The sequence below is a fragment of the Pomacea canaliculata genome, linkage group LG14, assembly GCF_003073045.1.
Source record: "Pomacea canaliculata isolate SZHN2017 linkage group LG14, ASM307304v1, whole genome shotgun sequence".
Taxonomy (NCBI): domain Eukaryota; kingdom Metazoa; phylum Mollusca; class Gastropoda; order Architaenioglossa; family Ampullariidae; genus Pomacea; species Pomacea canaliculata.
The window spans coordinates 18,706,781-18,767,728 of NC_037603.1; the positions used below are offsets into that span (position 1 = coordinate 18,706,781).

At 43.5% G+C, this 60,948-nt stretch overlaps 1 protein-coding gene across 1 annotated transcript; it reads right to left on the reverse strand.

The window, feature by feature from the left end:
• Positions 1–1,496: 1,496 nt before the first annotated feature.
• LOC112555965 (zinc finger protein ZIC 4-like) lies at positions 1,497–46,181 on the reverse strand. The gene is made up of 3 exons (XM_025224591.1): positions 44,591–46,181; positions 33,256–34,192; positions 1,497–4,675 (listed from the first exon to the last, which is right to left on the reverse strand). The coding sequence occupies exons 2-3, from the start codon at positions 34,142–34,144 to the stop codon at positions 4,305–4,307; spliced, it is 1,260 nt and encodes a 419-aa protein (XP_025080376.1). The 5' UTR covers positions 34,145–34,192; positions 44,591–46,181; the 3' UTR covers positions 1,497–4,304.
• Positions 46,182–60,948: the final 14,767 nt, after the last annotated feature.

Here is a 60,948-nt window from a genome sequence, read left to right on the forward strand (position 1 = left end):
TAGGTTTTCTTCGAAGTACAGTCGGTACAAGTACAGATGTTGTTTTACGGTTGCAAAACGTGGATTCTACGTGACGATTCAGAGAGGACAATCCAGGCATTCGAGAACAAGGAGGTTGATAATAAACATGAAAATATACTTTTTACGAAAGCATGGTCGGCTCTTGTACAACACCAGGAATCACTACTCGCAACAATCAAGCGGTCTGGTTCGGTCACGTGACCTGACCCGACATTTTGTCATAGACTATCAGTCAAGGTACTTTGGAAGAGGATGGACGTTGCGGTGGCCAGAGGAAGAACTGTCTTACGATCGTGAAGTACTGATCGTCTTGTGCAGGACCTGCTCACCATTGCCTGACAGGTGTGAGGGACGAACCTTCTCATCTATCATCTAATGATTTGGAGGAGGGAATTCGTGATGAACGAAATAATATGCAAAGGGTGGGGTGGTCGTGATAGATCGAAATCACGTCTATCAAAAGGGTTTTATATAATTTTTTTAATTAAAAAAAAAAAGAATTCACTGCTAGAATATTCACACCAAGGAGAAGAGTCCTTGTTAAATGTCGGTGTATACCTACCTGTCGTGATTCGTGTCCCGTCTCTCGACTCCACTCGTCACCAGACGCAGTAGATACCCCAGGGGCAATTTGTGAAGGTGAAGAATGCCGCAACATTAATCGCTTCAGCTGGTGTTTATGTACCCGTTATGACACAGTGGAAGAAAAAAGTTTGCTGTCAAACCTCTGTCAAAGCTCACATGTACACCTGAGCTTCACACACAAGCTGACAGGATGTAGGCTTGCTTTGCACATATCTTCACTCCACACAAAAAGTTTTAATGGAGGTAACAACGCTGCATGGACACTTTTTGTATCTAGATATTATATGTTCGTGCAGCTCGGTGAAAAGAGCGAAAGTCGCTTCGCTTGACTGAACCGGCGTGTGACGCACGTGACGTGTTATAACGAGTCTGTCGTGCATCGCCAGGTAGGTGATGAAAGTTCACGTGCAGTCAGGTGACGCAGAGGAGGAGAGTGTGTTGGTGTGTGTGTGTATGATGTGTGTGTGTTGTGTATGTGTGTGTGTGTGATTCATGGGCAGGCATGCATACTTCCTGTTGTGACGTATTGAGCATTCCTAATTATCTTTAACATTCTAATTCCATTACATTATTCCAGGTAACAATTTTTGAATAAAATCTCGCTCTGATGGGAAAAGAATAACCGACTTAATTGTGTAATACAACCACTTATCTCTGTGTGTGTGTGTGTGTCCCTCCTCTCTCTCTCTCTCTGTCCCTCCATCTCTCTCTGTGCATTGAAGCATACAAAGACCTCCACCAACTGTTACCTAGGTCCACAGAGCTAGACCAGCGACTTTTTGTGACAACTGAAATGTTGTTTGACGGGATTTACCTCCCCTAAAATTTAAACAATTTTCTCGTCAACGTATGCTCGCTTTCTTTTGAACTATTCACCAAACAGGAGAAAGGAGTTGTACACATTATTTATTTCAGTCAAAACACTGTTCATGCTAGACAGACGGGAAAAAAGTATCAATGCTGCTGTGTAAAAAGGAAAATTTCCCTTTTGAAAAAAAAATGCCTTTTTTTTACATAATGTTTTTATCCACGGCATATAAAGCAAAGAGATAAGACATGAAAGTGGCAAGAATATTGGAAACAGGTCTCTGTAAGCCTTTGAAAAATGTACATGAACAAATAAACAGACATGGCGCACCCGCCGGTGGCAAATCAACACCCCAATGACACGAGATATGTAAGCTAATTATTTGCTGTATGCCAAGAAAGGGTACAGGAAACCATAGTCTGCAGCAAAAAAAAAAAAAAAAAAAAAAAAAAAAAAGAAGTTCCGCTCAGACTGCGGCTGCGCAGTCGAGCATCACCATCTTGGTCTCTGTGCTCAGACGCCATGATCTTAAACATAGATTATAGTATCGAGGGTCACATACTGTTTGTCTCTCTCTAGTGACTATGTTTAAGAATGCTAGATGATGATGATGGATGGTGATGATCACTTGTACCGAATGTCCTGCTAATGGATTGCCATCTTGGTGTCGGCCAGAGATGTTTGTGCATCATCCACTGTGTACTCCTTGCTTTGCGTGTCTTCACTTCGCTGTCCGTGCGATCACATCCGTCAACGATTGACACAGAAGAAAAATCAGAGAAAGTGAGGGAAGGTTGAAGATCGATTCAGTTCAATCGTCATCATCTGGGGTCTGTGCTGCGCTTCCTGGACGACCTCCGAACCGTGACGTCACACTTGTACTTTGGCAAGAGTGCGCCAAGTGACCTCGACCTTGCATTCACGATGTCCTTAAAATCCAAGCACACCCCACAATGTCCCACCCATTCCCGAACAAACTCCACCTTTTTCTTCTGATTTTTTTTATTTTTCAGATCCTGCTTACCCTTGTGTGAATGAAGTTTCTCTCGTTACTTGGTTTTTCTTTCTTTCTTTTTTTTTTTTAGCTCACGAGACTCACGTCTTTGAAGGATTTCATCAAGGCATTACCAGAAAAAATTTAAAACAACCCCAAGACCAGCCATGTTTGATTACAATATTGATGTCGAGAATGTTAGAGTTGCTCGACCAGATAACCAGACGGCCTTCATTCTACTCTCTACACACTCTACGCTCTCTATATTCTCTACAATCATAACAGGTGTGTTTACCAGGGGAGGGAACTTAAAAAAACAAAGATGTCCACCCAGACATGCGTCCTCTTGACCACAATGATAGTAACAGATGCAGTCTTCGACTTCCAAGTCCACTCCGAATGAAGTTGCTTCAAGTTTGTCGGGATCGAAACACTGAAGTCTGTTTATTCCTGATGCTTAAACTAACAACTTGTTTGTTCCTCCGGTCCACCTTGACCTCGACGAGATTTGCACGAGCAGCAAGAACGAACCGTGAGGACAAAAACTGGTTGTCTCTAATTTTGAAGAAATAAAATCTTTTATTTGGTGTCTCGTCTTTCGAAAAATGTTGACGAGATCTGAAAGTCATTTACAGCTCCTGTGTACACTTTAATATCAGGCAAATCACTGGTCAAAGGACGGGTTAGGGGCTGACCAGGGTGGATTTCAACCCTGAGGTCAACTCACACCGACCCTGACCCATGTCAGAATTTGAAGCAGTTATGAGGCCTCATGTACCCCACGTCAAACAATATGGCGAAGTTTGACTCCTCCTGTACCACGTTTGATGTTTTGCGGGACATGAACTGAAGCAGGTTGGACAAGAAGACTCGTTTTGTAGACTGGGAATATTATTTCATTTACTCGAAATTCTGTCTTCTCAGTGGCCACAAAAGTCGAGGCTTTTTCTCCGCACAATTCACTTTAAAAAAATGTAACAGATTATGCGATAATTTGTGTTAATTTGTAAGTTCTTTAGGTCCTTTCTTACACAAGTTCCTCCCGGAAATTATAGTGGAGAAACTTCAAACCGAGGGCGACAAGGATCGCCACCTGTACACACGCGCGCACAAACACACCCACACCCACACCCACACCCACACACCCACACACCCACACAAACAAACTATCCACCCACATACACACGAGGAGGAATTTTCGAAACAGCGAGGTCTCTAAGATAAAAAGAATTTTTCTTCTCGTCTTGGGAGAAGATGTTCAGTTTCCTGAATAAAACTCACTTTTTTGAAAATTTTTCCCGAGTGACATTGCGCTGTGTCTGTTAACACCCTTTACTCTCGTGTCCTCCTTGTTTATCGAATGTTTCTGCCTTCCTTCCGGTCAAGAAAGCAGCAAGAAAGTATTTGTGTGAAAATTAGGGGCTTTCCCCTTCCCAACAGTCACTGTCTGTACCGGCGCCGACCCCAAACGTCACTTCCCTTCTGACGTCACCAGTACCGCTCCTCCCATGCCGCTCGTTGTCACGTGTACTGCACGACGGTCGGGGGATGATGATGGCCGGTGAGGGACGCCAGGTGGCTGAGGCTGCTGAGGGAGGAGTGATCACTGGCGGGAGGAGACTGCATGGAGGCGGCGGCGTTCTGGCACTGCACGTACCACTCGCCCAGGTTGGGGTGGTGCGTCAGCAGGTGGTTGCCCAGCGGCGGCGGAGGTGGCGGCGGATGGTGATGGTGATGGTGGTGCAGCTGCGGATGGTGGTGGTGATGGTGATGGTGGATGGTGGTGGTGGCAGTGAAGGCGGGGAGCCCAGGCTCAACCCCGAGGACGACCCCCCGCTGCCCGGGCCTCCACCACCTCCACCGCCGCCGAGAACGTTGTTGCTGCTACTGTTGTTGTTACCACTGTTGTTGTTGCGGGGGTGGTGGTTGTGGCCGCCGTTGCTGAGGTTGATGCTGGGTGCTGCTGTTGGAGGTAGGCGTCGGCGTGGTGGTGACGGTGGTGGCGGGGCTGTGGGCGGGGTTGCTGCTGTCGGAGCTCGGGCTCTCCGGGTCGGAGTCGTAGTGGTCGTCAGGCAGGGGGGACGTCTTGCCGTGCACCTTCATGTGTTTGCGCAGCGAGCTGGGGTGGGTGTAGCTCTTGTCGCAACCTTTGACCTTACAGTTGTAGGGCTTGTCGCTCGTGTGCACGTGTGAGTGTTTCTTGCGGTCGGAGCTGTTGGCGAACCTCCGGTCACAGCCCTCGAACTCGCACTTAAACGGCTTTTCACCTGCGACATACCAGATAAGATCATAATTATTATTATTATTGTTTTATTCCATTAAAGTATATGTTAGAAATGTTCCTAGAGCAGCAAAGCAGTCATAGTCATATATTCGAGGACAAGTCTCCAGATAAGAAAGACTTCAAATCAAAGCCCACGGTAAGTAAATGTATTCTCGAAACAAACAAACAAACAAACAAACAAACAAACAAACAAACAAACAAAAAAAAAAAAATGTCATACCGTCAGAATCAGTTAAGGGAATCTCCACAAAAAGAACTTAAAAAAAATGGGAGCAATAATGTCATTACATCAATCAATTTTATTTCTATTTACCACACAGCTCCCATCTTCTCCTCTAATCCAATCAACAAAGGAATCCTTTAACTTCATGTGTGCCATATCGTGTACCTGCCATCGTTTTTTCGCTAGAAAGCACAGGATTGTGCGCACGTGCAACTAGTCGACATCTGTGACCATTCAGAGAATCAGTCAAGCAGTTCAGTGACTGACCCACGCGTAACCTGCTTCTACCAACACTTAAAACACAAACGAAACCTTTAACACAAACAACAAACAATCCATGGCGGGGACTGTTCCAGTAAAAAGTCTCAACATCAACATTTTTATGATTAATTTTCTCCTTTTATCAGCAGACAAAAGCAACTGGGGATGCTGGGGATGCAGTGGAGTAGCCCTCACCCCACCCCACGTCTCGATTACCTCCCTGCATACAAGGGGCGTAAGCAGTGATGCGTACCGCGACGGATCGATGCGACACGCTACACGGCTGCAGCGACAGGACGGACTCTGTGATCCTGCAGCATGAACACCGCTCATCACCTCATTTAGTCTGTGAACACGTGTGATCACGCGCCCCACCCGCTGATCAAGCACAAACGTCTTTCCTTCCACAGACAACTTTCTCTCTCCATCCCTCCGTCTTCCAGACAAATCCCAGAAACCCGCGGTGGGGTAGGGGAAGAAAGATGATTGGCTGATGGTTACTCGTTGTTGCTCTTGTGTATGTTTTCAAATGATATCGTCCACTTGAAAAAACAACAAATTTTTCTTTCTTGTTGTAAATTCGATACGCGTCACGTGACATTCCCATCCATTTTTTGAAAAATCTTTGTATATTTTATTTCGTTCCATCTTTTTTCTGTATGTCTTTCCATCTTTGTGTCTTTCCATCATTGTTTCTTTCCATCTCTATCAATCTTTGTTTTGAGACAATCGGGGTACGTAACGAGGACGGGCCGAGGGCTGAATGTGTGTCATCCTGACCTCATCAGAGTTTGGATTAAGTGTTGCTAACGCCAATAACACTTGATGACGGTCTCGTGTACCACACTAAAACAACAAATTTTTTTTTTTATTTTCTTTGCTAGAAAACAAAAACAATCCTTGAAAAATAACACCTCTCCAAACCTAACGACATCTTTGACAATCTATTTACGATTGAGAAGGCGGTGAGTGGTGCAGGTCGTCAGGATCGCTCCGATGAAAGCAATACCATCACCTTCGTCTTCGTTCTGTGTAAAACTGGAGGAGCGACCGAGGAGACCTACTGAGATAAGGCACCGACTTGGGTGTCAAAGACGACTTAGCACGAGGGTGTGAACGTACCCGGGGCCGACCATCCAGGTACTAAACGCCGTGAACTGGGTGCGCAGGCGCGTTGTACTGTCAGGTGAGGTGTGAACCCACCGTCAACTTTCGTCTCCTTTGCACTAACGTTCGTCCCCTTACTGTCGACTTTTAAAAAAATATATATATATATAAAGGACGAGGGAGAATCTAAGAAGCGCTGTTCTCTAACGACGGACCAGAGATGAGCGATAGAAAGAAAACCTCGATGGTGGTGGCGATAACTTAGAGGAGTCCCTCGCTGCCGACAGTGTGTCCGGGTGCGTGGTTTCTGAAGCTGATGGTGCGTGTGATCGATTCCCTTGCCACCCTTTGCCAACGTAGGTAACGAGAGCCTTCAATATCGCCTCATCGATACCCTGATATGCATTCTGGGTAATGTGCAGAAAGGGGTAGGCGAGAAGTGGAGAAATGGAAAGCCATTTTTCTTTCGTCATTTGTGGGGCATGGAGCACAAACATGCAGGAAAGGAGATATAAAAAACACACACAACACACACACAAACACAATATAATGACACGCTTGCACGCATCTGAACCATGCACATCTAACCATGCACGTGTGCACACATCCACACCTGCACGGAAATACACACGAATCCACATGTTTGAAGGCTTGTATACACTCTTTCTCTCTCTCTCCTCCCCTCTCACACATTGAATTTTTTTATTTTGATTTTGAAAATAATTCAAATCTCTCTCTAACAGCGTTGCGTACATATGCAACACACGGACAAGCATCCACACACACACACGTACCCACTAATGCACACCCGACTGATAGACACGCTTGACGAGCTCGGGGCTCGGTGCCTCGGTAGGTCTTTCAGTGGCGTCCTCCACCACGGCCCAATCAATCATAATTAACCTGTCCTCAAAACAACGTTAACACGACCACCACCTGTGGCAGCCACAACACCACCGCCGCGGACGGCGCCGTACACTGCGATGAAACTCGAGAGTGACAGTCGTCCGGATGGGTCCGTCCATCGCAGCAGCTCCTACACACACTGTGCATCCACAAAGGGGTACACGGGTAGGTGGTGGTAGTGGTGATGGTAGTGGTGGTGATGGGGAAGGGATGTGAACGATCGTACACGTCGTCCGGGGTTATCTTCCTTACCAGAGATGCTTATCAGTGTTTTGGGAGGATCGACTTTCAGCGACGAAGAAAAGAATAAAATAAAGAAACAAAATAGAAGCTAAAGATAGTTGACGGGGTGCAATACGTTGAGTTCATGAAAGCGGAGATAATTATGGCAAAAAATTAAAAAAACATGAAAGTAGTCCGGTCACATTATGGGTTAGAGGCGTGTAGTGGGAATTTTTTTTTCCATCGAGGTCAGAGGGCGGTGCCCATGTCCTATCCCTCGCTGACTTAAATACCTTTAGTTGTTGTGTTTAAATTAAAGAAGAAAAAAAAATTGGAACAGAGATTGCTCGGGGTCAATTCTGGAGAAAGGTCAAACTGTGGTTGTGCATACACCCTCCTCTACTGCATCGCAAGTTAACTACTACTTAATAACAGGGGTGAGGAAGGAAAAAGGATGGATAGATTGTAGGCAAGCATGTTCGCTAGTGATTGTAGTCAGCTCATAATTGTCGCAGCTGAACTTTGACATGGAGAGGAGGTTAGCAAGCGAGCGCGTGAGACAGAGGAGGGAGGGAAGGGGAGGTCACGGTCTGCTCACGCATGAAGGTATGCGCTGGCGCGGTCTCGACCCCACGTGCAGGGGAGGTAAATATGCATCCCCCGCACTCGGTAATCCTCGTAACCCACAACATCGCCAGCCTCCTCCTGGCCTGAGCTCTCGCCTCCAACCCCTGGCATTTTCTGCCGCTACCCTACACCATGCAGGCCAGCCAGAAAAAGAGAGTGAGTGGAAAAGGGATAAAGAGAGTGAGAAAGGAAAAAAAAAGGAGGAAAACAGAACGAGAGAGAGAGAGGAAGGTCTATCTCGTATTGCTACCCATTAACGTATCGCGGACATTTGCGAGTTGTGTTTACATCATCTCCCACCCTGATGCATTTCCGTGTATTTTCACAGCAGCTGATATTATAGTTTACTTACGACTCCAGCCCCAGCCTCCCCACCCTTTCCTCCCATCAAAATCTTTGCAGTCGGGTACAAGTCGTGAAAAGTGGAAATCTCACAATTATAAAATCCACAAAAATTTGTTTTAAAAAATTCTCTTTAGAAAACTGAGAGTGAGAGAAACTGATGACGGGAGGATTTCGACGATGATGACGATGATGTGTCAAACCTTCACAATCCACTGCTAGCTAAGATTACAATTACCACCACTGACGTCGGCTGACTTTCATCCATCCATCCATTCATCCACCCCCTTCCTATCCGATGACCAACCAGATCATAAACGAACTGAAAGTAGAAGGCTTGAAGTTTTCAGGTTGAGACAGACCTGACACGTAGCATCATTACAAACACCGCTACACGATCCACTGTTTATATCTCAACCCACACAACCACCGCAACCCATCTCGGCGAACGTTGCCGCGAACGTCGCTTGGCGAGACAAGACGAGAGTCGGCGAGACTCGGCGAGAAGCGAACGCTGGCTGATTGCAATAGGGATAGAGAGGCCGCGACACCCGTCACTCACCTCCACAAAATACACACGCGCGGCGGAGACAACAGGGGTGTGGGAATAAATGATAACACGAAGGAGAAATATAAACGGCCGCTTGCTTTCAAACACCAGCGGATGTGTTTCCGTGTTTGGCGAGATGGGGACACGTGATTGCTGACGACCCATTTCAGCCAGCATGCCATCATCAGCAGCAGCAGCTCCATCCCCAAACTCCTCCACACACCGAACTTTTTTTTAAAAAGGGGGAGGGCATCTCTAAAATAACGTTTGGGTAAGATTTGAATTTTTTTTTTCTTTTCTATTTTCTTTTACTGGGCCCTCAATTATAAGACACACACACTTCACATTTTAGCTGTTTAAAAGGAACCCCAATTTTCACACATTTTTAAACATTTTTTTAACGGACACAATATTTCCCTGCAACACTCAATAATTCTTTACAAACTACCTGATCACTTTCTTAGACCGTTATTCCAGTTACTGGTTATTTAATTAATCTTTTTAAATTAATGAATCCATTAGCTTCTGTTCTTCAGGTTTATAGAGAACACGTGTCTCCAACAAACGTATCATGCTTAAAAAAAATTTCAGTCGTGTCTGATCCACCAAGAAACAATCTGAGAGACAGACAAATGGAAAGCAGGGTTATAGGGTCTGAAAATTTTTCTTTGTGTGGAAGAGCAGACGAACAACTGGTTGAAACTTGATTTTTCATGCAAGTTCAATTCATTAATTAACACCTGGACAGAGCTTATCAATCTACCGAGAATTGCTTATCGTGCGCCGCACTTATTTAGTATGAGTGAGCATTTCAACACCTTGATCATTCATGTCTTAGTCTCTAACCAATATTTAATATTTAAAAAAAATTATTTATATATCTTGGCCTAGTAAAGCTTTGAATTCTCCTGATGATTTTGTTCTTTCTTGATTTGTTGAAATATGCTTTCTTCCACGTTTCCCTTATTTGTCATGATAACCCGAAACTGTTGTCACCCGACTTTATCTGAAATAAAGAATCATTTGCCATCATCTAAAGGTAAACATCTCCCATCACTGCCTCGTGCTACACCTCACGTATGTCGGGGAGCTGGCAGCTCGTATCTCGGGGTGAATGCCAGATTCACAAACTGCACGAGGAGCACTGTTTTTTATCCCCAGTACACACATCATTCTTTAAATGAAACAGATATTTGTATCTCTGCACTTTCGCACACATACTCACAGACACAGTTGCGTCCTCGGACACACTCTGATGTAAAGTGGACAGAACTGAGAAAATATTCGTAAAGACTTCTTCATCCCAAAATTCAACAGTATGAGGTTCTGTTACAGTCACACATCTCCCAACTGATAACTAACGGAGTATGTGTATCAATCATGGTCTTTGTAAAACACACTCAGAAAGGTGAAGAAAAACGAGGTAAGTACAGAAGTAGTAGAAGAAGAAGAAACATAAACACCGGTCGCCATCACGTTTCCTAGTTGCAGGCTTCCACAATACCGACGATGAATAATTAAAGAAGAGAAGAAGTGTACCCAAGACATTGTTTCTAAATATAGAGCTCCTCAGCCATGCAATCTTCAGTGATGAATGGCTTTAGATAACAGGTTGTCATGAAATTATTTTCTAGAAGCTGATACCTGAACTCGGTGTTAAAAGTCGGTTTGTGTAGTGGAAGGCGGTCTGGACGCTTCCACGATACCTGTAGCTCTCCCCAAATTGGTCGCTAATGTTTATCGCATTTAACCTCAGATGATGTAAAAAAAAATATAATAATAATTTAAGATACACAGCATCCAAAGGACCGAAAGGATTTAAGCAAACAATATGGAAAGTGTTAAGTAATTAAATCTTCGAGTTTTAAAAGTATGTCGGCATGATGAAATTTCCAGTAGTGTTATCTACCTGGTACACTTCTTCCTGTAATCATCATTGTGTGTTCAGGCTTATCTATTCATCGACTGACTTTTTTTTTTTAAACTATGCGTATTACACATATATAAAAGATTATGGAAGAAAAAGTTCCAGAATAAAGAATCATGGCTATAAATGATTGAAACATTTCACGATTAAAGTACAATGCGAACTAGAATGAAACGGAATGGAAGACAGGTAAAAAAAAAAAATAAAAATAAAAAAATTTAAACCGATGATGAGAAATTTTGTTAATTTTTTTATTTCCTTAAAAAAAAGAACCCTAGCCTGAGAAAATGTAAATACAATAACGGGGATATGGGTGGGGCTAGAGGATACAAGCAGACCCCTCAATTACCTGTTCTTGTCTTTGCAAAATATTCTTGTTCTGCTTCAAAAACGAGGTTATGAATATATATATATAGATGGCTGAGTCTGAGATCTGCACTTAAGAGTGAAATGTGAGCCGCCATGCTTCTTTTTAGGCCGCGCTACAGTCTCGCGAGATAACTTTCCTCCCCAGCCTCCCCTTTCTCGTCGCCTAGACGCCTGGCTGTAGGCAAGTAAGATAAACTGCTACCTCTCCTCCCCCCCAAAAACAGAAGAGTCTCTTTTGCAAGCGTATAAGTGTTTTCTGATATGTTTTCACCCATTTTACGACCTCATTTCCAGCCGAGTGTGCTTCCGATAAGCGCGCGCACTACCATCGTCTTGTCAACCTCACGTGCGCGCCTCAATCTCGCTGGCCGCGATAGCGAGGCTGCGCGCGACAGGCCCCCCCTAACCCCCCTAGCCCCCCCCCCCAACCATTCCATTACACCCCTACACACCATCCACCCCCCGATCCACCAAACGACACGCTTCTCTACCTTTCATTCCCCTCCTCACATCCTATCTCCACCCCATCCCGCCCATCCACCCCACATTCCCCCCGGTCACAAATCTGCGCTCAAATCGACAAGACCCTTTCGTTCGCAAACTACCCCCGGTATATAGCTTGCGAGAGCGGTTTCGATAAACAAACATTAAACGAACAAGGCCGATAAAAAGATTCGCATGCGACGGAAAAAGGTATATGGCGTGCAGGAGATTACATCGAGGGCAGGTCTCTCCGCCTCCTGCATCCTCCTCTTGTGCCGATGTGCCCCTTTCTCCCCGACAGGCACGAGGTGTGAGTAGAGAACCAACTCTGTGTGTGTGTCTTCTCTTTCTCTCCTTCCTCAACCCAATCCACCACTTCACCTCACCGAGAGAAAGTGAGGATAATCAGATGAAAGGAAACAAATGACCTGTGTAACCCCATGGCGATGACTATTGCATATTTATATCTCAAGTCATTAGCTTATAATTTCAGTTTCCGCTTGATGTTTTCTTGTTTCTCGTTGGTTTTCTCTCGACCTAGACAAGCTTTTCTGTTTTTTGAAACTTGTCTTCTGCTTCTGGCAAAAAAGCTACTTTATCCTTATTTCTCGGGCAATAAATTTGGATGTTAGTCTATCTTTTATTCATACTTCTGAGGAAATAATTCTAACTATTTATCTATAATTTCATTCATGCTCTGGATTTAAGAATTTGAATCATCAGGTCGGATTTACCAAAAGCAGGTCAAGATAGCTAAAAGTCACGATAAGATGTCAAAAGATTCTTCGTGTCTCCATTCCCGAACACTTTGTATGTTTTTTTTTTGTGTGTGTGGGTGTGTGAATGTAGCTCCCGTCGTATAATTCATCAACAATTTATGTCTGCGAAGCAAATACAATTTTGTGCATCCAACCTACCTAGAAAATATGTTTTGAACATTTGAAGTTTGAACAGTAGTTTAGTCAGGTTGGAGGCGGTGGGGGTGGAACGATAACACTTTGATAAACATCACTGTTATCTACAGTTAGCATCGGCTTGGTCAGTATCTTTCATGTCATCAAATGATGGAGTGCAACCACACAGGTGATTAAATATCAATCCATACTTTGAAGGGAAATGTATCGTGGAAGTGGACAAGTGGATGATTGGTCCCCGAGGTCCCACCTACAGGACTTTGCCTTCATTGCGGTGAAATCCTCTTAACAAGTTAGTTTATCGTCGATCCACGAAGGTAGCTGCATGCTAGCAGACATTCTGGGCCATGCTCTGCTTCCGAGGTAGGACTACTTACCACCAGTCCATGCTTACTCCTCTCTCACACCCAAAAGTGTGTCACACGCATGACTGCGGCGGGTGTGTAACGGGGCAAAGTCTGTTGGTCTGCCGTGCATGACTGCTCACCCTTGTCATTCCCTGGGTATGGTCGTCTACTCGTCTACATCGCTTGCAGAATAATACTGTCTATATCTCACTCGAGAGCACATGCACACACACACAAGGGAGATACAAAATGGATGAAAAAAAAAAACCCCCAAAAAACAAACAACAACAACAAAAACCAAGGAGAGAGGATTGCGCGTGCATGAGTTCTTGACTGACTTGCTGCTAAACGTTAGTGTGTTTTCTTCAAGAGCGAGCACTCCTGTCAAGTGTTAAAGCTTGTGAAGTCGAGAATTAGCACCAGGAAACTAACTAGAAAATATAAACAGAGCTTGCTCAGACACAATGTTTGTTGTGATTGCTCTGTTGTATGTCAAATTGTCCCATGGATTCAATTCCGGAGCATCTGTAAGCGGTTTACACTTTCTATCATTCCTGTGAGTTAGTCACACAATCTCTCTAAATTCCTACAGTCAGATGGACAGACAGGCGGATCGACAGACAGGTAGACTATTATCACAGGCAGGCGAACAGAAACTTGGAATTTTGTTTTCTTTTTCCTACCGCGTATTCATCTTTTGCACAGAGTTATCTCTGTTTCTTCAGTTCCACCCAAGAGCCGAAACTGTGGGGTGCAGTTTTCCTTAAAGCACCCGCGGGATTAATTGAGAGCTCAGCTGGCACACAGTGGAGGTGTGGGAGGATCATCAGCACTTCTCCCTCCCTGCAAGCCTGTTGTCACCTGTGCGTGACGTGTAACCGTAGAGGCTACGAACCTGGGACCAGAGCACCCACCCCAAACCACTCCTGCCACGCTTCAGGGGCGCGGAGGGATACGCAACGACCAAAGAAAAAAAAGGGCGGGGAAACATGATGACTTCTTCATCGTTTCTGCCGATATATGGCCGAGGATATGCATACGATCACTTTCTGCACACATGCCCTGAAAGCTTTTTGTGAAGATGTTAATACGATCACCTCCTGCATCCAGCCCCTCAAGGATATCGCCTGACTCTTTGTCTACGTGTTCCTACGATCAACTCCTGCACGCGGGCTACAGAGGTATCACGTGACCTGTGAGCTGAAATGAAATTTTCACACAGCAGCGGATCGAAGTCTACTTACTCGTGAGTAAACTTCAGTGGAGGTGTTGATGTGCTCACAGGATCATGTCAAGCAGTCAATGACTCACTCATTCTTGTAATGATCGAGTAGGTCTCGCTTTGTAATGATCGGGTGGGTGTCTACCCGCGGGGTTCTACCGGTGTTTAATGCCCTGGTTGTCGGTTTTAAAGGAACAGAACTTAAAGAAATGCAATGGAGAACTAGAGTGTCAGGCTCAAGCAAACAAACAGAACAGAGAAGGAGAGAAGAGAGGGAGAGGTGTGACCAATCCTTATACAAGGTTGTCGAGTTATCTACTGTGTTTAAAAAAATAAAATAATGTAAAGCTGTATGTAATATGATCTAGTCGGCAGACAGTACAAAATAAAACTCTCAACCCTCATTCTAAACAATGTTTTTACCCTCCGCCTCACTTTGAGTGACACGACTAAAACTAAAGCTAAAAGGCAAAGCAACCCGACCCGAACGAAACCAACCCGACCCAACTCAAACCGAACTAAAACAAAATAAATAATAAAATATCAAAACCTTTGTAAAAGTGGATATACAGTGTAAACAAACGATAAGTAATGCCGTCAGCTTCCTCGTCATAAGACATCAGACGACCACCATTTTTTTTAAATATTTTTTTTTATAAGGACAACAACATTCTCGGTGAGTGTTTCGGAGCCCACTCCGCGTTCTTGACAGCTGCGAAATCAGGCGCAGGCCATGGTAACTCACTCAACCGCCGCCTCAAATGAGGCGCGAAATATATGCACACAGCCCGCTGACGTGTTTTGTAATCAGCCAGCGAGACTGCGAGCCGTGTACAACGAAAACGCTCCAGTCGCCATAGCGTGTTGAATACGGGACGGAAAGAGACGGAGAAAAAAAAAAATTCAGTTACCCAAAGGAATAAATATAGAGTCGATGTTTGTGGAGTTGTGTATATTTAAATACGTGTGTATGTGTTCGTCACTGAATTCTTGTGTGTATGTATGTGTCTGTGTGTGTGTTGAGAGAAAGATAATGTTTTTTTTTCAGATTTTTTTATACCTTCTTTATAAGTCTTTTAAGGTCGCACTTTTGTCGTTTTCCATCCCTGACAACATATTTACATATTATCATGTGATACTGTCTGAATTACCTCCCTTGGCACTAGAGGGTTTTCTCCCTTGTATCCCTGCTAACAGGGTCAGAGGTAAGGCAGACCTCACACGCTTTGCTACGACAGTAGCAAGACATTTGCCGTCAAGCTGTCGATGTCGCAGTGGAGGAAAGCAGCGTTACAAACGGGGTCTGGAATTATCACCCTTGGATTTCTTGCAGACGACCAATGACTTTTCCACCAGGAGGCGCTGCGCCCGGGAACAGTTTTGTCGCGGCCGGAAAAAAGTTTAGCGACGTCAAGCGCACATCCGCCGTCTGCCAACTTGCTTAATTCCTTCAATATGCGCGCCATCTTTTTCTCTTCTTTTTTTTTTTTTCTTTCTTCCCTCGTCAGCCGATCTTACAAAGCTACCTGCTCACACAGCACGTGACTTGGACTCGCTCATCACTGACTCAAGTCATGTTGAGAAGGGTAGGAGGGTTTGGTGCTGAACAACGGCCATGCTTACAGAAATTTGAATAGTTTTTACTTAAGAACAACTGACCTTTTTCTAGAGACAAGGAATGGCTACATTGGAGGCAAAATAAATAAATAAAAATAAAATCGCTATAAAGCTACAAAAGTTCTCTATAACGTTACATCGAACATATTTCTTAAATGTCGTCAGTATTGAAGTAAATGGACTACACGGATGATAATGGTGACCAAAAAAAAAAAAACAACAAACAAAAACAAAACAACAAACATTAAACACCAAACAAATTTATAAAAACAAAAACAAAAAAGAAAAAAAAATACAAAGCAATAACGACAAGTTCAAAGTAAGAGCAAAATCAATTACTAAAGCAAAAAAATAAAAAAGAAAGAAAAAAAAAACCCCAACAAAAAACCCCAACAAAAATAAACCCAACGAAACAAAACAGAAAAAGAACAAGAGCAAACTCAACAACAAAATCAAGAACAATGATAAAAATCAAAACAACCAAACAAAAGCAACACAAACTATCAAAAAAAAAAAATAAAAACAAAACAAAACAAAACAAAACAAAACAAAAAAACAACAATAACAACAAATCAAAAGGTGAGTGCTGGGATTCGTCGACAACAAACGATGGAGCATAGAGCTAGAGAACTATCCTCAGCAGCCAGGACACAAGTGAGGCTTTGACATGGAGTTTATGTGCATGGATTATTTGAAACAAGCTTTTCATATTGAACATGGCGGGAAGGCAATATGTCCACCGCCATCCTCTAGCATGACATCTGCTCATTTTATGTCACAAATAATTTAGTGTAGATTGTAACCGCCAGTCCAACTCACACATACATACACACATACATATATACATACGTTCGCCAGTCTGTACAGTGTAACATTATTCTACTGTATATGAACAGCCAGCGAAGAAACCTAAGAAGCCAGATGACATGGCTCACCATGGCAACGCTTCATTCATATTCACTCTCCACCAACAATAACATTTAATTAAACTGTATTTTTTTTTTTTAGCCATGTCCTGAGTACTGAAAACATTTTTCACGCTTCAGTGGTTCATCTCATGGCAGGACTTGGATGGTCACACAAGCCCCCAGGGTGCGAGTCTCTGGCACGGGTGCCACTGTACAGCACCAACATCGCCGTACAGTCGCATCAGTAAACCAAACGGAAAAGAAGAAGGGTATAAAAAAAAAAAAGAAGAGAAAAGGTATTCGCATCTAGAAAGAGAAGCAGAGAGAAAGAGATGGGGGCAAAATTAGAAAAGAAGTCTGATAAGTTTTCTACCAGAGTGGCCGACGATGAAAGCGCGGAGTTGTGCCGGGAGCGATTTCTGTCTAATGAGACATTTTTACTTTGCCAGGAAAACATTAGTTCAAGTTAAGTCTTGGATTAAAGTCATTGCATTTCGAATCAACGGTCACGCTTGAGGAGTCGAGATCGGCAGTTACAAAAGCCTCAAGAAAGATGAGGCGTGAATACAGCTCACATGCGCACACATGTGTGCAAAGACGAGAGAACCGAAAAACGAGGGAAAAGAGTTAACGGCAGCCAATGTTTCAAAGAAACGAAAGTGAGAGAAAGAGAGAACAGTCTTCTTCATCCTCCATCCCTCATCCTTTACAATCCCTCCTCACAACCTCTTTAACCTTTTGGTATCTGAGTCAATCTGCGGCCATGTTTGAAATAGTGAAATAGTTCAGAGAAAAAAAGTCGAAGGAGGTATTGATGATGGTCTGGATGTGAGAGAATTGATGTAAGAACATTAAACAACAATTATTTATTCTCTGATGATTATCAGAAATTTGAGTCACCTGTAGTGCGACCTTCTATTCGGACAAGGTAGGAGTGTCTGGCTCTTCAAACAATGGAAGACATTTTGCACGAAAAAAGCAAACAGACAAAGGAACGTTGGAAACAAATTGTTAAAGGAGGTAGGGAGGGCGGAGAAGAAGGGATAGGGTCGAGAGATTTAAGAAGAGAGAAAGAGAAAGAGAGAAAGACGCACAGATAAAGATTATTGCTTTAAACCAGTTGGCCCGCTGTAAAAAGGACGGGAGGAAAGGTCAACTCTGTTTATGAATAAATCATCTGTTTTGGTCGAGAGCACATCGCTGTACAGGCGCGACAGTAGCTGAGCATACGTGCTCGTTAAATTTTTTTTTTTTTTTTTTTTTTGGTGGGATGGGGATGGGGTAGGTGTGGTTGTGGGGGGACACGAACACGGCACACACCTGTCCTCACGAGGGATGACATTATAGAAGCTTGATCTCAATGAGAGGCGAGTATGGGATGAAGTCATCATGTTGCATGGATCATCGACGATGTTTGTACACATTTGTATCGATTTCTCGCACATTCTACACGAACGTGCACACACGCACACCTGCACGCGCGCACGCACGGCAGAGACTTGTGTCACCCACTCGAGCCGAGATCGTTTGATCTGATCACCGACACACCGACGAGCATCTGTCACACCCACAGCCCAGCAAAACAAGCGGGTGGGTGGTGGGTAGGTGGGTGGGTGATCTGGGAGGGACACAACACGTGACGTCACGCTTCATGCCTCTCACGTGCTGTCACGTCACCCCAGCGTCACTTCTGGCACGCCGCTACCTCCACACCAACACACGCATAAATAAAAGGAAAAACAATCTTTCTCAAGAGAAACATAAAAACAAGTACAGCACACACCTGTTACAATGCACGTGTACTTGCGGACTCACACGCGCATGCGCACTCACAATATTCACCTGCTTGTCACATGACCGTGCCAACACCTGTAGGTTGGGTGCGAAGACCCGAAAGGTGAGACAGCCTCGTCTTGAGGCCCTTACCCCGCTGACTACCCCTCCTGGCACCAGTCACCCCCAGCCTGAGCACTCAATTAACGGACAATTAATGCGTCTCTGTCTTGTGTGGTCAGACCGCCGCTAATTTGTACACGTGGCTTTAGCCGGGAGGAGTAGTTGCCCCCACGCGCTTTTCAGGATTAAGACGACGGAGGATAAAGACGGGGAGAGTCTGGGTGGTGTATGACAGACAGACAGACAGACAGACAGACAGACAGACAGACAGACAGACAGACAGACAGACAGACAGACAGACAGACAGACAGACAGACAGATCTGCCACGCTCACCAGAACCTTCAGGACCCAGTCTAAGGGGCTCGACTGACGAACACGTGGTAGTTGTGAAAGGGGATGCCTTTGAAATGGGGTAAGCGGAAAAAAAGAGCTTCAGCTGAGTTCGCTTAAAATTCTTTTTCTTAACGGCTGAGTCGGGGAATTAAAAGAAGAAATAGTTCCTAATAAAAACTAAAACAGAAAAATTCCTTTCTTATAATAACTTTTGAAAAAAAGCATTCGTTATGGAGAGAAACATATTTTGCCAGCGCTGAACAGATAACATCAAAGATGGCGTACATGTCTGTTGCTCATGAAAAGTTGTTTCCGACACGATGGAGACAAATGTTTCGTCTGCTTCTGTTCAAACTCTTTTTTTTTTTTTTTAATTGTCGGTTGATCCTCATCCAGTCAGATCGAAGATATGGAGATATACGTGTCAAGGAGCGGAAAATGCATGTGCAGGATGTTTTAGAGAATTTGTCAAAGTCTCAAATCCTTGGTTCCTTACTTTTGGACGAGAGTACACGAGGTGAGGACACTCGTGACGTCATCGTTGGGTTTGGGAGGTTCACCACGAACTAATATCCCTGGACTGCTGGCAGACTACTTTTTCCAGTTAACTGCTAAAACGAGACATTAGACGACATAGTTTCCGGTTTATTCACATTTCAGATTAACTACTAAAACGAGGCATTAGACGACATGACTTCCGGTTTAATCACGTTCTTTGTTACGGCTCGCCGAGACTAACAGCAGATCACTCCGCAAGAGGCTAAGAGTGAGTCTCGGCGTACAGACACCAGTCCATCAATACACGTCCATGGGGGTCACTCATCTTCATAGTCATCGACCCGGAAGTAAAGGGGATGCAAACGAGATTTCTACTCCCGCACGTGCGAAAAATAAATAAAAACAAATTCGCCCACTCACACCGCCCATCCCTACCATTACCTACACACGCTAGAACAAAACTGTTCCTTCAGCGGACATCGATGGCTGCGCACATGTCTGGGAGGTGCTTGACTAAAGTGTCTTGGCGAAGATGTTGGTCCCTGGGCTCGTCTGTTGGCGCGTGGTGTTCACGGCTAATGATGCTAACAACCATGGCATACACTCGCCACACTAATTAAGCAAATTGCCAGTTCAAACAGGACTGATGCTGTCAGGTGCCATGTGCAGGTCCACCCGTTGTCGCCGTGTCAGAGGAAGACGATGAGGAGAGTAGGCCACGTGAGAGGAGGAGGAGGTCACTTTTCAAGGATTGGGATGTTGAGTGGATCTTGAGGTTGGGTGAAAGGACTTCAATGGTTTGTTGATGACTTTGGAGTTCGGCAAGGTAAAGGCTAGAACTGGTCAGGGCTCACGTATGAAAACAAACAAACAAACAAACAAACAAACAAACAAACAAACAAACAAACAAACAAACAAACAAACAAATATCGCGATTTTACCGCAAAACAAACATCAGTCGATGGACCAAAATAACGGTGCCACCATTACTATTCCTTCCTCCAATTCATTCATTTGTTTCTTTTTTGGTTTTTTCTTCCTTTCTTTCTTTTTGTTTTTCTTTCTCGCTTCTTCTACAATATTTTACGAGAACGACAGACTGTGCTCTCTGTGTTTTATATACATTTTTAAAAACTATGTAGCAGCTGTTTTCACTGTCGCGACAGCCTGTCCACTTGGCCGACTACCGATGAAACGCGATGCTCGTGCAAATTTATCCTCGACTAGCTCGTAGGATCAAACTGACGCGTTGTGTTTCAGGATATTGATAATAGCTTTCATTATTCTGCAACGGAGAGAGAACATGGAGGGTGAGAGAGAGAGAGAGAAAAAAAAGAGAGCAAATGTGATGTGGAGGTAAGAGGGTCGCGGGGGGTAATAGGAGTTGGTGGGTGGCGGAGGTGGATGGGTGAGGTTACCAAAAAGAAGCTTGGCGGCTGGAGGGAACGAAATGAAATTTTAATGAACATGAATACGAAATTTAATTGCTGAAATGGAATAGCGTTGGAAGGCGGCGTCGGTCAGCCATCCTCAGCAACCCCGAGTGGCCGAGGGCGGCCAGTGCGATGGAGACCTTGAGTCATGGAGCGACGATGTACAGAGATGTAAGTGAGCATTCTATCCCTTCCTCCCATCCATACCCATCTTTCTCCACCACCGTCCGTTAATGTTTAAACACACACACACACACATATTCACACATACACGCACGCGCACGCTCAGACTAGCTTATGCATAACCGAGTTTTTTATTTTCAGTTCTGCAGGCATTTATTACTTTGAAGTAAACCCTCATAGCATAACAGCTTTAATTTATTGTATAATGGATACAACAATGCTCTTAAAGCTTCTGTTTGTGCTTTGATTGCTGTTGTTGTTGTTGTGGCCCTGACCTCGACATTTTGAGATTATTTGCGGTGTGTCTACTCTCGTTACATGCTCCTAGTATGGCGGACCGTTATCGCACGCCTCCAGATGGCCTGACATAATTTGTGTTTATTTACCATTTATTTTATTTGTGTTCCCAGCCAAGATCTGGGACGAAGGGGTGATTGGGATTGGTGCTGACTCGCACAGCATTCTGGAACTACATTGTGACTGATGTAACATGGTCTTAAAATAGATTGTAGCTTGTGTATCATGAATGAAATACATTTTATTTGTGAAACATTGCCCGGAATTACTGTAATTTGTGTAAGATTTCAGTGATTTTTAGCTTTGACAAACACAGCAGAAAGAAATTAATATTTGTTAGTTGGTACACTGAAGTGTATTCCACTTCCTGTTACACCGGAAGTAGAGATTCCTGCCGAAAGGTTGGTCTAACATTACGAAGACAATTTGCGTGGCTGTGGAAAAAGTTTGGCTTCACATGAATTTTGCTTTCCATCTGCCACTTAGCAGGTCTCTTTCAAAAAAAAAAAAGGAAAACCACGAGACAACACCGAGAGAATGCGAGACTTGGGGGTCAAAGTGTTGGGGTTCGTTCCCCTCACTCTATGACGACGACGATGACGATGATGGATGAATCGTGTCGCATGTTCAAAGAACCTTTTTCAAAAAAGAAATCTCTCGCAGAGATTTAGGACAAAGCAGTGAGGTGCATGACAGGGGACACAACTCACAACCCAGTCCTCCGCCATTTTCTCCCCGCGGCATCCAGACTGACGCAGCCCCGGTGAAGGCGGTTAAAAAGATGACGCGGATGACTAGTCTGTGCAGCGAGGATCGATTTCAACCAGCAACAGCAGCAGCTTTTCATTCAACCAACGGCAGCGGGGGTTTTTATCTTTCTTTCTTTCCACCCGGCAAAGGCACACCACCGTACGCCATGTTGGCTCGCGAGAGGGCGCACTTGTGCCGCGGACGACTGCGAGAGGAAAAGAGTGTTCTAATAGTTCGCGATGTGTGGTTATCAGCAAGGACAGAACCCTGAATAAATCGCTAGAATAGCGGGCACAGGGCTGACAACAGCTCCGGCGGGTAACCTGAGCTCTGGCCACTGAAGCGTAAACAATTCATTATAAATGCCATTTGCTTGTCCTTGCGTGTGTGCGTGCGTGCATGTGAGCGCCAACACACATCTGTGTGTGGAAATGTGTGTATGCAAGTGTGTTCGTGTGTGTATATATATATATCAACAAATAGGGGTGTGTATGTGTTTATGGTCACCCGTGTGTGAAATTTGCTCGTCCATGCATGTAAGTAAAATATTTGGGTGAGTGTTCGCGTGTGTGGATTCTGTGTGTGTGAATGCGTTTGGAACCTCGCGAATGCACGCAGCCCACCCTCCCACATCCCACTCCCTAGTATATCCCCCCTCATCTTATCCTCCCCATCCCACCCTCGCCTCATTTTGTTTTCATCATCTGTTACCACGCCTCCAGCGCCCGGCCAAGCGGTGTGTGGGGAAACACTTGCCACCGCCAAAATCACACACCGAACCTCTGTCGGCGCAAAACGAGGCGAAATGGGCAGTTAACTGCACGGGGCTGGAATATGGCATTGCCATAACATTTGCTGTTTTTGTCAGGGGCCAAGACAGCTGATGCGACTTACTCAAACGCTGACGGAGGGAACTGCAGATGGGAGACTGGGTGGAGGCGGGGGAGGCAGGGCCGGGGCCTGACAATTTGGGATTGGAAGGCATGATGGCTGGCTTGGGGTAGACAAATAAATGAGGGAAAAAAAGAGGGTCAAGAATGTTGTTACTTGTGGATTATATCCACTAAAGTGTGTGTTCATGTGTGTGTGTTCATGTGTGTGTGTTCGTGTGTGTGTGTGTGTTCAGCCGTCTAGTATGTCAGACAACCACGTAGCAACACCCTCCTGTCTAACACATGATTATTCTGTGTTGATATGTACTAACTTTTCTCCGTCAATAGACAACAAAGGTGAGGTGAAGTCAGGGTCCTCATAACACCTGACAAAGCATACACAAGTGTCGGGTACCGTAGAACATTCGCGACAGGATGGACTCTTTGCTCCACAAGCACTTGAGAGAGGTTAGAGGGAGGAAGGTTATGTGGGTGGAGGGTGGGTGGAAGAAGGAAGATGGTCGATGGACTCTCTCGCACTTCAGTAAGTGCAGGAAGTGTGTGTAATACACAAAAGGTTTTGAAAGATTTGTCTGTTTACACACCGCTGTTCTCTTCGCCAGCCCACCCCATCTCTACATTACAGGAAGTCGCGAGAGATAAAGGCGCCAGCTTGGGATTCCTGAATCCACCCACATTGATAACACCAGATTTTTAAACAATATTTATAAACGGACAGACGGAGAGAGGGAACGCTTTGTAAGGAGAGACAAACACCTGAGCTTTTTATTTTTATTATTCACCATGAATATTGTGGTGGTGAGGCAGACGGGTACATGTACCCGTTACAGACACACGTGGGAGTGAGACACAGACGAAGATGTTTGTCTGTTACAAACACAAGCGGGAGTGAGATACAAACGGGTATGTCCACCCGTTACAGACACATGGGAGTCGGAGACAGTCAAAGACAAATTTCTTTCCTCTTTTCGACTTCAAAAAACTTTCTTTTTTATTCATTCGGCTTTTTCTCTTTTTGTTTGTATGCTTCACTTATCCATTTTCTTTCTTTTTGTTGTTCTCTCTTGATGTTCCTTTTGTCTCTCGTGTTTCTTTTTTTCTTCTTTTGTCTGTCAGGGTTAGGTCAGGTTTTTTTCTTTCTTTTCTTCATTTTTTTAAATTTCGTTCAGTCTTTCTTTCGTTCTGTGTATTTTATTGTATCTTTCTCTCCCGTCAATACGCTCAGCTAGATGTGGTGTACTGTTTCAACAAAAGAAAAAAAGAAATAGGTCGAAAGATGGAGGTGCAACTAGAGCCACGCTGTTGCTCGCTTGAAAAGTCCGATTAAGGAGTAGAAGGGGAGGCAACGGCTATCTTTCGAGATGATGAAAAACGCAAAACGACTTTCAAGACTGCATCAGAACGAACGCCTGATGGGGTGGAGGGGATGGGGAATGTGGGGTGGAAAGAACGGGGAAGGATGAGGAAGGGGAAATATGGTTCCACGGAGTTTCTAGCAGGTACAGTAACTCTCTCCTCCTCCCCCCCAACCCCCCATCCTGGTCGCCGAGAGATAAAGATTTGTGAATTGGAGGAGAGGCTGGCAAAATGAGAGGAAAGGAGCAGGAGGGGTGGGAGGCGAGAGTGAATTGAACGGAAGGAGTAAGATGGAGGCGAAAATGAAACAGAGGGGAAAAGGGAGGTAGATGAGTTGTAAGGGAGGTGATCGGGCAAGGTTAGTGCAGGTTTTTCTTCTTTCTTTTTGTGGCATTCACAAGTCTATTACACCTCAGTGCGCGGTAACCCCGAAATCTCATCAGCCGCCAGAAGGCAAACATCTGGAACGGACCAAGTATCAGAGATTCTCCACGTCGTTCACAATTCTCTCGCCATTAAAAACAAACAAACATTTTTTTTCTGGAAAATTTTGTGTCGTTGCACTTTTATCTTGAATAACATTGCTAATAGACTTCTACACGCGTCGAAATGTTATTCAAGATGGAGAAGACTGTTTCAGTCGTCTTAAAGACAGAAATAAGTTCCATGCCGAAACAAGAAACCGGAGTCGATGCTTTTATTGTCAACAGCAGAAGGTATAGCTGGCAGATGAATGGTAGAAGTGTATGAAACGACAGCTGCTCGTCGATGCCGAGGATGTTCCTCGAAGAACGCATCCAGAACACCAACTTTCGCATTGGATCGCCCTCGAGGAACGAATCCCAATGAACTCTTCCGCCATCTTCAACGATCGTCACAGAACGAACCCCACCAAACTCTGCTCGTCACCTAGGATGTTCTTCGTGGAACGCACCACCAAAGTCACCTAGGATGATCCTCATAGAACGCACCCAACCAAACTCTACCCGTCATCTAGGATGTTCTTCATGGAACGCACCCCACCGAACGCTTCCGTCATCTTCAACAATCCTCACAGAACGCACCCCACCAAAGTCTACCCGTCACCTTGCGATGATCCTCACGGAACCTTCCCACAAACCAAACACGCCATTGTCACCTAGTGCGATCTGTTTTCTCTGTAACCGCATCAACAGCACCAGCACCAGCACCATGTCGGTGTGCCGGACTGCTGTTCACCACAAACATCAAGCAGCTGACGGTCGTTATGCAAAGCAGGCGGCCACGATTATGTCATTACGATAGACGCTGGCTGGATGATAGGCATCTGGCGCGGGTCTGCTGTCGAAATGAGAAAACGCGAGATAACACTTCAAAGGGGACGTCGTTGGTCGAAGCGAGACTTTGCGAGCGAAGAGTGCGTGGCCCCAGGTGGGACAAAGATGGCGAGGATAGTGTTTTGTACCCTCGTGATTAAAGCCTTAGCCATTTCAATGTACAGGACTTTGCTTCATAAGCACAAGAGAGATGAATAAATTTACTCATGGAAATGTTTTTGTTCTCTGTAGGTTGGAATGAATCATAAAGAGTGATAACACCTAATAAAGAAATAAATTACGAATGTATAAAAAATGTTGCTACCTCGGGGGTAAGTGAGATGATGGAGGCGGGTTTGGTCATCGTCCAACAGAATTTGTGGTCTTTGTCAAGTAAGATGCAGTGCTTAAGTGTAGGAGAAAGAGTCGTACAGCGCAGTGCAGCTGCTGCAACAGCCCAACGGGTGACGTCCTTCAGCTGTGACGTGAAGACAGCTGTTTCCGTTTTGCATAGTAAGCTATGGTACGTCCGTGGACGTAACGTTTCGGTAAATGTTTCAAGCACGCACGCACGTGTGCACACACCTTAAGATTCCGATACTAAGACTAACCAAAATATGTTTGTTTATTTATTTATAGTCTTGCGTCGTCGTTGGTTGTCGCTCATCCGTATCGGCGGCTGAGCTCTAGGTCCAGGTGTTTGGATCTCTCGACTTCCAGCTTCTCTCGTCTCGTGCATATACGCGCATGTTTATATATGTACAGCACTTGGAGATTGCTTTTGGGGATAAAATGTTAGATCCTCATACGCCGTTACTGTTACATGACAAATGAGGAGAACAATACACAGGACATTTCAGCCAGACGCAAGCCCAACTGTTGATCTCTGGATGAAGAGGGGAAGAAGGAGGAAGAGACTGACGACTAAAACGACAAAGATGGTAACAATGACGAGGACAGGATACAGGAAAACGGGTAAAAGTCCATGTTGATCGTGAAGCGAGAGAATGGATGTATGAACAACAGGACGATGTTGGCTCCTCCGCGAAACATTCACATCCGTTCACACGTGTCTCACGAAATAGAAGCCTCGAATACAGGAATATGGCAACTGAGGGGATCTGGCAGCCAGTACAGTACACCCCAACTGCGGACTGGGCAGGCCCTCTAGACACCAGGAGCAAGAGATAACATCAGGAAAAGATGGCACCAACAACAGTAAACAACACCTGCACGCATCCCAGACCAGCGATCCTCCTTCCACACACCTCCCCTAACCCTTTTCCATCCTCACCTCTTCCATATTCCACTTTCCCCCAGGTTTCCCACATCACCATCCTTCCACAATGTGAAATCGCCAGTTTAGGTGGAAGCACTTTTCCCTTCCAAAAACAACAAAACAAAAGTGAAACGGACGGCCTCATGGTTAGTGCCAAGGCGGCAGAACCCGAGGGTGTGTATACTTGCCGGTTCGATACTCGCATGACGTAACGAGCTTCTTCCAGTCGACCTAGATGTGTGAAATAGTATTTGACTCTGCCGAGGGTAGGGGAAAGTAAATCAGCGAAGGAGAGGAACGGGTACCGTCCTCACAGAAGTTATCCCAGACATGAGTAAGTACTCCAACTGAAGGTCACGTGATTGCGTCCCCTCGCCCCATTTTAGGCTGACGTCTGGGCTAAAAGAGGGAACTTCACAGACGGCGCTGGCATCTGTCAGCATGTAAACAAAACCCTCGTTGGTGTAGAGGTAGAATAAAAATATCTTACAGAGGTGGCGATGGCAGACAGAACATTAAACAAGTTGGCATGACGCGCGTGCTGAGCATAGCCAAACATAGCCAAGCATAGCATAACAAAGCATAGCTTATTACAGACCACGATGAGCTGTTGCCGAAGCTGCTTTGTCTGGATGCCCGGGTATCGACTGCCATGCACCACCCGTGCAGGCAACACCCTGCAGGCAGTCCACGTCACGTCCAGTCCTCCTGTGTCGGCTACTATTCCCCACCTCATCCTCACGGAGGAGAAGGAGGTTAGATGAGGAAAGCAAAGGTCAAGAGGATGAAAGACATCGACTATGTTGTTAGTGGCTGGTCATGTGACCGTTCACTTCATGCACGTGACACAGATGGCGCATGCGCCCAGAGCGTGGCGAGTGTCTGCGTTGGTATCAAATGAGCAGACAGAGGGATGGAGACAGTGGCGGAGAGTGGGTGGAAATGAATACAAAATGAGGAGGGAATGACAGAGATGAAAGGAAGGCTTATATAATTTTCTCACACACTTTCTCTCTGAGAGAAAGAAAGAACGATTTCTTCATCATTTGGGACGAGACAACGATACATGTAAGACAACAGTATCAGCAGAATTTAAACGACAAAACCAAATATAAATATTGGAAGTGCAACAATAAAAAAAATTATATATATAATAAAAACATCAGAGTATTGTGTTCGTTTTTTTCTACCCATAAATGACTTATACACTGGTTGTACAAGAATCTACATTATATAGATATATGTGAGTGCGCGTGTGAGAGAGAATTTACCTCTGGACATAAAGAATAGCACAAAAATAAATAAATAAACAACCGTCAGTCTCCTACCCTCAGGCATTGTGATCACGACTGTCAAGAGGAAGGAAACCTTTCCCACTCAGTCCATCCCGTACCTTTGCCATCGTCTTCACGTCGCGGAGATAGTCCCCATCCCTCATTTCCAATGGAAATTTTCCGGCGGCCACTATAATGCGAAAGAATCGTAAAAAGAAAAATAAACCTGACTGGGTTGTCTACCGAATCTGTACCCTCTTAGTTATCGGCCTTTGCTGCAAGCTCGCGACACACAGCGACCCCTGTCTACATCGTCGAAAACAGAAAAAGAAAAATCCGCTCTTCACAACATTTGGAAACTTTCCTCCACAAAAAAAGAGTCCGGTCCTTCAAGAAGATTGTTATTGTTCACACTTGAGTGAAAATAGTTTCCCGTCTTTATTACTTCCCCTAGTTGTGGTGATGCAAATGGCAGGAGAGGGCGCTGTGTGTTCGGTGAAAGGACCCTGTTTACATCGGTCGGTCAGTGTGTCCGGGGGACAGTTGGACAAAGAGTGGATGTAGTCGAGATGGTCAGCAGGTGACTTGATTCACTGAGCAGGAAATTGTGAAGCTGGGGCTATTCACATTTATTCAAATCAATCATGGACACATCTCTGAGTGAAGATTCTTAGACCGCTGGGTTCCGTTCCCGGAGCGCTCAGTCTTTCTTTTTTGTTTGTCCTTTTTTTAAATTTTGTTTTCGTATATTCTTATCTTCAATGTCATACTTTACGTATCATTCAATGTCTGATGTATTATGTAATAGTAACATTGACAAACAATTTCATAAAAAGAATTAATAAAAATGTTTTGTATTTATCTTGTATTTGTATTTCCGACAGGACGTGGTTTATCTTCCAACACACTCGGCGTAAAGGATATAATGAAGTGGTTTATTATCTGAACAGTTCACTCGAATAAAAGGATATAATTTTATATACTTGTCTTACATGAGCTCGGTTTGAAGGAAGGATATGATTGTGAAATGGTTTATTAATATTAGATCACATTCAGTGAAAAGATACACCACGTGTGAAAAGAATTTCTAAGCAAACACTTGCTTCACAAGTCTTACATCCATTAGTAATGTCGCATGTTAGAAGGAATAGTCTCACAGGACCTCACCTGTGGAAAGGTGTATGTATTACTGGTTTACAGCTTTCGAATAAATTATTAACATGGCAAAGTCCCCAGTTTTGTCCTCCTAATATCAGTTTACTTAGCGGTTAGAGAATTGCAACACAGACTGGTCTCTAGTGGACAGTGTAAACAAGATTCCTGGAGGTCACAGTGTAAATAAGTGTTCTCATAATTAACCGTTTTTTAACTTTTTGAGTGGAAAAAGTATGGACAGGAGATAAAAGAAGTAGAGGAGTTAAAAGAGACGAAGACGGTAGTAAAACAAGAACAAAACAGACGCCTTTGGTTAAAAAAAAAAGTTGTTCCTATTTTATTTATTTATTTATTTATTTATTTATTCATCATTCCGTTGGCTGCTAACGGCCAGATTTAGCGGGGGGATAATGAGGGAGCGAACTCCGCCCACCTCCCCAAGAGAATAAGACTTCCTCCTGCGACAATATCAAGCCCCCATGCTGGCAAACAGATATAAGCATATAAGCCTGTCGGTATAATTGAATCTGAGCATCAATGGCAAATTGGATTTAGTTTGTCACAAAGGGGAACAAATAACGAGGTGTAGTTTATTGAGTGTGGCTCGCTTACACTGCCATTTGCATGACAACAGCTTCGACATTTTGATTCTTCTTGGGTGGATTTACATGCTCCATTTTGTTCCTCTGCTTTCCAAAGAGCATGTCCTGCTTCTGATTTTGTTGTGATTGTGAAATGGACTGTTTTCTTTGGTACCGTGAGTTTATTTTGTAAATGTAAAAAATACAAAACAAAAACAACAACAAATGTTTTTTGTGCGTTGTGAATTAAAAAATTTCGCGTATATTTTAATTAAACATTTTTTTCGTAATTACAAGCTTATTCAAAGTTTTACCATATAAAATTGTAAGTCCTAGTCCAAACCGAATCGTAAATTAATTTTAAATAAATACACCCCTTTCTCTTGGAGAATTTTGTTTTGGAACGATAATGAAGCTATTTATTTTCAATCCAATTAATTAACAAACGGCTCATGCTTACAGTCATAACTTAGCAAATTACTACAGAGCTACTAAGCACCGTGGACGGAAAATGAAAACAACAACAACAAAAACAACAACAAAACTAGAGTGATAGAAGGGAAAGAAAGAGACGAAAAGGTGTCAGCAGGTGAGATCGCAAGATGTTGACAGTTGATGTATCCGAGGCTGTTTGCAAAGTTTGAAAATAACTGCAGCCACACAATTCTGTAAATAGTTTTAGCTAACAACTTTCAAAGAGTCTGACAAATTACAAGTGCTCTAATAATTCTGAAAGTGCTGTTTAACCACACTCAAAATCCCTGAACGGTGGTAAACAACAATTACGATCCTGGAAAGTACCACTTAATCAGAGACAAAATACTGAAAAGTTTTAATTAATTGTAGTTAAACAAGTAGAAGGCCACAACAAAAATACGGTTTTCTAAAATCTTGACAAGCATGACTGAGCGATTGCTAGGTGATGGATAATATTCTATAAGAAACAACTTGATGGCAAGTGTTTGCTTTAGTCAAGAACCTTCAACAAATGTCCTCATCCCTTTTCTGAATTTCTGAACATTTAAAATTTTTCAAAATTAAATTACCAGAGTTTTTTGCAGACATTTATCCCCTGCAATCACTGAACATTTTACAGGTTTAATCATCTGCGCTCGCGAAGTATTTAACAAGTTTAACAGGTGTAATCAGAGGACATTGTACAGGTGTTCGTCCCCCATGATCAAAAGACATTTTTCAGTTCTTTATTTCCTGTGATCGCGAGAGATTTTACAGGTTTCAATCATCCATATATTACATTTGGTAGGTTTGTATCCCCTGTAGTCACTCAACCATATTGCAATCATTGTTTTTAGTTCATTTTTTATTGAAATTTTATTTTCGCTTCACATTTCGCTCATTTCGGGTGTATTTTAAGCGAAGAAAATAATCAAGTTGAACCCTTGTGCCACTTCGGGTGACTAGAAGCTGCCCCCAGCACAACTCATCGGCTTATCTGTCGACATCCTCCATCGTCACCAGACACAACTCATGGACTTTATCTGAAGTTAACTTCCGTGGGGCACAGCAGACGACTCACACCACGGCTTCAACACAACCGCGATAGCATCTCAAACAGTTTTATTGCTTTTATCTAAGTTTTAAACTCCGTTCTCATCACAGACCTTTCTTTCACGGACTTCTGGAAAAATTTTAATAAATTAATACAAAAAATGTATCTTATAAACTAATTTCTTTTTTTAGACCTAGCATCTCCGGTAAAGTTGTTCCAGAGCCGCTGTTGACGGTTTTCTTCGGGTACCCATGTTTTCTCCTCCTCCCTCTACCCTAGGTGAAAGCACTTTGCCACCAGCCCACCCATCCTCCCATCCATCCATCGCAAGCTGCGCTTGAACAGCTACCCGCCGCTACCTCGGTGTTAACTGTAGGTGGAGTTTATCCCTTCAGCTGCATCCTCCAAGTTTCCTCCTAAACTATTTTACATCTTTTCATGCCCACGACCCCTAGCGAGTTCATAGCCTCGCTGTGATAAGTGTAAGGAGATAAAGATATTATCCACTGTCGAGGTTTACAGAGAGCAAAGCCTTCCACTACACTTCTTGCTTTGATTGTTTTCTTAACATTATTTTCCACTGATACAATCGTGTCCCGTCGCTTACCCACACGTGTTTCAAACCCATAGATAAAAACCTCCATATTGCCGCAAATGTTAACACACTAAAATATTTTTGTGAAATGTAGAAACAAGCTAAAAAAATCTTATATATTAAATATTATTATATTATTTGTCAGTAACAAGTGTAAGGACGCATATTAACAGAAAAAAAAATTTAGTTAGTGTACGGATATTTTTGCCCTTAAAGACAAGTTAAATAAATTATAAAATCTTCAACATAAACTAAATAATAAAATTTTATATTACAAATTTTTGACAGGTGAAATTGTTTGTTTGTTTGTTTGTTTGTTTACTTAAAGTCAATTTAGCAGTAAAGTATATGATGTTAAATATTTAAAAAGAATTGACTATCAAACTTCAATCTTAAACAACAAAATTGTTAATAAAACTATGAAATGTTCTGAGAAAAGATGTGAAAGATATTTCAATGCGCCAGTAACAGTTGGTTGTCAAGAGCGACCAGTATTGATGCACAAAGCCTGCATGCATCTCCAGGTGATGGGTGGGGTTTCCAGGCCCTCATCCTCTCCTTTAACAACACTAACCAATGAGATGCTGCCACGCTGCACAAAGAGTCAGAACTGTCAGGAATGTCCTAAGTCGAACATCAGCGTCTGCGCGTGCAGCGGGCGAGGGCGTACGTGCGTGAACGCGTCGGTCCATGCATGAACGAGAGAGCGAGGAATAGAATAAAGAAGGATGTGATGATGTTAGTGAAAAAGAAAAAGTTGAGGGAGGGGTAGCAATAACCACGGATACAAAAATCTTGTTAAGATACCGTCTTTCGCCAATCCACTCTCGCTTTCTCCTCGACACCTCGAAGCGAGAGGTGATTTCCTCCAAAGCTACCCGTAGTTATGGATCATGTACCCTCTTTATATTGCCACCTTTGCCTCTCACCCAACATTCGTGTGAGATGGATGGCGGTGAGATAAGAGTTGCGGGTACAATTGCGTTACCCGGTGTAGCACGCGCGACGCCATGTTGAGAGTGGAGCAGGGTGTGGAAACGTCTGACATTAATGAACTGCATTTTAATGAACCGGGTGGTATGGATATTTAAAAATTTACAATCAGAAGGTAAGATCCTGGAATTGAATACCAGCTACACCTGTCCAGTTTTTGTTGTAGTAGTAGAGTTAGTAGAAGTGGTGGTAGTAATAATAAAAATATACACTCACCCGTATGAGTTCGCTTGTGGATTTTGAGGTTTTCGCTGCGTGCGAAGACTTTGCCGCAGCCGGGGAATGGGCAAGGAAATGGCTTCTCCCCCGTGTGCACCCGGACATGGTTGACCAGCTTGTACTTGGCTTTGAAGGGACGTCCATCGCGCACGCACCCTTGCCAGTAGCACGAGTGGTTGGCCTGCTCCGGCCCACCCACGTGCTCCACCGTGATGTGGGTGACGATCTCGTGCATGGTGTTGAAGATCTTGTTGCAGGGCTTCCTCGGCTCCGCCTGCTCCTGGTCTATCCACAGGCACGTGTGCTCCTGCTTGATCGGATGCCGGATGAACGGGTAGAAAGCACCCGGCCCGTGCGGACCCATGTTCATGCGCGCCGCCGGGTGGCCGGCTAGGTTCATGTTCAGGTGCTGGGGGGAGGGAAAGTGGTCCGGACGAGGACCCCCCATGTTGAACTGGTCTGCGCGAGGGTTCCCGTACGCGGCGGTGAACATGTTGGGGTTCATCGGGTGGCCGGCCGGGTGGTGCGGCGAGTCGTGCAGGCCAGGGAACAGGACGTGGCCCGGGGTGGGTGGCTCCGGGTGGTGCAAGGACGCCGCCGACGAGGAGAACATGCCCGGGTGTGGCGGCGTGCCTGTGTCACCGGCGGGGCCCACCCCGAATCCGATCTCGGGTCGCCGCATCAGGATGCTTGAGATCTGAGAGTGCGGGTGCGTCATGGTGTACCCGTTGGACTGCGACCCAAACTGGTGGTGGTTGGCCTGCCCGTGCAGCCCCATGCCCATGCCGATGCCCCCTGTCCCGTCCCCCATGTGATGGGGAGGGCTGAGCTTTAGGGCACCCGGAGGGAGGTGCGGGGCGGTGTCCATGAAGTGGTTGATCATCATTGATTACAGGTGGGTTGGTCGCTGACAGTGTGCTTCACAACACACCACCTGTAAACACAGTGAAAATAAATGTCAGAGAAATTTGACTAAATGAAGTAAAACAACAACGATAAAAATAAATATCAAACAAACAAAATCCGCCAAGCGAATGGCAACACCAAACAAAACAACACGCAGGTAAATAAACAAATAAACAAAAAAGGCAAGATGGAGAAAACAAGTAATGATAATTATGATAACACCGTTTAATCAAAAAAAAATTTTCTCTCTCTATATATTTTTTTCAGAGATTTTTTTGATAATGATTTCATTTACTTCCAGTATAATAATATTTACGATACTGAGCAGATGTCCACCATTTTGTTGGGTCACAGGTCAAGCAATGACGGCCTTGAGGTGGAGAGAGAGAGAGATGACTAATTCCGAAAATATTAAAGTTTGGTCATCCTTGACTGGTGGGTGCGGAGGGGAGCGTTTGCACTCGACTAACTAACCACCCGCGTGCCAGTCTTCTCGCTATCGAAGACCAAAAGTCAACTCCGGATATCATCGCCATGGAGACAAAAAGCCTGACACCCCGACAACCACCCGGATCAAAGGAGGACGACAGGGGCAAAACCAACATGGTGGACAAACGGTGCTACCGGGGGCTGAGCGATTTCTCCTGTCTGTGGGGTGGCCTGCCTCCTAGCCACCCTCCTCAACTGTTTATTACCTCCCCTCTCCCGCCACCCGTCTCTCTAACTTCTCTTTTTTTTCCACCGTTCTTACTTAAATTCGTTAATTTTTTTCTTTCCTTCTCCATAAATTTGGGAAAAAAATTCTTGCTTTCTTCAGGCCTTAGTTCGTATCCTTCCTTCTCCATAAAATAAATTTGGGGAAAAAAAAGAGTTTTGCCCTTTTGTTTTTATCAGCGGCAAGACATATCTACCCCTGTTATCGACCAATCCTTCTCACCATTTTAAGACCTGGTCATAAAACAAAGTGAGGAAGATCTGCAATTCCGGAACCAGCGCACGTGCGTGTTCCAAGTGTTGGACGCAAGGTCGCAGCACGCATCCTGAGGGGTGGGGTAGGGTGGGTGAAAGAAGTTCTTACTTCGGAGGAATTTCCAGAAAATTATCTCCCTTTCCTATCCCCTCCTCCTCGCCATCTCGTCATCGCCACCCACTGGGAAATTTAAACTCGACATACAAATGCAAGAGTATGGATATTATGTATAAATAAAGAAATTATTGGTGACAGCCCGCAAGTTTCGTCACTTCCCAACCTTCCTCATGAGCGCGCATGAATATGTGAGAGAGAGAGAGGGAGAGGGAGAGAAAACAAGACGTCGGGTGGAATTCACCAACGTACACATCGCATCATTCACATGGCTGAAAATTTTGGCCATCTTAACCCATACCACCCCTAACCACACCCCAAACTTCCACTTTATCATACGACATTCCCATAAACATGAAAACCCGACCTGAGCATCCGGTCTCCATGGCTACTGCAAACACGTGTACATTATCACCATTATCGTCATCATCATTATCTTTTTTTTTCGTACCCTCCGTCCTCAGCTCGCACAGTCATCTTCGTTCATCTCCAGGCCCCATCCTCTAACTGCTATCCACTTCTCTCGATGAAGCTCAAAGAGGGTGAGTGGTACAGCGGGATAGAAAGAGAAAATTTACATCGACAAAGTCGTCAGCCGAGGCCCGACACTGTACGGCAGTGCGCAACCTGAAAATTGAAAACTATTCACCAGAGACTAGAAGGACGGAGGGGCGGTGGAGGAACAGGAAACAGAACAACAATCGAGTGCGGGGTGGAGGACTAGGGGGGATGGTACTCGGAGCACAATTTACTGGGGTGGGACGTTCGGACAGAGAGCTGGGACCAGCCATATGCCCGCTGGAAGCTGAAGAGATCAATATTTATTCAGACCATGCGAGCGATATCGGCACTCAGGGGAAATGGAAACACTACACTATTTAATGGTAGCAGGCTTTAGTATTTTTCCTTCTTTCTTTCCTTCCTTCCTTCTTTCTTTCCTTCATTCTCTTTCTTTCTTTCTCTTTCTTTCTCTTTCTTTCTTTCCTTTCTGAGGACATCTTGATGTTCTTCCTCCAACTTTCTTGTTCGACTTTATTTTTGGTTTGTTCCAAGGCATTAAAAAATGTTTTCCCCAAATTGGAATCGTCCAATGACATCTCATCACGCCCTCCGAATTCCAGTTGAAAAGTCCAGCATCCTGTTCTCAAGATTAACATGGTCCCGGCATCCACTTAGAGAGGAAAATATATTGAGGCGTGAAGTCTCGGGTGTCGAGTCTCTATTGAAATGTCTGAGTAGAGGCTTGGATTCGTCAACCCCTCCCTCTGCATCTCCTCTCTCTCTCCTCCCGTCCCCAACACAGACAGCGATGTTGTAGTTGCTATTGTAGTCGACATACCTGCTGACGGTCTGTAGGTATCGGGTGTAGCCGGGTATCATTTCGGGTGTCGCTGTTGTAGTTTTGAGTATCTGCGTCTTTGACAGGTTACTTCACAGGTAAGTAAAGAATACTCAGTTTATATTTCCGTCCCACCCTCTACCCCCATCACACACTCACACAACCTTGAACACAATATTTCGCTTCTGTGTGAAAAATTGGTCTACCCGGTGTGTAAAGACCTGCAGTTGTACAAATCTGAGAGGCGGGTATTCTCCAGTGTACGAAGCCCAGACATCTAATGTCGCGCTCGAGCTGACCTTTCAAAGACTGGGTTGCTGCGATGGAGGTGACATCTAGCGGGGTTAGCGGGAGTTCGTGGTGATGACGGCTTTTGAAATGAGCTCCTACGAGTGAGGTTGTGTGAGAGAGAGAAGTGAGGAGCGATCAACACTCTCTCTTTTCCCCCTGGTAACAATGTGCGGGATCTCTCTCCCTTGTAACAATGTGCGGGATCTCTCTCCCTTGTAACAATGTGCGAGATCCATCATTTGAACAATGCGCGGGATCTCTCTTTTTTAAATAATGTGCAGGATTGTTCTCCCTTTAAACAATATGCAGGATCTCCTTCCCTTTAAATAACACGCGGGATCTTTCTCCCTTTAAATAATGTGCGGAATTCTCTCCCTTTAATGTGTGGAATTCTCTCCCTTTAAATAATGTGCGGAAGTCAACGACACAAAAATGAAAAAATAACCCCAACTAAAAAAAGAAAACAAAAAATTCCTTCCTCTCAAGATTCGCTCCTACACCTGCAGGTGTTTTACAACCTGCCATCAAGGTGTGTTTGAAGGCCGTACTGTCCGACTCCATGTGCAGCGGAAATGAGGGAGCAAGCCGCTGGTTGGGAACCATAATCTCTGTCCATTTCTTTTGATGTTGCTCCGTGTGTGTGCGTCTGTGTTCTTTGTATTTTTTTATATTTTTTGTGTGTCCGTGAGTTAGCTTGAGCGTCAATGACAGAAAGACTATATTGGTAACTGAGTAGCAGAATCCAAGTCACCGCCTTCAGACGGCCAGACAAGAAGGACTGTGTCTAAACTCTTATGAAGGAAGGAAAGGAAAATATTGGCTAGGAATTTCTGTCCTGGAGTTTTAGATGACTGCGGCAGAAACTGAAGCAGCGCGCGGTAATGATGGGGGTGGGTAGCGACGAGAGATGGGTAATGTGGCTGGGGCAAGGGGTTAGGGGTCAGGGTAGTAGCGATAGCAGGGAATAGCTCTCAAGAGAAAACAGATAGAGATGCTTCATGGCACTAGTATTCTGGAGGAGTTTTGGGAAGAAGATGGAGAATGCGGCAAAACTACGAAAGAACGACAAAAAGAAAAAAAAACAACACCAAAAAGCAAACAAAAAACAACAACAACAACAACAACAAAAACACAACAAAACAAAAAACAACAACAAAACAAACAAAAACGAAAGAACGAAAATAAACTAAAATAAAGAACTAACCAAAGAGAGAAAGAAGAATGAACGAATGATTAAAAAACCCAAACAAACGAAAGAGCATCATGAAAGCGGTTGACAGGCCGTGCGCGCACAGCTGTGTGCGTGGTATGACACCGCCATGTGGTAACAATTTCTGTGTTTTGCCGACACACAGCACCGCATAATGAGTCAGCAGGCTGTCTGTAGCTGGAGACACCCAGGCTGATAATCCTGCGCTAAACACTTCCACAACAACAACACCGAGGCCGGCAGCGGAGGGAAGCGAGCGTACACCACGTGACGATATACTGCAGCATGTTACACCTTGGACACTAATACAAATAAGTGCACAGTAAGGGGTATGGGGAGGAAAGGGGACGGAAATTGAGTTTTACGCTGAGTCAGCAACTAAGGTTTCATCAGGGCAAAGAACACCGTGCCCTGGACGAGATTTGAAGCCTCGACACCCGCTGAGTCGGTGACAAGCGATTAACCGTTGCGCCACCGAGGCCACCCGTGTAGTTGCAGGTTGCAGGAGTAAGTCTGTTAGCTTTAGCGTTAGCATAACAATAATAACTTAGCTTAAACACACGCAGACATGACAGGGTGCAAAGTTATCGCCACAATAACCAATATTGTCACATCAAACTCTACACGAAAAATATAAATATTTTATGGTAAAATTTGCTTAGTAAGTAACTGCGAGCGGAAGTAAGAAAAAAATGCAAAAAAAAAAAAAAAAAGTCATTCTACATAGTAACTACTAATATGACTGATAATTAAATACATAATGATAGATGTTGCTTCAATATTTGATAATTAGCAGACAAAAGGTGTAAGTCATTTTGTATAACTCAATACTTGTTAAGGGTGGGATGACAATAAACACCTGGAGGAGAGAGGTGGGGTAGACATGGTGTACCCCATACTTTGTTAGATTACTTTTCGTCTCAACATTACAGTTTCAAAGTACCATAACACTGTAACTCTTCTTCGCCATGTATATCACATAAGTCAACATTAACCTCTCGGTCAAAGGTCCTACAGTCAAAATTATCGCAACAGGTTGCCGAGAAAAAAATTGATAAAAACATGAGAATTATTTCTTAAAATATTTGTATTTCTCTCGTGAAGAAATAAGGAGTTTTTGATTACTGCCAAAATAAAATAAAATTAACTGACCTTTAGAGAAACCCAACCTAGATCCTTTTCTTTAATTAATCAGTTGATTAATTTAAATACTGTGTATGTTACAGCTTCTACTGTGATTGTTTAAACAAATTAAAAGCGTTTAATACACTCCGTGATATGAAAACTAATACAATGTTAAAGTCTGCACCGTGGGTTAAGATAGCTATCACGTGTTTCCTGCAACGCCTCATTCGTGTTCCTCACAACAAAAATAAAAATAATAATTTAGAGGAAGAGGATGAAGTACGGTCTGACTTAACCGTCGCCGTCTGCAGTTTTCGGAGAGCCAAAGTTTATTACCGACAGCTAAAATTATTTCCCTTGGTCTTAAAAATGAGAAACACAAATGAAATACGAATGTTGGCACTTTTTTTTTAAAGCACTGTTTTGGGGTGAAGTTTGTTTTCTTTTTACACAGCTTGTAAATCATTTCCACTACAAACTCCGTCTCGTGCGTTTTAGTCGGTTTTAGTTCACGCAGCTGGGGAGCAAAAGCATGAAGAGGGGAAGGATAAGAGAGCAGGGAAAAAACTCTGGATCATGATACAGACCTGAAGCTGTCTGCACTATTCTCCAACATACAAGATCAAAGGTGAGAGAAAGCTCGCCGATAGCAAATTTTTCCGTCTCTCAGATACGAACCTCAGCATCCATCTTTCCTCGGACAAAAATGCAAACATGACTTTGCACGCAATGGCATGATGTGCACACACTGGCATGATATCGCACACAATGGTGTGATGTTGTACACACTGGCATGATATCGCACGGAACAGAGAGAGAGTGAAGACACAGAAAGAAGAAACAGAGAAGTGAAGAGAGAAAGGGGTGGAAAGAGGACCTCATCGGGAAGAAAATTTCCTTCCAGCGGCACCGTCTTGATAACACACTCAATTTTCGGTAGCCTTATTAACAGCTGTAACAAAGTTTGGCGAACTGAGAATTTCAACAGTAAACACTACTGGCAATGTTAGCGAATGAAAAAAAAAAAAAAAAATGAAGACGTCTGCCAGGCCGGCGATTAGAAGACTGAGGCTATGCGGGACAAGAGCTTCTTATCAAACACCGGCGTATGACCGCCTCCATGAGACCAGCCCTTGCTGTCATCACTGATACAGGGCTGTTGAGTTGACACCACCTCACCGATGTGGCACGACCGACGAATGAAGATACCGCGTTCTCCTCTCCCTCTTGTCCATCTTCCTACCTCGATAATGAAAAGACATCGGAATAATTGTTGCTGATTTTTTTTTTTTTAATTTTGGCGGTTGTACGGACAGTTCCGAAACCATGGTTTCAGTTCTGTTTACAATGCTGAAAGTATCGCAAGGTGACGTGACTTATCTAGTCCTGTATGCAAGACATTCCAGTTTACTTGTGACATCACTCAGTGTCCGTAGAACTGTGCAAACTGTGCGTGCGAGTGTGTATAAGCAAACAAGTGCTCAGGGACATGTTAAATAACACAAAACAACACAAAATAACACAAAACAACACAAAGCAACACAAAGCAAAATTCAAACACAACACAAACCAAAACTCAAACACAACACAACGCAAACACAAACACAAACACACAACCGAACGCAACACAACACAAACTTAACAAACCTCAAACACAACACAAACACAAAACACACACGCACACACCTAGCTCAGCATCCCCGTGTCAAAAGCAGACGAACTCAGACGTGTTGAGGTGTGAAGAGAGGAGAACAATGACAAAAATGTTGGGATGATAAGCTACAAGAGACCCACGGCGTGTCGTCAAACAAACCCATCGCCCTGTCGGTGTCAAGTAGGGGGCGAAGCAGTCTGAACGAGCGATAAGGTGTCGGCCACAGAAAAAAAAAAAAAAAAAAAAATAGAAAAAGAAGATAAGTCGTGTTTTTTAAACAAATAATTATTTTGTTACATTTTTCCATCTTTAACTGTGCTATGTACATCAAACGCTCGACCTTAATATACCACTCCCTTGTCTGATCGCAAACTTTTTTTTTATTAAGGGATTTCCACACAAAAAATGTGAAATCCTAAGTGCAGTAGGGGTGAAATAACTCATTACTGAGAGATAAAAAGAGATGAAATGGTTCCAATACTTTAAGCGAACTCTGCTATCTAGTGTAAGATCGAAGCCCGGCCTTTATTTTCTCGACACACAGGGAGTAACGGTACACTGATATATTTCATTGATACAGCAATCGCACGTGCTGATCTCACAGTTGTTGTCGATTTGTATTTTACCAGCTGTGCTGTCAAGTAACATCGGTGACCAAACAAGACTTGAGCACTGAACGAGAATGGAAAACATTTACTGGAAAATAATAGAGAGTAACTACATATCAACACATACCATACATGTTATTTACGAGTGTTTATAAATATTTTACACATGTATAATTTTAAAAACACTTCCAATGAAACTAGAACGTTTAAGGAAAATAATTAAAATAAATGTTAAGGGTGTTGCTAAGCAACAGGTTTAGTAGCCATTTTCTTAGTCCACTGTCTATAATACTTCCAGAGTGCTACTAAAAAATGAGAAAAAAATTAAGTTTTCAATATTTCTTAAAAGATAGGTTCAAGAAATGAATCAAAAATGTTGAAGGAGTAACCTAATAATTTGTTAGCTAAACATGTCACTTCTCCTGTCTGTCTAAAATCTTTCCGAGACTCTACTAAAAAATCTTTTCAACCGTCAAGATATTTGAAAATAATTTCTGACAGCATTCAAGCTTATTGAGTGAATCGTCTTGAATTTCCAATCTGTTCCCCTGATTAGCTTCGGGTTAACCACGGTATGTTACACATGCTTTTTTCCCCCCTCAAGTCCGACTGACCCTAGTCTTCATGAATTTACTAAAGTTTTGCCATATTTTCACTATTTTTTAACAACTATTTCAAGGTTTTGAACATTTACGAATCAAAACAAGAATTAGAAAAATACTTGAATGTAACTCCATCATACAGAAATTTATCAAACTGTCACCTTGACAGCATCATACATTTTTAAAAAAAGGTGTTTGTTGAGGACTTTTATGAGATAGTAAATAATGAACATAAAAAGAATGTCTTAAGGGTATGATTGTAAAATGCCTAACTTTTGTGGGATTTGTTGGTATTTTAATGGCCACCTGATCTTTGAAAACTGAAACTGAAAAAAACCAAACAAAAAAAAACAAAACAAAACAAAAAACAAAACAAAACCAAAAAAAAAACAAAACAAAAAAAACCACAACAACAACAACAAACATACAAACAAAAACCCAACTCAAATCGGCTGTAACCGTCGCATTAACATGGAATCAAAATTTTAACACAGCGGTGAGTAAGATTCAGCAGCAAGGTGAGATGAAATGGATCGGACACCTTGTTGAAACCTGATCGGAAAAACGAACTTACAGGAATGGTTGTCCCGTATGAAAGGGTCTATAAATATTTAAACCAAAAATTCTTTTGATGTCTGCATTTCCCCTCAAGATGTACGGCAGATGACTGAGTGGCGGGTGCAGAACAAAACAGCCTGGACACTCAGGTGTGTTGACTCTTTATGTTGCCGTCGCAGAGATCAAAGGTTGTCGAAGTTCGTGGCGCAGGTCCGAGGGACCGACCGCTGCTCAAGGAAGAGAATATGAAATGAAAAACAGACTTGCTAGTCTCAACCCAGATGTTGTCAGTAACCTCGATAGTCTGAAGCAAGCTCCTCGTCACTGTCGTCAGCAGCATCGAGCGAGGGAGGGAGAGCCTCAACGGGGTGTTATTGAGACTGAAGGGTGGGGTTTAATGGGTGGGGAGGAGGATGCGGGAGAGGAGGGGCTGGTCAATCTGAAAAATGAGCGAGGAGTGGGGTGGCTGCTAGCAGTACAGAAAACAGTGAGCAAGAGTTCTGTTACTTTGAGCCTTGCCAGCGTGAGACACCCTGGGTATGAGGACGGAAACCCTCATTGTATCTAGATGGTTTATACATACTCAGAAAGTTCTGTGTGTGTGAGTGTGCACACACATATATAATTGCCATATTTTGCCACCTGTATCGCTTACGTGTACCCACACGTGACAAATGTCAGCTCTGTACACGAGTTGTACAGGGTGGCTGGGTACAGCGCTGGAAAGGATACATACGGAGCCTGAGGCTTAAGGATGCAAACACGAGGCTGATTTCCTAACAATCACAGCAAACACACAGCCTGACTTCCCGACATCCACCGCAAACACACACTTGTCTTGCTACTTGTAGACACAAGGGTGACTTCCTGACACCCGTAGCAAACACCGGGTACGTACGCCCACTGCAATCACATCGCAATAACACTTTTGCATCTCGCGGATTGTGCACAAAGCTGCCGTCCTGGGTACCTTTGGTATTTAAATTTGAAATTTTACTGAAAAAATAATTTTTTTGTAAGGGTTGAAAAAGAAGCAAGCGGCCTTAGCAAAGAGAGAGATTAAGCTACAGGCAGATAAGACCAACCATGTTACACACAATATTCAGCAACCTGTCATAGGTCACGTGGTAGAGGCATTCTTTTGACGCTCTGTTTTTGTTTATCATTTACGATATCAGCAAAATAAAATCAGCAGACTCCATTTCTATTCAATGATGTTTCAATATCTGGTTTTAAGCTCTAAACAGCTCCTCCTCCTCCTTATTTTTTGTTGTTTTTTGAAATATTTTTCCTACCAAAAAAGTTGGTAAAAAGACTTTTAGGACAGCACTACTTTTACTTCCTGTTTTTTAATTGGGGGCACTGTCACGGTGTCACGCTACATTTCTGACATGTCAGCCGGTGTGACAAAGTCGGTTAACCCACATTGACGAAAATGACAATATTATTTATAAACAATTTAAGTTGTTGTACTATTTTCTTTTGCGTCTAGGTATCAAGAGAGAACATGTAAGCAATTACACAGACCTCGATAAAAATAAATAAGCTCCAAAATTAAAATAATTAAAATGTTATGCATGTAAATGAGAATTTGATTTTAGTCTCACATTTCATTGTATGTAGACAGTAGACAGTAAAAGAGGGGAGGGGTAGGGAAGAAAGAAGAAAGACAACTTGAAAGTAAAGGGCTGTAACAATTGTTGATACTGTTTGAACATGATCACATCACGTCCCTCGACAAAGCTCCTGACGCAATGAGATGACCACAGGGACACGACTTCCTCTCACACTCAAACCGAAACTTATATGAAAACAAAAGGCGGGATTGCGTGTAAATAAAACAGAAGGAAGCGAAGCAAGCAACAGGGACAAAAACATCACGTGGCAAACAAACTACACCAGGCACAAGACACGAAGCATTACTACTCGGCAAAAAAACATAAACAAACAATTACCAGCTCAGTTGAAGGCGACAACGAAAAACAAATCCCGGCCCGAATATGGCCGCTGGCTGGAGGACTGGCACTATCCCCGTGTAGGGCAGACGACCGAACTTGTTCCTCCTCTTCACTGTCTCTCCATTAGGCCGCTGGCATCAACACCACCAGCACCATCAACACACAGCTTAATCACCACCACGGCGACTACAAGTTGCAAGGACCCTGCTGGTTGGAGAGGGAGGGGATGGGGTGGGACAAGGGAGGGACTCCTCCGACGCTGGTTGGGGGAAAACAGATCCAAACGTTTGGCACAAACACAAACTCAACCGACGGGTGACAGCGTTCAGGGGGTAAGTTGTATACCCTTCAGAAAACTTGAGTGTGTCCTGTTTTTGGAGCGAGGTCGCAGTTGTCTTGATGTCCTAAGGGCATAGTTGACGACGATTTTTTTTTTTAAGTCAGATTTTTTTCTCACACACAAACATAATTCGTCGCCCCCCCCCGGAAAAACACGTTGCCGTAGCAAAATGGCGCTTATCTGGAAAAGGTTGAGCAAGGCTGGCGCTACTACCTACAACTGATTATACTCCACGACAGCTTCTGGTTGAGCGTGGTGTAGGATAGAGGCCCCCCAACACAGCAAAGCATCACGAGGGCTCAGCAGCCTCGGCTATCTGTCACTCCTCCTCTGAAACGGACAAGCGGGCGTACAAGCTTCGAGGGTGAGGCGGTCGCTGCGTCGCCGTGCAACCCCCCTCCTATCACAACCGCTGGGTTTCTGACCGCTTCGCCTTCCGCGCTCGCTTCGCGACATGCGAACTGTCGGGGAACCAGCGTGACTGTTGATAAAGTCTCCGACCAAGATCCGACCCCCCCCTTTTCACGCTTTCCGTCTACCCCTTCTCACCACGCGGCGTTTTGGTTGGCGGGGGAGCTCCGCTTGCTGCAACAGCCACTAGCCAGTGAGAACCGCGGCGCGCGCTGCCAGTCCCCGTAACACTCCCCAGCGCCGCGTTGTTGTCGCGCTCAGCGGGCGGTGGCGTTCCGAGGCTGGCGTGACTGACGTTCTCATTGGTCGACTGCGGGATGATTGGCAGGTCTGGCCGCGCGCCGCGCTGGTGAGCTGCTGGGAGCGGGGCGTGGCGAGTGCAGGAAATCATGACGGTTGCAGTGTTGAATTGCTTTGATGGCTGTCACTCTGTCACGCCGTTAATTTTTATTCTTTCATTTATTCCAGCTCTCGGATCTTTCTCTTTTTCTCCCCCCTATGCGTCCTGAAATTTCTCTCTTTCTCTCTCATCCCATTCCTTGTTTCTTTCGCTGTACCCAGGATTTAGAGTCCTTTCCAAGCTATAAATTTTTAAAAGGTTCGTCTGTTCTCGACACTCGACAACAAGGATGCATCGCACGGTTGATTAGAACTTGCTTATCGTGACACCCGTCATAGGAGAGACCTAGTGCAAGTCTGGTGCCTGCAGCATGGAAGAAAGCAACAGTGCCAGATGTACTTGCACCAAGTACCCGAATGTAAGTCTCGTTTGATTGACAAGCTGTGTGTATGATGTTCATCTTATAACCGTGACTGTACTTAACCTCCTACCCGCCACCCTCTTCATCTCAGGAGAGCTATAACCGTAATGTTGGTCAAACCTGGATTTTGTGGTTTGTAATTCTCAGTGGGGAGTAAGGTCAGCTTGAAGTGGAGGGGGGAGTGATGGGTATGGGAGGGGAGGAACTTTTTTTCTTGAACTCTCCGAAGGTCAGAGGTTAATCATGTTTAAAACGCTTAATCGAACAGGTTAGACCATATTCAGTGAGGTGTGACTTTTCTCTGGTGTTTGATTCAAGACAAATGTTAACTGTTGGGCTAAAAGAGTTAAAAAAGATGGTTACTGTACCTGTTGCTCCAAATATCGCGAATAATCTTCATCGGATTGGTTTACTCAAATAAACAAATTAATAAATAAGTAGAGATGTGAAATAACGGGTACTTATGTCGATTTCTTGTACAATCATGGGTCACTGATGTCATTATTATTTTTATTTATTTATTTATTGTTTGCTTATACATGGGTCACTGAGTCTCAGTTTCTTGGACTCGGGGAAAGCATTGTCGACTGACAGTGTCAGTGCCAAGTGACAGAAGGTGGGTTACCTTAGCTGTCTCGCATGACCCAGCCCTCCTCATCTATACACGACAGGTAAGCAGTTGTAGGTAAACATCCTACATCAAACATCGCCGCTAGCATTTGCTTGGTAATGTTTTACAATTGTATGCAAGCATATGAAATGTTTCAAAGTTATTATGTATTTAATAATACGAAATGATGATGATGGTGGTGGTGGGGGTGGATTTAGGTAAATTCTTTACATCTTTGTCACCTGTGCTGCTATCTGATTTATAAATGCTGAAGTGATGAATAATAATTGTACGCTTTCACGGCATGTAAATACAATAATGTTACATATTGCTGGTATTTAGTTAGGTGGAACTGCATGAACCTGCTTGATAATGAGTACGATACCATTTGTAACTTACACCATCTCTTACTTTGTCCACTGTGACAAAGTCGTAATATCATAACACCATATCGACAGGTGTGCAAAGTACCGAATATGTTATGAGACACGGCAAAGATAGGACACAAAGAACGACTGGCACGAGGACCTCAGAAATAAAACATGACTGGGTTGCATGTGAAGTATTAAAACTGTCTTAAATCACCGGTACGTACAAGTCGGTTTCACTAAAGATTGGCCTCAATAGTCGATTTTCCACTAGTGACAGATGACTTAAAACTCATTTTCGAGATTCCACATGCAAACTAGCCGACGGTAATTTTGGGAAGTTGGGCCAAAAAATTTGGGCTGAAAGTTAAGTCCGACTTATGATCTCGCATGCAACCCGTTCGTAATGTTTACACGCGACGGTTAGTGCACCTAACTGTAGGATGGACGAGAGAGAAAGTGAGGATAACGGGCACACTTCAAAGTAAACATAAAATTCTTTTCTCCGAAACCTGCCATGAGACACAAGGTTGTACTTACATGCCGGATATAAAGCCTAAGTAACAAGGTCTGACGTCAGCCGACTTATTTCTGACACGTGACTTAACAGAGTCTTAGCTCAGCTGTTCAGAATAGTCTACGTGAGCAGATGAATAGAATCTGACGCTCCGGCCTCTGACGTGCAACAGAGTGGTCGCTCTTGTCAGTCATTGTGAAAACATCGCTGCTTCCGGCGTAGTTTCGATGTCGGTGTACATGTAAGAAATGTCAAACAGGAGGGAAGACAATTATGACCAAACAAAGTTTTCGGATGACAACTGTTACAACAGCAGCCAGGATCTGCCAGATGTTGTCTCTCCTTCGCCGGCATGTCGCTCTCCCTCTCTCTCATTCAGTCCCTCCACTATCTCTACCCCTCTCCCCTGCCTCCGTCTCCTTCCTCGGCTATTTTTCCAGTCTGTTTCCGCCCTCTGTACACCAGGTGTGGTTTGGTGGGTATAAGTTTGTGTGTGTGTGGATTGCAAGATTGTTTATGTGTCCTCTTTCCACACACATAGAATGAAAGATATATTTTTTAATTAACTCACTAAATCCCTCTGCATCGTCCAAAACTGTCTTTTATTTATATTGTATTATCAATATAATCTGCCTGTATACAAGTAAACTATGTAGACATATAAGAAGAGTAAGCTGGATGCTTACAATAAAGGGGCACAAAACTGCAAATGAAGCCGGCAACTTCCGGTCACAGTTACTACGTCCCCTCTGACCTCTCTGACCAGACCTGCATCAATCAAACCTCCAGCCTCCACCCCGCCGGGAGTAGGGGAGGGAAGGGAGGACCCGCCAGAAGACGCATCCGTGGTGCTGGAGGTTGACGCTTGCAGCAGTCGCTGCTGTTGTTGCTGCTGCCGTGTTTCTTCGTTTCCGGCTGACTGCAGCGCCTTATTTATTGACTGCAGTGTCTTATTTATTGACTACAGTGTCTTGTGAGTGGCTCCGCCGGAACCAGCCGTAAATTGGTCACGTCTCCGGCGGCGCACGTCAGCGGCGTCTTGTCCCGGCGGTTGGGTTGTGTGGCGGGTGGGGATTGGTAGAGGAACCCACGTCAAAAGGGGCGTCACTCACCCTGACTTCCCGCTGTCACACGAGAGCTGAGCAGGTAACTCTGTGATACAGGATGCTATTATAGACCAACAAAGCAGCCTTTTCTTTTCTCTCTCTCTTGATTCACTACTATGCCAGGTGTGTGTGTGTGTTTGCAACACATGCTGAGTCGGATTTTTTAGGGGGAGGTGATGTCGTCAAATTGATGTTGCCGGTTCGAGTCACAAGAAAAACAATTGTTATCCTTGATTACTGGAAAGGGTAGTTACCTTTTCGCAAAAGGCAAATAATTACTGAATAAGTATTTGGGTGAAAATAAAAAAATAAAAAAATTCATTACGAGGAGAGCTCACGCGTATATGAGAGCGTGAGAGAGATGGAGAGAGAGAAGGATAGAAGGAGAGTGGTCGCGATGATCACGGGGAAAAGCCAAATATATCATGAACAGTTCTATAAGGAAACAGGACACTTCACATTCAGGAAATGCACAAGGCAACATGTTAACTGCAAAAAAAAAAAAGTTCAGAAAAATATTACAACACGTCCTCGTATCAATATTTTTTTTTTAATGCTAAAGGATGCATCTGTCTGTCCGTCCGTCTTTTTGACTGCTCAGGTTCGAGAACAGTACACCGGAGAGTCACTGATGCAGAGAGTGTGTGAAGGCGGAACAAGCGAAAGTTAACGGCACCCAGGTGAGAACAAGCGGCAAGCTGACAGGTGACCCTGGGTGAAGGCAAGTAACATAACAGTCCCACAGATCGGGAAAACACTCCCCGCACTAGCAATATACATGCAGATTACCAGATATATTATTAGATACGTAATATATCATGTAATATAACAGATAAAATCCGCAGATTCGTATATAATTCACAGATAAGCCCTCGGTTAATTGACTCATTATTTTGATCTTTTATTTTTTGTAATTAATTACTATTGCCGCTACAATGCTGCTACTACTAATACTTACTAATATTTGGATTGACTCTTTCATTTACAAAGGATTAATTAAGAAAAAAAAACTGTAGCACAATTCATTAAAACAGTTGACAGATATGCCCGTATTTCGGATACAAATGTTAGTTTACATAAGTTGATTCTAGCATGCAGGGAGACTACATGTTTGATAAATATTAGTGTTTGTACATAAGTGACTGTATCGTGTCGATTTATTTGATGTATATTTGTGTGTGTGTGTGCACCTGTGTACCTGATCGTATGGTGACTTTATTCATATTTGTCTGTACCTCTGCTTTTACATGATTGTCTGGTGAGTAATGGTTTGATGCATACCTGTCTTTATACGTGTGGATGTTCAGTGGTGAGGTGGACATGTTAATTATATTCATTATACAATGTGCATTGAGAGGTGTAGGAAGAAGCTCGTCTTTCGGGGGACAGGAAGAAGAACGAGGAGTAAACTGGATGCTGACAGTGAACGATGTTCACACTCGTATACTATGATAGATAAGAAGGAATGTAGTAGCATCACAACCTATGCTGCTTTCAGCATTAACCGACAAAGCAACACTTAACAAGAAACAAAACTCATTGAACAATGATTATCATAATCACAAAAACTATATTATAATCATTATAAGATGAACATATTAATCACATTCTAGAAGTCTGAATTAATACACATCATGGCATCTGCAGTTACTGGTGTACAACACGACAGGTGCTCACCACGACAGCTGTACTTGTAAGTACAGCACCTCCTTATCTCCCCCTTCATGCTCACCCTCCCCCTCTTTAACAACCAGCTCTTCCTCTGTAAACTACAACGGCCAAGATGATGACACGGACGATGAAACACGTGGCGAGGAGACGTCGGGCATCTGGTACCCAGCTGCAGACATTTTCGCTGTCTACCCGACTCCTGCAGCACTCCTCCTACCCCGCTCCCTTCCTGACGCTACGTCACATCTGGGTGGGAAGACGTTGGCTCGCGTCAACTGCTCCGCGTCGCCATGGAGATACCTGCTTTTTCCGCTTTTTCGCCATGTTGCTCGCGTCCCGATCAAAGTTAGCGAGGTTATATACTGTGTTATTTAACTTAAAAAAATTAATGAAACCAGTTGATGTAATTAGTACAGAGTACGTGGTGTCGAGAACGCAGCACTGCAAACGATTCATCGGCATCAGGAAGGAATTGTACAGTGATGAATATAGTGTAAACAAATACAACTACCATTTTTTTGAACGATAACAAAGAGGAGATCATCTGTACAGAATGCTGACATTTTCAAGAAGATGAAGCTAGCACCTTCACCAACCAGCGCCTGCAACCTACAATACCAAACGCCCGAGAAGGTCTTCCAGAAATATCTCTGAGAGAAAGAGACATGACCAACGGACATACCATTAACGTTAAAGGAAATAAATAAGTAAGCGAATGAATGAATAAATAAAATAAACAAACTCTATACGAGCAAAAGAATTTAGAGGACACTAGGTAATTCGCCCTAAAGAATAGTTTAGTGGCCGACAAAAACAAGATGATGAGATCTAAACAAAAAGTTGTTATTACAACAACAACAACAACAACAACAACAACAACAATGTGTTCCCTTGTATAGCGCCTGATCCAAGGCGCTTAACAAATGACAGAAGGTGCAGAATGTGATGTGACGTCAAAATAAGTTGACGTCAAAATAAGGTGACGACAAATCAAGATGATGACAAACGTTGGTGTAATAAGTGACAAGGAAATATAATTTCTATGCTGCGTAGAAGGGTACACGGACATTTCCAAAACAACAACACAAACAACAACAAACAAACAAACAAACAAACAAACAAACAAACAAACAAACAAACAAACAAACAAACAAACAAACAAACCGCGAGAGTAAGTGGTTAACCACACCACTCCATCACGACAAGGCAGACATCTCTGTAAACAGATGCCACATGCAAAGAAAGAACAGCATGCCCGAGACGAGATCTGAATCCAGGACAACCAATCCTCACTGTACTAGTGACAGGCGCTCACCGTTGCGCCACCGGACCGCCTCAATTTTTAAACAGATAAAATTCCACGTGCAAAAGCCTTTGATGTACCTGCGAAACACAGTACCCAGAGTTCAACACCACACAGCCAATACCCCAAACACTACTGGTTGGACGGGTGGGGAAGTTTAGTAAAGGGGGGTGGACGAGCAAGGGGGAGATAATAAGGGGAGTGAATGAAGTATCAATTTGACCTCGACACCTGTGTTGACATAGAGAACCCAAGTGGTGAATCTCGGTTTGATAAATCTGTGTAACAGAGACTTGCCCCACAGCCTGCTGCTATCAAAGGACTAAGTCAAAGCGAAGCAAGGATTAATGGTTTCAAATATTAAATAAAACAAAAAACTCTCCAGCTACCATTAAATGGTCAGGGCGGGGGGAAGTGGATGTGTTCAATTAAAATCAAGGGACTTTCTTAATGATTTTCAAGTTTTCCCCCCAAACTATACAATGTACACTGGAACTCGTGCCTCTGATCGGAATAATTCAAGATCTTCACTTGATGTCTACCGTAACCTTATCTTGTAGCTCTTGAGTACGATAGTCATTCGGGTATATATATACACCTGTTCCGTCCACCCTGGTCTCTGATGAATTCAGAACCCAAAAGCAGGAATCAGTAAAAGAAAGTTTTGAAACACTCTTTTAGCCCCCATCAATAATCTTTTCGTGGCGGAAGTTGCTAAGAATTCTTTGGACAGGTTTTGCAGTACGTCTACCAGCAGACCTGTTATAAATGGTGGAAATGAGTCCTGACTGCTTGGGGCTGAGTTTGTGTTTGCTTTGTGTTTTGAGAGGGACATGCTTCATTCTTTAAATAAATCCTTTTTCTAGCAAAATACCGCTTTTATTTACAAAAGTAAGGGCAAAGGTCAGGCTGCATTACCTACGTAGTAAGTTACACTTCCAATATGTAAAACAGGACTAAATCAAAATAAACTGCAATTTATGCATTATTGGAGTACTTGAGTTACAAGTCTAGAGATTCGAGATTTAAGATGGAATGAAAATTATGTTGTGGCGTGCGTGCGTGCGTGCGTGTGTACATGAAGCTTGCATGCACAGATTAACCCTGGATTTGCGACGGGCGTTAAAAACATATTCTCGCACATTAACCTTCCATTGACGAAACTCATCACGACGAAAGGGAAATCAGACCCAGTATCTTCCATGCTCCTTGCATTCTGAGAGCCTCACATTGAATTTTCAGAGTAGATAGCGCAACTCACTCACTTTTGAGACACCAAAACATTAAGCAAAAAAAAAAAAAAAATCCCTCCCTTTCTACTTACAGAAAACACGTGAAAAACCTGCCACAGTGACCTCCCTCAGTACATTCCCCACCAACAAAAACAGTTTTAATAAACACTCAATCCCCTGATCACACCACCCTCCCTCTTCTCACCTCTCGAAGTCCTTAATCAAAGAAGAAAAAAACCTTTGATGTAAGTAATCACGGAAAGATTTGCTAGGATCAGGCTTCTTAAAGATTTAAACTTTTTTCAAAGTCGAACTGAGTGACACAGAGTTGGTCTTACCTGAGCGCACACCAGCGAGCTTCATGCTCTGGCTGCCAGGTAAGTCACGGTACACCTGGCTGTTGGTCAAGTCGCCGCTAGCAACTTGTACGACAAGGCGGACATGGACCGTAACAGTCATCGAGGATTAAGTTCATCAAGGAAATCCGACGACTATGTACTACACACGAAATCATTCTTCAGTACCGGGAGATGGCGCTGTGCAAGTGCGCGCGCAGGTCAAGGGCAGATTTTAAAAAATATTTTTTTTAACATTGTGTTTATGTGTTTTGGTGTGGGACAAAGGCAATTTCATTACTGCTGTTTAATAGAAATGTCATTGACTTTCTTTATCGCCAAGTCTTCTATCTTCCATATCAGTCTGTGTGCGTGCATGCGTGCGTATGGATTGATGGATGGAAACGCTTCTTTTTCTAGTTTGCTACAATAGGCGAGGACTTGCTCTGAAACATGGAATTTTTTTTTAAAAAAAAAAAACAAAAAAAAAAAAAAAAAAAACAAACAAACAAAAAAAAAACATTCTCTTTCTCTCTACTTTGCTGTCTGTCTACCTATCTGTCTACCCGTTTGTCCATTCCTTCTTCCACTTCCTGAATCTCTCACCTTTCACGCCGGCTGTCAGCACTGTGCTCAGACAAGAAAAGGACTGGGTTGGACGGACGCCATGATACAAGTCAGTAAACTCAGCTAAGCCTGTAGGCCACTGGCATTAGTCAGCAAGAATAATACTACAAGTCAGTAAACTCAGCTCAGCTTGTCGGCCACGTATTAGTCATCCACAATGTAGGTCAGCAGCAATAGAGATTATGGGACACTAATACCCAAAACACTGTAAGTAACGATATACTTACCGAGCGACCTTTCACCTCGTTAAAATTACTTATCAACTATATACATTGGCATATTTTTTAAGAAGTAACGAAAAGAAAACGCAAACAAAAAGATTAAACATCTACCGTGAAGGCTGTGAGACCAACGGCGAGGCGAAAACAGCCAATCGCAGACGATGTTTATTTTTTTTAACACCCATTCACAAACTGTCGTCAGTGTTTAGAGTCTGCATTAACGTATTAATCGAGGGGGCGAGAGGTTGAGAGGTTTTTGGAGAAGAAAGCAAAAGAACGGTGTGAGGTGCTGTGAAAGAGCAAGTCTCTTCTCTATTTTTTCAAAACAAAAAAAATTTTAGTTCCTTTGAGGTGAGTGCAGCGGGCCACGGAACACAGGTGCAGCTTGTGAATCACGCCAGATAGTTTTTATTGCAATGATAAAAATTGTATGACACTGGTGGTCACATGCAGGGCAGGTATAGCCTGGTCGCGGGGGAGATGGGGGCAGGGTAGAATATTTTGAGGGAGAGTCACGGAAGGAGGAGGGGTAGGTGGAGGATTGATAGGGAGAAAAGAAAAAGCGGACGAAAAAAAAAGGAGAAAAAGTGGGAGAGATAGTTAACACGTGTAACTACTGTGATGAAATGTTGTTGTTGTAAAGTCTACGAAATAGACAACAAATAAAGAGAGAACCTGGCATTCATCAGAACCCTTCCTTGCGATCTGAGAGGTTGGTGTTCCAGGACGACGGTTGATTCATTTCGGAACACGACAGTTTTCGCGACTAGTGGCAGGCGCGGGTAGATCTACCCTCGGAAGGTGATAAGGTTCCTGACGGCTGCCTATGGCCACCCGGGTAACAGTCGTGTGCTGCAAACCACCCTGTGGGTGAGCATCGACCCCCGGGGCAGGGGCGCAGGGGTCACCATACCGCAGCGCGAGGTGTATCTCTATTGACACTGGGAGGTATTGCTGGGAGGTATTGCTGGGAGGCGCAGGAACCTCTCTCACAGGCAGCTAATATCTTGCTTTTCATAGAGTAAAATGAGACGACCAGAAGGTTGTTGTGTTTGCTCGTAGCTCGGTTCCTTTATCAACTCAAAGTATTAATGAGTTATATATCTTAAAAATAAAATATAGGAATACTAATTACAATTTTTTCCTTAACACAGGGTAATGGGAAGGGGGGAAGGGAAGGTGAATATGTTCTGTTTTCCTGTTTGTCATAAAATAACTATACATGTTCCTTCAAGAAGAAGAGAACGAAGAGAATGTTACAATAACAAAAGTGATGGTGACAAGCAGTGATAATACAAGATGACGACTAAGATAAAGATGACGAAAAATGCGATGATAATAGAGGAATGTTAGTACGGCAACGATGAAGATAAAAGATAGCAGTTGGCTTCCTTTAGAAAAGGAGAAACGACTGTCGTTCTTGAAGAACAGGAAAGACATGGCAAAGGCCATTACCTTGTCTTTTAATTAACCAAGTCTCTTTTTTTTTCTCCTCCCTTATCTCTCAATCGCTGGAATACACACAGCCACCCAGTCAAACTCAAAACAATAATCTCAAGATGATTTCGAGCAAAAGATGTCAAAGATGAAACGAACGGATTCTCCTGATAAACTGAAAAAAATGTCAATATCTTTTCTTTGTTACAGCCACTTAGTCAATACAAAAAAAAAAAGAAACAAAAAAAAAAAAAAATACAAAAACAAAAAGCAAAACAAAAAATAAACAAACAAACCAACAAACAAACAAACAAAAAAAAAAAAAGAAAAAACTTCTTCTAATCTCTGATAGCTTCTCGACTCTTTGTGTCTCAGGTTCGTATATTTGAAAGATTCGAAATTATGACACGTCACACGTCTTGGTCTCCAAACAGTGCCCTCGCACTAAACAGTTTTTTTGGAAGGCAGGACGAGTTAAAAGTAGAACATTATCGTAAAAAAGCAAGAGGGGTAGGAGGGGGAACTGGCATTATCAAGGCCTGACCATCTTCGCGGGGGCAAAAAAGACGCGAAGAAGCGGGCTCCGCCGTGAGATAAAAGGCGAAAGCGCAATCAAATTGGATATTTCATACCTTTTTATCTCTCTCTCCACGTAGCGTATCGGCGGATTTTTTCCCTTCGCACCGGTACCTGAGCGATGAAACCACGCCAGATAGCCGAGCGGCCATCTTCCCGCTAAATCGCTTCCCCCCCTTTGGCCTTCCATGGAAAGACAGATGGCCTAATAAATTGCTTGAAGACATGATAATATATGCATTGTTTGAAGGTGGGTTGTTCGGCCAAACGAGTTTATTTGCTGGAAGCTTTTTGGTGGAGTTTGAGTATTTACATTCGCGTGGGAATTCAGGATAAGACATTCACTCCCTTTCCTTCCGTTCAGTCCAACCTTCCTTCCATCCCCCCTGAATCCTTCTGTCCGCTACAGCAGCAGATATGATTGACAGAACAAGTAATATGTGGTGTGAGGAATGAAACTACAAAAGGAGATAAACAAGTAGGGATCAGTAGAACGGTCAGCCGACAAACAAATAATACAGAACTGAACTGTTTAGAAATGTTACAGGAGCTAGAATTCTACAGTTGAGTGCACGCGTGTACATTTTGACTTCAGTAAATAGAGTTACATATACATATATACACAAAACAACAGTGTACAGTTTGTGCACTGCATGTCACCTCAGGATGACACAACATGGCGGTTAGTACAACTGATCCAATGTATGGCACGTGGAATGAATGAGTTCGGTGACGATTTGTTCAGATGAGAACTCACATCAACAGGAATGGTCATGCTTTTCTAAGGATTTTCTGATCGCTGACGACTGTTCAGATACTTTGCTCGGTTCCGATCATCTTGGAGTGTAAATATTTACAAAGTTTATGTTGGTGACGTCATGGATAGATGGAGCGGCGTGTAAGATTTATGTGATAATATCACGCAACTGTGTTTGCTAGCAATGTAACGATTGTTTACACCCATCTGTAAACATTTGCAAATATCACTGGAATGATATTTCTAATAAACATAATCAATCTACAGCATTCATATACACCTTGACTGTCAAGGCAGGAAGAAATATAGAGGAACACGCACACACACACAGAGAGAAATTATCCAAAAAAAAAAGGATAGAAGCACATACACACACTCACAGAGGTGAGAGAGGAAGCAAGATTATCTCACCACAATGCATCCAGGGGAATAGAAAGTTCCTCACAGACATGAAGCTCTCTAGCTTTTTTTCTTTCTCCATCCTTCGGTCAGAGCTATGCGATGATAATGTACTCACGTAGCCTCACTTTCGTACAATGACCTACATACAGAGAGAGAGAGAGAAAGCAACAATGACTCAGCAAACAAATCACCCTCCAGTCATAAAACTGCAACCAGTACACAATATGTGTGCGTGCGTGTATGTGTACGTGCGTGTGTGCACGCGCATGCGGTCAGCCTCATAATCGCTCGCCTTTCTCGTGCGATTAGTTGTATCCCTTCTTAACCCCATCTTAGCCCGTAACTGCTCGTACAAACAGCAGCACTACGTGCTTACCACGTGAAGATCCCGGATCAGCTGCCGGGCCACTAGTGGTCATCCAGTGCTTCCTTCAACCCCTGACAATCCTAGCTGACCACACTACCTCCACACTACATACAGTTCCCGCTAGCTCAGCCAAACCTCGGTCACAGACTTATTTATTTAAATAAATAAATTTTAACCCTCGTTCACTTTAGCTCGCTTATAAAGCTTGAAAGATATTTTTTCTATAAAAAATTGAAAAAATTGTTAATATTGAGGCACAACACTAAACAGATATCAATCAGAAAATGACACAGAAAGAGCAATTAATTAACTTATATTAATGTTTCTCCTAGTTTGTAGTCAATCGTTTTAATTTATTTTATATTTTGGGGGATGTATGTCTCATATTACTTTTTCTCTCTCGCGCGCATCTCGAGTTAAAGTGGCGAACAGGTATCTTTATTTTCATCTCTCTAAACTTCTAGTAGAGGGAAGAGGCTTTACAATTCCATGAAAATAAAGAAAAGAATATATATCAAGAATATGATAAATCACCAAAAATACACACAAAAGCACATAAAAAAACAACAGAACGTTTTTCAGCATCTACTAAATCCGGATGAGGAAGAGGCTATCACTGCTGGAGGTCCTGTAGTCGCCGCAGTCAGTTTTTACATCTTTTTGTGTCGGGAGGGAGGTTGCGTCTATATTTAGCACAATGGCGCAGCGCCTACGTCAAGTATGTAATTTCCCACACCAGTATGTCCTACTGGAAATCCAATCCGAATGCAGGTTTTGTAGGACCCTTTTGACGAATTATCAATCATCTTGTGACAGCAAGATGCTCTTATGTTTCCGGAAACCAATTTGCAGCATCCACTGTCAGCCATTTTGGGCGTTAATTATTTGACTTAGTGATGCGCTGCTTAGGTAAGAGAGTTTATTTTCTGTTCACTCTTAACAAATATAGACTTCTGTTGTTTTTTTTTTAAATTGTATCGTTTGCCTAGATGTTTCAGATTTTTAGACGGTCCACACACCAGCGGGAGTCCATCAAACTTTTACAGCAATGTCACGTGACAAGATCTTTAGTGTTCCCTGATCACTTTTTTGTTGGCAGGATTAGAGCGGAGCGTCCTGAAGAATGGATGTGAATGGTTTTTTTTTTATTTTTTTTTATTATTGCTAGGGTATAGACCATACAAAGAAGAGCATGAGAAGCAGAAGAAAATGTAAACAAAACAAAGAAATGGGCAGACAACCTACAAGAGTGGACTGGACTCGCTCTCAACGCACTCAGAGAAGGGTAGAGAACTCTGTCCCCTCCCACCAATAAAAAGGAAATAAATAGAAACACAACAGAACAACACCTTTCTTTCCTTCCAGACGTGGAATAAAAATGTGATTTTTTTTAAAACATGAAATTGAAATATTAAATGTTAAGGCTGTTTCCACATCCCCTTTGTTTCCCCATCATGTCTGTCTGGAACAATGGGCCAAGAGAAGGCAACTCGGACTACCGGGCAGGGAAAGCGGCTGTAGCCGTGGGAGGCAGAGGGTTAAGCCGCCCGTGACAGGACCCTTGACGTCTGGACTGCTGGGCGGACCGGCTGCTGACATGGGGTCCTGACGCCAGGGCCTCTTGGACAAATCTGTCTACTGACAGAAGACACTGATTTCCCTTGGCCCCTCTTGTTCTTATCGACCCCTGCCGATCTTTCCAAGGGAGGTCAGTGACGTAATGACAGAAGACCGGCTTGTCTGCCCTTCGTCTCACTCCCCATACATCCCTGGTCTTCCATCCTCTCTCTTTATTAAAGACACTCTTCCATCTCACTCCCCTACCCCTTCACTTCAACTCCACCCTCCTACCCACGCACATACCCCAGTCCCGTCCTGACCACAGACTTTTCCAGGCGAGCGGTGCCAATGGCTGTCTGGCCCAGCCCTCATCTGGATGGCGAGGGTTGGTTCGGATCTGCGCCCGAGCAGCGCCACCTGGCGAAAGTGGGGTACGAGATTCTCGTGATAGTCTCGCGACCGTTCTGTTGGGATGCCAGGGTGGCGTCAAGGCCCCCCACCCCATTGTCTCACTAGCACCCACCCCTACCCTGACTTGCAGTCGTAGCCCGGTCGTGGCATCTGCAGTCAGGTGGAGGAATCATGGGAAGTCACGTGGCTCCCCAGCGTGAGACGCTAAGTGTTGCTGTTCAAACCTACTTGAAAGTACCCGAGTGCAAAATTATTTCCGGCTGAGCGGGTTTGATCAGATCTTACTATCCCTCCTCCTCACCCGTATCATTCCTGCTCAACATGCCAATGTTTGGGTAGCATGCCACCCGTTATCTGTAGCAACAAAGCGCTTTGTCAGTCCATTGCCGCAAACGATACATCCCACATTTTGCATAAATGATAAACTTAATGAACTTTTCTCACAAAAACTGAGATATTCATATCGACAACATTGTTTTACTTCTGTCTGCTTTAATCTTCCAAAGAACTCTGCCATCACACTTCTAATAAAAAATAGAGGGAAAGCACAGAAAAGGTTTACGGATTTACGAATGCAAAAACATTTATTGAGTTTTCTTAAAAGCGAGACTGCAGTTGTAAACGAACCGAATCGAGTTTTATTAAAATTATGCAATACTCAAATGATTGTATTTTCAGTAACTAAAAGTCCTTTTTTTTTTCTTTTCCTCTGCCCGTAGACAGGTTTTGTTTAATTCCTTATAATACTTTCCTAATGCCTGACAAAAATAGGAAGATTAAAAAATTTAAATGTCTCTCTTTTTTTTCTACATCGTATTTTCCACCTGGCTCGATCCTGCATTAGTCTAGTTTTGCATAGTCCAATGAATTCAGTGTTTTACCATCATAACCATCATAACATCATTCCTTGTCTTGAATGTTTGCACCGCTTGAACATAATTATATTTGTGTGATCCTTGTATAACTTAATCCCTTTTAGGCTCATCCTAAATTTACAAACACATTTCGAGACTTATTGATAGTAATACCTGACAAATATATTATTGCCTGGAGCAGGATGGTACTTTGAAAAGCGATGACTGCCGTTCAGCTTATGTTCCAGTCCTGCTGGAAACAATCCCGCATTCATTGTCGGAAGATTTTTAAAAAGACTTCTTCATTTTCCACTCTCCACTTTACCCAGACTTCAGAGAAACCGCTTAGATGAAAACATTTTATGACCAATAATGACTAGTTTAGCCGTTTGCTGACATCCCTCGAGCATTCTCGAATATTTATTTCATACGCCAGCTTTGGCAATCTGGAGAACATCATCTTTGGCAACTTGAAGCAGTAGCGTCTGA

What these genes read in the sequence shown, in the direction of transcription:
- LOC112555965 (XM_025224591.1), bottom strand. Translation starts at nt 34,144, where the DNA reads ATGATGATCAACCACTTCATGGACACCGCCCCGCACCTCCCTCCGGGT. An exon ending in CCACAAGCGAACTCATACGG is followed by an intron (nt 4,676 to 33,255) that starts GTGAGTGTATAT and finishes GGTATGTCGCAG; the next exon opens with GTGAAAAGCCGTTTAAGTGC.